We start from the raw sequence: 72,089 nt of genomic DNA, 5'->3' as shown, positions 1-72,089 counted from the left end.
CCACAAGGGACTGTGTATCATAAGGAAGCACCCAACCTGGGACTTTAGAGGCAGAAATTTGTTGGCATAAGGTAGATAACTTAAGAAAACAGTTTTTAAAAAAAAAATAAATATACATTTTATTGATACATGTATACAAATATGTTAAAAAAGAGACAAAGATGCAAAAACATCAAAAAACATACAATATGCAATATATGTGAATACATAAAATTATGAACCAAATCCTAGAGTTGTGGGGTCACAGTCCCTTGTGGGGCTCATTTAGGGTCTGATGTATTTGGACACCATCACCATTTTTCTTTTTTCAGGAAATATACCCCATGTTGCATTCGGTGGGCATAGTGCCCGCTAAGCACGATCCATTCAAATAAATTAGGCCGCTCTGCAAGTGCCTAACAAACATGTGATACAACGCCTCCTCACTGGATCATTATCAGAGACCAAAGCAAGTGTGAACGAGCCCTAAATGTTCTCCTATTACAATTTGTTAAAGGATTTCTCTCTTGGATACATTATGCAACCACTGGAACTTTCAAGTCACGTCTATTCTCTGCCTCCTATCCCTCTGTGCGGCCACATAGCCGAAAGCTTTGGCTTTAGATGTCAACTTGAACCAACTTTATCAGCATTTATCAACTACGAATGCGGGCTAATGTTTGATAGCCAGCTCTGTAAGGTCAGAATTCTCTTCGGAACGTTGAGACCGAGTCATTGCAGCGAGGCCGGCTGGACTCCAGGACAGACGCAGCTTAGCCAGTCCCCGCTGCGAGCTATTTGATAGCATTGAGCTATTTTCCTTCTGATTATCTGGCAGGAAATGGAAAATATCTTATTCCTTTTAGCGGTATAAACTGCTCCTGCCCACAGCTCTGCCCGGGAGGAGAGAGGAGGGGAGAGCGAGAGAGGAGACTGTGATAAAAAGCCAATCTTTTGCCACAAAGAAAAAGATTTTATCTGCGCCGAGCAGACCCAGTTCTTGCTGTGTTACCTTCCCTGCAGGGTGAAATCCCCGAATGGAGGCAGAGAGTGGAATGCTAGGCTTTTATCCCTGTCTTTTTTTTAACCAAAGCGGCAGAGAAAAGAGGAAAAAAAAAATAGACAGAAAATAGGAAGAAAAAAAAAGCTGCTTGAGGAGGGACGCCGGTGGGAGAAGGCCGAAGGGAAGCCCCAGAATTGTGCTATTCAAGGCTGACTTTTGAAATGCATACAGAATAAACAGATTATAATTGCTAAGGACCTAATTTATTCCGGAGCCAATAGAGGAGCCCAGCTGCTGGGCACAAACGATCACAGCACCGGTCTGGACACTTCTGAGTCTTTTATATATTGTATATATAATGCATTAGAATTCAAAAGCACAGGAGGCTCTATTGTCAGAGGCGGCCAGGTTGCTAACCCTGTGGTCTGCAAGCTAATCCCCTCCCGAGCAACTCAAGCCAAAGTGATGTGTCCACTAATATTATAATCAGGGTTTAAAGTGTTACTAAACCCAGGAGCCTGCATTCACTATATCTGGTCTCCCCAGGAGCCTGCATTCACTATATCTGGTCTCCCCAGGAGCCTGCAGTCACTATATCTGGTCTCCCCAGGAGCCTGCAGTCACTATATCTGGTCTCCCCAGGAGCCTGCAGTCACTATATCTGGTCTCCCCAGAAGCCTGCAGTCACTATATCTGGTCTCCCCAGGAGCCTGCATTCACTATATCTGGTCTCCCCGGGAGCTTGCATTCACTATATCTGGTCTCCCCAGGAGCTTGCATTCACTATATCTGGTCTCCCCAGGAGCCTGCATTCACTATATCTGGTCTCCCCAGGAGCCTGCAGTCACTACATCTGGTCTCCCCAGGAGCCTGCATTCACTATATCTGGTCTCCCCAGGAGCCTGCAGTCACTACATCTGGTCTCCCCAGTAGCCTGCATTTACTATATCTGGTCTCCCCAGGAGCCTGCATTTACTACATATGGTCTCCCCAGGAGCCTGCATTCACTATATCTGGTCTCCCCAGGAGCCTGCATTCACTATATCTGGTCTCCCCCCGGGAGCCTGCATTCACTATATCTGGTCTCCCCGGGAGCCTGCATTCACTATATCTGGTCTCCCCAGGAGCCTGCAGTCACTATATCTGGCCTCCCCAGGAGCCTGCAGTCACTATATCTGGTCTCCCCAGGAGCCTGCAGTCACCATATCTGGTCTCCCCAGGAGCCTGCAGTCACTATATCTGGTCTCCCCAGGAGCCTACAGTCACTATATCTGGTCTCCCCAGGAGCCTGCAGTCACTATATCTGGCCTCCCCAGGAGCCTACAGTCACTATATCTGGTCTCCCCAGGAGCCTGCATCCACTATATCTGGTCTCCCCAGGAGCCTGCATTCACTATATCTGGTCTCCACAGGAGCCTGCATTCATTATATCTGGTCTCCCCAGGAGCCTGCATTCACTATATCTGGTCTACCCAGGAGCCTGCATTCACTATATCTGGTCTCCCCCAGGAGCCTGCAGTCACTATATCTGGTCTCCCCAGGAGCCTGCAGTCACTATATCTGGTCTCCCCAGGAGCCTGCAGTCACTATAACTGGTCTCCCCAGGATCCTGCAGTCACTATATCTGGTCTCCCCAGGATCCTGCAGTCACTATATCTGGTCTCCCCAGGAGTCTGCAGTCACTATATCTGCTCTCCCCAGGAGCCTGCAGTCACTATATCTGCTCTCCCCAGGAGCCTGCAGTCAATATATATGCTCTCCCACAGTACACAGAACATGGAAATGTAATTATTTTAGTTAATATAAACTGCTAAATACCTTTTCTCATCAGCATTCAGCAGTATATAGCAGTTCTGTGACTTCTATCACCAGAACTGTTGTTAAAAATCATGGGGCCCCATACAGACTACCTGGCAGGGCCCCCGCCTTCGAATATATCAAGAAAATATTTTCACAAAAAATGCACAAAAATGATTATTAGCTGACACAAATGTAGCACCCTCCTAGATAGGTGCTAGGTAAAGCATTTGTTTGCTCCATCTGCTTATCAGATGAGCCTGATCTATTAGTTATGCCTGTCACATGTGTCCAGGGTGTGAGTCACTTGGTCTGAGGGAGTTTCCCCACTGTATCCAATAGGGGAGCCTGTTGGACAGTGGAGGAAACCTAGCCAGTGACACACCGGGTTTTGTGGCAGTCCCAGTGGGAGGGCACCACTGCAGTGCATCCTGGGATTGACCATAAAAACTGAGGACACATGTGACAGGCATCTTTGGCGGGAAGCAGAGTCCCAGCAGGAGGGTGACAGCTGTCTCTGCTACTGTATGCTGAGGAAAGTGGTGACAGGCAGTCGGCCTGGTGAGCCAGGTGTGAAGCTGAGCCTTGAAGGTCCTGGAGAAGCTGATGGTGGAGCTGCAGGCAGAGCTACCTGGGAAAAGCAGTGTCCGTGAGTACCAGGGGGCTTGCAAAGGGGTCTGCCCAGGAAGGGGGACCACTCCAGTGAGGTCAGTGGACGGAAGGTCAGCTCACACAGACAGAGAGTAAAGGGGGTGGCAAATAGAACCCTGAAGAGTAATCTACTAAGTAGTTTGCCTGTTAAATACTTCACTTCATTAGCAAGGTGAAGCAGCGGCCTTGCCGCATTCAACATAGCTAGAAGTCCTCAAGTTTGTGCATAGTTGACCAAGTTGGAGTATCCCACTCATCCTTTCTCCTTTCACATTATAAACTAAAAACAACAAAAACCAGATCCCCTGGATTGTTTACTTACTGAGCCAAGAATCTGAAGTCTTAAGAATTCACAAGTTGTTGCTATGGGTAACCCAGGGGAATCCGTTTTCAGCAGCTCCCAAGGGAGTAGTGCTACACTAACATAACAGTGAACCTGTGTGAATTAGTCATTTTTTAATTGTTTTTTTTAACATTTAAAATATATATATATAATTTATTTTAAAAATGTTAAAAATCTTTACAATAATTTTATAACTTTTTTAAATTAATTTATTACAATGATTATTTTTTTTTCTTTTACAATTAATTTTTTTGTTTATAGGACAGGGAAGCCTGCAGCGCTACAGGGGGAGGGGGCATGGTGAAAGGGGGCACATGGGGAGAGGGGGGATAAGAAGCAGGCAGAACATGGAAGGAGATCGGTGTTGGAGAAGCAATTACAGGAATGATGCCCCCCTGTGTCTGTGTCTCTCCCTGCAGTAGCTGAAAGCTGGCAGGAGGGGGAGAAACTGGCTTTGTGCTGCTGTAGAGAGCTGCACAGGGCTTCCTTCTGTAATTGCCCCTCTGCCCGACTGCAGCGATTCCCCGTGCTGTTGGGGCCCCCTTGTGTGCCCGGGCCCCCTGCAGGAGGACTGGTGGTTACCCCCCCCCCCCCCCCCCCCATCAGTGGCCCTGTCTATCAGTGTCTGGTTAAAGCTTGTAGCTTTCATTCTCCCCTGATTGTTCTATAAGGATGCAGGACCCCTGACCCTCTGTCTGGACAGTGCTGATTGGCCCTGTGCTGCTCACATGCACCGTCCCATAAAAACCTCTCTAGCAATACACACCAAACTGAGCATGTGCAGAGTGCCTCCTAGGGCTCTGTCTATCAGCAAATGGATTGGGGTCTATGGAAGAAGGGGAGAATCAGAGAAGACAGGATCAAACAGACTCTTTACACAATGCAGAGGATTAACCCCTTAGGTTCCACAGTGAGTATAACAAGCATGCTTTACTGCATATACTGATTTTACTGTTGTGGGTTTAGTAAAATTTTAAAGAGATCCTGTGACTAAGCTAAAAAATTGAAGTTAAAAGCAAGGGAAAAAAAGTTTTAATATGCCTACTTGCATCTCTTCCTTTCCTTAAACAATTTTTTAATTACTTGCAAAGTGCCTGTGAACTTTTTAAGGATTTTGACTACACCAGGAAGAGTCCATGTTCTAGCCCAGCCCCCTCCCCCTTTGCACATCAAAGCTTTTTGCTCTTCTGGTAATGTCTAATTGCCTTCTGTGCTGGCCCAGCTCTTCCCACAGTCCTCATATTTTATCATTTTTGACCAATGGGGATGTTGGCGCTCTGATTATGTGTATTTTGCCCCATCCGTTAAAACCCTTGAATTCGGTAGGGTCACTGTTACCTGTAGAAAAGCTGCTACTGGAAGATTAGAGAGAAGTTTGTCCTCTTATGGTTGCTAATGATCATTTTGGAGTATCTTGTGACCCTAAACCCCTCTCCTGTTAAAATTCTTCAGCAATAAATACCACAAATACATCACCTAGACCAGGGATCCTCAAACTATGGCTCTCCAGCTGTTGCAGAACTACACATCCCATGAGGCATTGTAAAACTCTGACATTCACAGACATGACTAGGCATGATGGAAATTGTAGTTCCTGAACAACTGGAGGGCCATAGTTTGAAGACGCCTGACCTAGACTGAGCCTGAATTGTCGGTGTGCGTGGGACTGAGCTTGTGTGACTGGCAGCCTCTGTACTCCATTGGGAGACTTGGGTATATTCTCAGCGCTCCCTCTGGGGGTAAGCGCTACACCATTAATTCCACTAATCACGTCTTCCATCTGTTTCCACTAGCTGAGATGATAAAGGTATGAAAAGGTTCTTCCTAGGCTGTCAAAAAACAATTTCTCACAAAAAGCTTCAAACTTTATCCAGTGTAATATCATCTCATTTTCTACATAACCTAGTTGTAAACCACCATGCCTGACCTTCTCTCAGCAGGCTGCCCGGAAATGAAAGAATGCGTAGCTGGAGCAATCTAAGACAGAAGAGAAAAACAGACAAAATTTGCTATATGGCCACTCTTGTATTTATTAAAACTGGTATATAAATCAGGAATTTATATATACACAACCCAAAACCCACATATCTAGCCTCCGAACAACCAGAGACAAAGGGGTTGATTTACTGAAGGCAAAGAGACTGTGCACTTTGCAAAGTACAGTTGCACTCTGGAAGTGCAGTTGCTCCAGAGCTTAGTAAATTAGCAGAAGTTCTGCTCACTTCCATCATCCAATCATGTGCAAGCAAAAATGCTGTTTTTTTTTTTTTTAATTTTCCTTGCATGTGATTGGGTACTCTCTCCAAGTTGCTCCTGCCAACAAAGCGGACCCAGAACCAGAACCCAACACTTTTGTTCAGGGCCAGTGACTGATAACACACCCCGAGGGTCCTCGATACCTTGGACTCACTGGAAGTGGGTTTAATGACTGTGGACCTGAGAAAGAGCCAAAGCTGGGGTCAGCGCAAAAAATAGGGTGAATGTTTTTTTTTCTTATTTTTATTGCAAGGCAATTTTTAAAATAAAATTTTTATAAATTAGAGTTGAGTTTTAAGTAATTACCAATTTTGTAGTGTACTTTTTTGAGCTATTCTACATATCTGTAAATGTCTGCTTTTTGATGAACGTATGGCCTGGAACGTAACAAGGGGGAGTTTTTTCTCAAAAGAATATTGGCCCTCAAAAATATCTCTCTTTCTAATCTCATAAAGTCAAAGAGGTATGATTCCGGATTTTCTGAGAATGTGTGCTATTCAAAGTAAAGGGCTGCAAAAGGAATCCAACTCACCTTTATGACTCCCTGAATCAGGGCTAGAAGGACAAGCGGGTAGAGAGGACCTCCAATAAGCGAGCTGAAGATTAGGCATTTTTCAAAAAGCTTTCAAACCTACCTCGGAATGCTCATGCTGACTGCTACACTGTGTGTGTGGTTTTCGAAAGCTACAGTCTAACAACCTCAATAAATAATTTTTATGTTGTCCAATAAAAGACATCATAACCTTCAAAGAATCCAGTTTTATCCGGTGGTAATCCCGATACTAGGCCTTTTTGCCTGACACATAACACTAACTTCTCCACGTCTATCGCAAAGCAGACAGGGTAAACAGGGTGAATTTTTCAGGCCATATACCCATATTTTTAACCAATTGGGTACCAGCCTGAAATAACCTTTCATTACCAGGCCATTTTTCGGTTTTCAGTGCTGTGATAGTTTGACATTTAATCAATTAGCCAAATACATTTTTTACCATTTTTTTAAATTATTTCAGACAGATCGTGTTTTGTTTTGGTGGCATTTAATAACTATAGTTTTTTTTTTCTCTTTTTTTGTTATATAAAAGAAAAAATGCAAAAGAAAAGCTGTTTCCCTTACTTTCTGTTATCCGTTATAAGATATAATAAACAAATATTTCAAGGCAATCCAAAAGCCCTCAAAATAATCCCTTTTTTGGAATATGGACACCCCAAAGTAATTAACATTTATGGCACAATTTTTGGAACTGAAGAAACATGCTGGCATTTTGGTGCGGGTTAAAACATGGAGCTTGGTAATGGTAAACTTCACATATTAGTGTACTGGTCAGGTCATTCATTGAGATACTGTTACTTTGTCAATTTAGGGCAAAGTGACATTATCACTAGGAATGGGGTGTGGGATTGTTGCTACCATGGGTTCATATGAAATCCCTGGGATTCTTTTGTCCGGCATTGTAAAGGTCAGGAGGTCAAGCATGGAGGTCAGTAGCTTTAGCAGTAGAGCGGCACCCACCAACCAACTGTATAAGTGAACAAACAGGTCACCCCCCTGGCAGATGACACAGGCTCACCCGAGGTAAGGGATAAGTACTAACCGGTGTACACCAGAGCTCCTGATTGTGGAGATGGGTTTTGGTAAGCAAGCCGGGGTCCAGATATAGCAGGTAGGGACCAAGCAGAAGCATAGTCAGTACACATGCCAAAGGTTGGGAACAAGTGGTTGCAGGTTGGGATCAAGCAGAAGCATAACTGAGGAACAAGCCAAAGGTCGGAAACAAGTGGTAGCAAAGATATGGACAGCAGCAGAAGTGACAAGAGCAAGATATTAGTTGGAGAGAACCCATTAATCTGGCAAACAGGAAGTACACAAGGATTAAATCAGGAAGTTCATGGGAGGAGCAAAGAGTTCAAGGTTCACAAGAAGCAAGACATAAGGCAAGGCTGTCTAGGCAATCAGGCAACGAGCTGTCCAGCATCTCCGGTGGCTCAGCGTCAGCGAGAAGAGTTACTGCCAGACACCGCCAAGGTCCTGGGTTCAGGTCCAGGCCCTGATTGGCATTTTTGCAAGTTCACCGACAGAAATAAGGTATACCTATAATTCAGTGCATAGCCTTTGTCCTGGTCAGCTGAGTCACAAGAGCAAATTTAATTCTGCGCAATGAGAAATGCTATGGTTTTTTTTTTGCCACTTCGTTCATGTTTCCCATGATAGTGCTGAGTTTCCCCAGCCTTTTGTTTGGTAATAATTTACTTATTAGTCCTACAGATTGCCAGAATTGAACAATAAGGCTTGCCCTTCATATACTCCAATGAGGCTCACCATAAAGTTCAAGAATTTTGAGCAGGACCCACAAAACTAATTGCAAATCAGTCCCATTTCCTCATCCCTAATTGTCACATAAGTGCTGCCATCAGTGGGCCTTGCCATCCTAAGTCACTGTCTATGTGGCCTCTATGGATATCTTGCAATGCTTCCTCCTACATATCACAATGTAAATGGCATTGCTTGCCATTCCCACAGTTGTGGTTTAGACAAGCTAGAGTGTGTTATTGCAGTCACCCTTATGCTTTATATGGTTTTTACAGTATATATAGACCTATAGACCTTCAAATATTTACATATTCTTAACAAGCATTAAAGCAGCTTTTCACAATAAGCTCATGCTGACATCTGTAGCTGAAGAAACGGCAAAGTAATGCATCCTCAAAGTTTGCAAGAGATGCAGTAAAGTTGACTGAGGTCTCAGCACTCTGCTCTTTCCCTGCTTTCTGTGCATCTGATTTGCATTTAGATAGTAGATTGCGTAAATGCAAATCAGCAATGGTATTGCATTGCCGGCAATTTAAATATAATTTTTTTTATATGTCAGTTTTGCTGCAGCAGGTTCTATACAACGTACAGATGCGCCATTTTACAGGCAGACTAAGGGAATCCCCCGGGCACTATATTTAAAGGAATTTTTTTCATTTTTATTGTTTCTCTTTAAGCATCATTACAATCACTGCTCCTGTAAAAACAATTAAAAAAAAAAATGTGTGCATTGATACATGTCCCCTAGAGCAGTGCCCAGGCCCCTATACCCTTTTTATGGCCAATAACTTGTATATAAGCCTTCAGGTTTGGGTCTCATAGACTTTAATCGAGTTTTCAGTTCCAGTCCGTATGTTTTACATGTTTGGGACTTCTGGTACAAACCAAACAAGGGGGGGGGGGGGTTCGGCCCATCACTACACAGCAATGTAGAACCCCGTGAAAGCAAACTAATACTCATGTTCTTCATCAGTCACCATCAGTTGCCTTCTTCTACTTTAACCACTTTCATTCACTTTTCCAGTTCTCCGATAGTGCCTTGAAGAAAACATCTTGCTATGGGACACGTGTACACTCTACCACCCCAAACTCCCAAAAATCTCCAAGCCCAGGCACATGGAGGAAGGTGTGCCTATCTTTGTGCATGTGCAGACTTCAAAAGGGGCAGGCAGGGTCACTGTGGTACGATCAAACACCTGATGCACTGTTTCTGGTTTACAGTGCCTTGCATCAAAATATTAGCACTTTGGCACCTCATGGTTGCTGCTAAATGTGATGGATAATCCAACAGTGAGGCACTTGAGGGGTAAAGTGCCAAATTACCTGTTAAAGTTGCTATTTTCATTTTAGAACCCAAGGTTTTAGAGCTCCCAGGTTGCGCTTTACTGAAGATGTCTCTTTCAAATTGTTGCTGCTTCTACAGGGGCACTATTAATGCATTGATTGAGATTCCCATGCATTTTATTTAACTCTGAGCAGCTCAACTGTACTCAAACCAGAAAGTGCAGCCATCCAAGTAGAGGTAGATAAAGGCAGAATGGAGGACAGGTAGATGCACAGCTTTGACCTGTTGTGCTATCCCCCTAATTTACTACAGGAGCATGAAGGTTGGAGCTGGGCCCTCTGGGCACCTGTCAGGGATCCACTGCTATACACAGGCGCACTGGTGCCACAAACCGGCGAACGCCTATACGCATGCGTGTACGAAGAGGCGCCTTGAATAGCTAGAGGCTACCTTAGTATAGCTAGAGGCTACCTCAATATGGTTCCAGGCTACCTCTGTATAGCTAGAGGCTACCTCAGTGTGGTTCGAGGCTACCTCAGTATAGCTCGAGGCTACCAAATTGGCCTATTTAAACACAGCTGTCACTACAGGAAGTTGCTGTGTTATCTTCAGCTTTTCCTTGTGATCCTGTGTACCTGTTGTTCCTGATTATTTGACCCGGCTTCCTCTTGACCTTGCTACTTGCTGCCCGCCCTGACCTTTGGCTTGTCTGACTACTCTCTTGGTTAACCCTTGTCTGCTTCTCTGCTTCTGGACCAGAACCTGCGCTCTGCCTGGCTGGGGGATCCTGGGGACTGCGACCTGGTGCTAGCTTGTAGCGTAGTCCATCCCCACCATTAGGGGCCCTGGTGAAAACCAGCTAACACTTAGACTCCGCACCTCAGGTGAACCTGTGTCCTTATCAGAGTACTTTCCTTGGTGTCCATCCGGCATCCAGCTCTGCTACCACGGCCTTCTCATCAGGTGAGAGTTCTCTCTATTAGTCAGGCTCCACCTGCCATCCTGACAGCACCAATGGGGTCCTAGGCTCCTGTCTAAGTTGATGACACAACAAGAAAAAAGAGGGTGCACCAGCCTTATGCACTATTTATTAACACAACCTAGACATACTGTATATACTGAAAGAAGACAAAGACTTAAGAAACATGGAATAAAACTCTGGCCCCGTAGTAGAACCTCTAGATTAGGACTTAGACATCCATGGAGGATCTTGAATGATGCCCTACAAAGGATGTGGGAGCTTATGCGTTTCAAGGTCTATATCCTATTCCTCAGAGTTCAACCTACTCAGGTTATCTTGTAAATGATCTTGCTCTGCCATTAAAGAAGCTGCCAAAGTGCCAACCAAGTCCTGACTTTATTGGAGCTACAAGTTCCAACCAGACTGAGACAGATCCCTTTGTACCGAGCACCAGGCCCTGTGTGCACACAAAGCTTTTGAAAACAAACGCATAATAACACACACACCAGTAGATATGTAAAAGCCGCTAGATACAAAAACTTACTGGAACAGATTGTAGGAGCTGTAAATTATTAAAACCTAGATCCATCACATTAAGAGGAGCGATGCCGGGAGATGAGCGGTAAGTGCCGGGGGGAGTGGGATTGAAGCATTAAATAACCTGTCTTTGTCTTCCTTCCTAACAAAAGGTGCCCTTGTTCCTCTTAATTTTCCTTGATTTTCAGCAGAGAGGAGAGACACCAGCTTTTCTGAAGTTTAAAATCTGAATTGCAAAAGAAGCGATCTTGTGGCAGACTCTGCAACAGACAGAACAATAGTCAGGGATCCAGCTTTTTTTTTTTATAAAAAGAAGCACAATTTCTTAAAAGCTTTATTACACTAATAGCTGTTACATGTAATTGTCTCAACGTCGATTCTAATAAAGGGAAACTGAACCGTGAGCGAGCTATAAAGAAAAAAAATGTCATTCTGTTTATCTCTCCTATTCTTCTCAGACTCACAAGAGCGCAGAGGAAACAAGTGGAGGGATTCAAGCTGTCTGATTAGAGGGCCGGGGGGGGGGGGGGGGGCAGGAAAGAAAAATGGAGGGGGATGTTTCACAAAACCAGAAACCAGTATGTATCATTATGGGTCTCTATCCAGAAAATTCTCTATATTTGAAAGAAAAGTAGTAAAGTACCCGCTTTCACCAAGAAGGACAGTTACCCAACCTATCTGCACCTGCTTGCTCGGACACCCATATTACCTATGGCAGCCGGCAAGTGCATGTGGTAAATGTGTGCCGAAGGGAAAAAGTCAATACAGGCATCTTCCAAAGTATCTATAAGGGGTTGTTTACATAGCGGCATGTTTATACCACCCCCCCCCCCCAAACCGATCCCCCCTAAGTTGCAAAGGCAGTGGTCGGGGGTTTACATGTAGGTGCCGAAATGTTATTTGCATTTCATACCCAAGGGTTGATAATAGGTGATTTAGGGAATAATTGTGCTGTGGTGTAACTTCCCCCTGCATTGTTCACTTTCTGTTTGGAGGTTATATATGCAGGAGGAGGTGGGAAGTTGGTAGTGGGACCATACATGTAAGATGTGCTCATGATACCAAATTTGGGCTATCCTGGTTCCTGAACTGGGACCCAGGTATGGGACAATGGATTGAAACTGTTTAATCCAATCTTTGGAAGGAGGCCTAACTAAGGGTATGAAACCCCACAGCACAGTCCAAACACCCCAATTAACAAAAAAGAAACGGAAGCAAAACGTTGAATCTGTAAGGACAACTAAATTCTTCAGTAAAAGAAGTTACTGCTTAAGAGGATCTGGTCTGATTTACTTGTGAAGAGAATGTGCTTCTACAGTGAATGGGAACAGGGAACAGAGTGAAAAACCTTCATGCCAACCTTCGGAGTAGTGAAAAGTGAAAATAAAGAGGAGGAGCACCCAGCTTGGGAGAGGAGATGGTGGTGGACAGGAGAACGGGGTTCTGTAGGAGGGGTGGACTGGTGGCTGTATGGTTTGCCCTTCTGAGCAGTGCGTCCTTATAATAGGACCCACTGCGGAACAGAACCCTTCAAGGGGCCAGGACAACGGTGCACGAGGCTTCACAACGTGTAAAGCAGTTAACCTCCTTGCCTTTGGGCTGAAGAGAAAAAAGCGTATCATGTTACTTGTGTAAGTAACTGGTGGAGACAATCTGTGCTCAATGTGGTATCTCTCAAAATGTCTCTGTAGTCAGTGCCAGGACAGGTGCCACTGGCAAGTGAAAAGACATTATCCTTCCAATGTGGGGCCCACTGAAGTTTTTTGGCTTCTGGCCATGAGGGGCACTAATTTACACATGAAAGCAATACCACCATGCTAACACTTGGAGAAATTAATTATATAAATTCGAAGCATACAGTTCTCACATGTTTTCATGTCGTGGCTTCACGGTCCTTATCCATAAGGTACTGGCACATTCCTTTGGTTGCAAACAGATAGCAACTAGAAGTCCAATCAGGGATGACTTTATGTTTATTGAGAAAATACAAAAAGTGTCCTCAATGGTGCCACCTTCTGTGTTCACTAAGCAGCAATGAAGCTGTTCAGCTTGGGACTACTACAGTGATTTCCAGCTTCCAAGGGGATCTTCCAGGTATGGCACATACATTCTTCCATTGGTCAAAGCTGGACTTTCTAACGCAACCCCCCAAAAGAGCCGCTATAAAGAAGAACAGAGTTTTTCCCAACAGTTGCCCCAGCAGCCAGCCACATAGTCACAGTCACTCTCCAGCTCAATAAACAGTCCAGGGGTTTTCTTTTTTTGTGTTTTTACTTTTAATTAACTTGTATAGGGTTAGGGAATTTAATGTAATTCCCCAAAACCATGTACAAGTTGGAGGACACTTACCTTCTATAAATAGATTTATGAGCCTGGCAAACTTGAGAATAGTAATCTTCCTCTGGTGGACAAGTCCAAGCAAAGTTCTTTCACTGAGAATTAAATTGACCAAGCTCTTTAGGACTCTTTAGGGCAGGGATCTTCAAACTATGGCCCTCCAGTTGTTCAGAAACTACAATTCCCATCATGCCTTGTCATGTCTGTGAATGTCAGAGTTTAACAATGCCTCATAGGATGTGTAGTTCCGCAATAGCTGGAGGGCCGTAGTTTGAGTAACCCTGCTTTAGGGCATTGGACACTATGTGGTTGATTTACTAAAGGCAAAATTACTGTGCACTTTGCAGGGGCGTAACTACAGGGGTTGCAGGGGTTGCAATTGCAACCGGGCCCCATGCTCCAAGGGGCCTGTGCAGCTCCCCTGTACACCTGGATAGGAGGGGCAGTGGGTGCAGCATATAGAGAAATCACTGTCGTCCTTTTTCCTCATGTAGCTGCAGTTCACTTGTTTCCTGCTGTCTCTGGGCCCCTGTGTGCTCCCATACCCCCCCCCCCCACAGTGCTGAAGGACTGAGTATTGTTTGCAAAGTGAAGCTTTATCTCATTTACTAAGCTCTGGAGCAACTGCCCTTGCAGAGTGCAATTGCACTTTGCAAAGTGCACAGTCTATTGGCCTTTAGTAAATCAACCCCTATGTCCCCTTTAGAGCTGACTCTACCACATGAGGGATGGCCTTAGCCCAAAGTCTCTAGGATCTCTCTCTCTCTAGTTTATACTCACAAATGTCCTTGGAAAATTGGTTGCCTCCTTTCAATATCCTCGCAACACTTTCTGCCTATGATTCCAGACTAGATCTTCAGACGACAGTCCTTCAGTCAGTTTTCTGCAGCTTCCAGCAACACAGGCCTTTAGGTAGCCCACCTAAGGCATTGGCACCCTGCAAGCACTCAGCAGGATGGCCTAAGGGGGCAAGCAGCCCCTTTTAGGCTGTGAACTCCTAAGGAAAAACACCTAGCTGTTTTGTGTCTCAGAGTATTTATATACACTCCCAGTCACCATCTGGGCACCTGCCCCCAGGGATTGACAAGGGCTGTATGAATTTTCAGCTGCTAATAAGGCTATTGATACCCACTATTTTCCAGACTTTTTGGACCAGCCGGGGGGGAGGAGTCAATCCTGCAGCCACTGAAACATAGAACAGAACGGAACAATCAACACAGCCACACTGATTACAGTGAGCCAAAACTAAATTTGCCTAACAACGCCTAGCCCTAGAAGCTCCACTGGATACAGTGACCCAAATCAAATATGTTTAGTCCTAACACATTTTCCCCTAATCCTAGCACCTACCTAGGAGGGTGCTACATTTGTAAAAAAAAAAAAATGCCATACCTAAAATTCAGCTTTAAAGGGTAACTCCACTTTTATGGGGAAAAAAAAATCAGCAAATAAAGAAAAACAATATAGCGTAAACAATTGCAACACAATTCATATTGTAATTGAATGTTATTAACCACTTCTGGACCGGAAGGTTTTACCCCCTTAATGACCAGGCCATTTTTTTGCGATTCGGGACTGCGTTATTTTAACGGACAATTGCACGGTCGTGTGATGCTGTACCCAAATAAAATTGAAGTCCTTTTTTTTCCCACAAATAGAACTTTCTTTTGGTGGTATTTGGTCACCTGTGCAATTTTATTTTTTGTGTTATAAACAAAAAAAGAGCGACAATTCTAAAAAAAAAAAAAAACAATATATTTTCACTTTCTGCTATATAACATTCCCAATAAAAAAGAAAAAGTAAAAATCTATTTTTTTTCATCAGTTTAGGCCAATTTGTATTCTGCTACATATTTTTGATAAAAAAATAAATAAAAAAATCCCAATAAGCGTATTTTGATTGGTTTGGCCAAAAGTTATCACGTCTACAAACTACGGGAAAGATTTATGTCATTTTTATTTACTTTTTTTTTTTACAAGTAATGGCAGGGATTAGCAATTTTTAGCAGGATTGCGACATTGTGGCGGACAGATCGGACCTCTAACTGACATTTTTGGCACTTTTGGGGGGACCAGTGACATTACTACAGTAATCAGTGCTAAAAAATATGCACTGTTACTGTAACAATGACACTGGCAAGGAAGGGGTTAACTCCGGGGTGTTAAACGGGTTAAGTGTATGCCTAGGGGGTGTTTTCTAACTGTGAGAGGGATGGGCTTATGGAATCAACACAGAGACCTGTGATGCTAAATAGGAGGAACACAGGCACTCTGTGCCCATTACTGAGAGAACAACGGTCTGTTGTTTTTACAACAGAAGACCGCTGTTCTCTCTCCAAGGGGGGTGATAGCGGGTTCCCGGGGGCAATCGCTACCGCCGGCCCCATGATTCAGCTTCCCCGTTGGCTAATGCAATATGGCAACCTGGAGGTGTTCTGTACACAGAATGTACACTGACCACACCCCAGTAACATCATTTCCTGCTTGTGTGATTGGCTCATCAATTTTCCCAGAAGTCTGCACTAAGATACAAGTCAGATTTTAGGCATCCCCTGCAACAAAAAATTCATTTCTGGGGAGATACTACCAATAGGAACACGTCTAAAGAGATGCAGGCCCAGCAAATTTCCTCATTAGTTCTCTGCAGGTGCACAGCTTATTGATAATTATGAAACCACTCCCATTAGACCCACTTTCCCACATGAGCACAGAGAAACACACAGGGATTTCTTCAGAATAACAAAAGGTAGGAACTTGCAACAAAGTTTGTTTAAATTCTTACAATGTACACAGATCACCCAGAGGGGAATGTTTTTTTCTCAACAAAAGTGGAGTTACGCTTTCAGTAAAATAATTATGTGCAGCAACTATGGCAAACAAAAAGCCTATTATCTTTTCCCTATGTGACTAATGGGACATCTATATGGCTGTCATTGGTCATCGCGCTTTGAACACAGTCATTGCCCTATCCAAAGCCTGATTAAATAAGGCCGAACATTCAGAATCTGCTTTTACAACATGCATGTTACCGCGCCTAATCCCGTAAGTTGTAAGGGAATTCACTAGATGTAATTTATTGACACTTTGTTCTACTAATAAAATCACAAATGGGCCCCCGTTGTGCTGTTAAAACATGTTCGATTGATACTGTGTACTTGTTGTAATGTGCCGACTCTCCCAAGGTCAGTTACAGAACACATCGGCCTTGTACCTCAATGTCAAATTCAGACGCCAGATAGCAAATTGTGAAGAACAGGATCTTTACAAAGACAACAACAATCACAAATATTATATCCAATTATTCAACCCCCAGAGGATGTATCTGTAATGTTGCATGATGTTTCACAACCACACTTATATTTTTAGTATTTATATGCTCTAAATGAAAACAAAAAGGTTGGATACCAGTGGCGGCTGGTGCTCCAAATTTTTTTTGGGGGGGGGGGCGCAAACAGAAAAAATGAGTGACCAGCTTGCCCCCTTCAATGCAGAGTGACCACAGCATGCCCCCCATCAATGCAGAGTGCCACAGTGTGCCCCCCATCAATGCAGAGTGACCACAGCGTGCCCCCCATCAATGCAGAGTGCCACAGCGTGCCCCCCATCAATTCCGAGTGCCACAGCGTGCCCCCCATCAATGCAGAGTGCCACAGCGTGCCCCCCATCAATGCAGAGTGCCACAGCGTGCCCCCAATCAATGCAGAGTGCCACAGCGTGCCCCCAATCAATGCAGAGTGCCACAGTGTGCCCCCCATCAATGCAGAGTGCCACAGCGTGCCCCCAATCAATGCAGAGTGCCACAGCGTGCCCCCCATCAATGCAGAGTGCCACAGCGTGCCCCCAATCAATGCAGAGTGCCACAGCATGCCCCCAATCAATGCAGAGTGCCACAGCGTGCCCCCAATAAATGCAGAGTGCCACTGAGTGCCCCCCATCAATGCAGAGTGCCACAGCAGGAGGATTTGTGTGACAATAGCGAATATTCATTCGCTATTGTCACACAATGGGTGGGCCCGGGGCGCACTGCTCTGCCCTTTACTGAAGCCTATTAGAGCCTCTGGCTCTAATCTGGCACCCTCCGCGTGCACTAATACGTAGGCGCATATGTGTGCAGCAGCGCGCCACATCCATGTTCACTGACGCCAAGTTGCTTAATTAAAGGAGATCCTAGTGTGTGGGATATACGCTGGATGTTCTTCAGCTTACCGTGACCCGTTTTGCTGTGTTCCTGCTTTTGCTGACGGATCTTCCATTGCTGACCCAGCTCGTTCCTGACCTTGCTCTGTGGATTCTGGATACTGACCTTAGCTTGCCTCTGACTATTCTCTACCTGCTTTCCTGGTACTGACCTCAGCTTGTTCCTGGAACTTACTCTGCCTGCTTCCCTGGTACTGACCTCAGCTTGCTCCTTGACCTTGCTGTCCCTGCTTCTTTGGTACTGACCTCAGCTTGCTCTTGGATCTTGCTCTGCCTGCTTCCCTGGTATAGGCCTCAGCCAGCTTCTGGACCTTGCCCTACCTGCTTCATTGGAACTGACCTCAGCCTGCTACATGACCTTGCTCTGGCTGCTTCCCTGGTACCAGTGGCGGTTCTACATTAAATTGCTCCCCGGGCAAGACTCCCTCCCGACGCCCCCCCCCCCCAAAAAAAAAAAAAAAACAACATGACAACATAACAATAAATGCAGAGTGCCACAGCATTGTTGCCCCCAATAAAAGCAGACCACAGCAATGCCCCCAATAAAAGCAGAGTGCCACAGCAATGCCCCCAATAAATGCAGAGTGCCACAGCAATGCCCCCAATAAATGCAGTGTGCCACAGCATTGTTGCCCCCAATAAATGCAGAGTGCCACAGCAATGCCCCCAATAAAAGCAGAGTGCCACAGCAATGCCCCCAATAAATGCAGAGTGCCACAGCGATGCCCCCAATAAAAGCACCAATAAAAGCAGAGTGCCACAGCAATGCCCCCAATAAATCCAGAGTGCCACAGCATTGCCCCCAATAAATGCAGAGTGCCACAGCATTGTTGCCCCCAATAAATGCAGAGTGCCACAGCAATGCCCCCAATAAATGCAGAGTGCCACAGCAATGCCCCCAATAAATGCAGAGTGCCACAGAATTGCCCCCAATAAATGCAGAGTGCCACAGCATTGCCCCCAATAAATGCAGAGTGCCACAGCAATGCCCCCAATAAATGCAGAGTGCCACAGCATTGTTGCCCCCAATAAATGCAGAGTGCCACAGCATTGTTGCCCCCAATAAATGCATTGCCCCTTTTCAATGCAGAGCGCCACAGCACTGCCCCCTTTAATGCAGAGCGCCACAGCAATGCCCCCTTTAATGCAGAGCGCCACAGCAATGCCCCCTTTTCAACGCAGAGTGCCACAGCACTGCCCCCTTTAATGCAGAGCGCCACCGCAATGCCCCTTTAATGCAGAGTGCCACAGCAATGCCCCCTTTCAATGCAGAGTGCCACAGCAATGCCCCTTTAATGCAGAGCGCCACAGCAATGCCCCCTTTCAATGCAGAGTGCCACAGAAATGCCCCCTTTAATGCAGAGTGCCACAGCAATGCCCCCTTTAATGCAGAGCGCCACAGCAATGCCCCTTTAATGCAGAGCGCCACAGCAATGCCCCCTTTCAATGTAGAGATGCCACAGCAATGCCCCCTTTAATGCAGAGCGCCACAGCAATGCCCCTTTAATGCAGAACGCCACAGCAATGCCCCCTTTCAATGCAGAGCACCACAGCAATGCCCCCTTTAATGCAGAGCGCCACAGCAATGCCCCCTTTCAATGCAGAGCGCCACAGCATTGCCCCCTTTAATGCAGAGCGCCACGGCAATGCCCCCTTTAATGCAGAGCGCCACAGCATTGCTCCCTTTCAATGTAGAGATGCCACAGCATTGCCCCCTTTAATGCAGAGCGCCACAGCATTGCCCCCTTTCAATGTGGAGATGCCACAGCATTGCCCCCTTTCAATGTGGAGATGCCATGCCAGAGTGCCAATTTTCAATGCAGAGCGCCAGCGTCCGTGCACAGCACTTACCTCCCTTCTCTTCACGTCTCTTCAGTCCTCCCGCGGCGCCTCCTCCTCGGCCAATGGCGTGGGGTTTGCCTTTCGGCCAATCAGGAAGCGGGAGGTTCAGGAGGAGGAATGGAATGAAAATTCGCTATTGTCACACAATGGGCGGGCTCGGGGGGGAGAAATGCTCTGCTCCTCGGCTCGGCTCGGAGTCGGCTGCGGCGGTTTTAGGCATGGGCGAACGGGGCTCGGGCGGTCCGGTACCATTTGATCCACGGACCGGTACCGGTCCGCGGCCCGGGCATGCCGCCCCCCACGTGTTATGAAAAAATGCCGCCCCGGGTGGCTGCCCCGTTCGCCCGTGCCTAAAACCGCCACTGCCTGGTACTGACCTTAGCTTGCTTCTGGACCTTGCTCTGCCTGCTTCCCTGACACTGACCTCGGCCCGCTACTGGGCCTTGCTCTGCCTTCTTCTCTGGTACTGATCTCAGCCTGCTACTGACCTTGCTGCCTCACCGTGTATGACTCTGGCTTCCCTTGACTACTTCTCGGTCTGTGGCAATCACCTGCTACCAAGTTACCAGCACCCATGCTTCCTTGAGCCTTGTACCTCTGTCACCACATTCAGGAGTGCTGAGACCAGAGCCTCTGGGAAAGCCCCCTGATCAACGCAGCCTCCAAACAAGACACATGACACCAAGGTGGTTCCTGGGCTTGCCCATTAATCAGGGACTGCAGTAAATAGGTGAAATAGCTAGATACATAGGAGATTGAGGAATATTATTTTTCTGATCCCCTGTGTGACTAATGAACCTGGAAGCAATGTTGATTTCGCTTGCAATCTCAGAGCTGTCATTTTTTGGCTACCGTAGCCAAGGATGCAGTTATTCAAGCACTATCTGTGCTTGATTAGCTTCATTTGAAGGCAAGGGAAATATTGAGGGACTAATAGACTCCTGTTGTCTATAAAAAAAAGTAACTGCCTCCTGCCCAGTGCTTTCACATAGGGGGCTTCTTAGCCCCCTGGTGATATCAATAAAATAAATAAATGGTAAAAAAAAAATGCTAAAAAAAATGCTAAAAGAAAAATGTAAATGCTTCTCCCCCAACTCACCTGTACATGGACGCAAATGCAAACATGCACGTATGTCCTGCACACTTATGTTAACAGTAATTGCACCACACATGTGAGATATCACCTCAACGAGTGAGAGCAATAACTCTAGAGCCATGTCATGGTAACTTTACATTAATAAACCTTTAAAGGCTTTTAAAGCATCACCTTTGAAAATGTTTAGGCACTGTTGTATTTCATCAAAAAATGGGCATTATTTTTCTGTGCATTAAAATTTATTTTAGTCTTTTTGTGCTGAAAATATATGTTTGATAAACTGCACAAATATTGTGTAACTTTAAAAACTACAATAGCCCCATTTTATTCTCCAGGATCTCTTTCTTTCAAAAAAGAGAACCCCCAAAATATATTATTTAAGTAAGCAATATTTTAAATAGAAAATAATGCTTATTTTTACTATGTGTGTGTGAAAAATTCAAAATTTGTGTTATACAGCAAATGGCTAATAAAGATTCCAAAAGTTTTATATTATACCTCTAACCAGAATTATAACTCTATTCAGGTTCTGTCCAAAAGATGTTTATTTGTAGAGGATTCTGTTCCAGATCCTTGTATATTGTCAGTACGTAAAAAGATTACTATACCCTTATATCACAGTAATGGTTGTTTTTTTAAGGGTAATAAGCAAGCGACTAGAATATTGGAATAGGGGCTGAGCACTGCGCTGGTGGGACATGTACCATAGCAAACATTAATAAATAAATACATTTATTTTACATTGAGCAGCAATGCAACATTGTGGGGTTCCCTCTGAGAATGCAGAACCTTATCTTCGATGTACATCACAAGACTTTTCTTTTTTTCAATTACAAAACCAAAAGATGTGGTGTAATTTTATTTGGTGAATATTATTCATCCACATGGGGGGGTACTTTATCATCCTATAAGGGGGGGGGCAGTATTCTTATAAACTCCCATGACCACTGAGCCAGGGTTGTGGAGAACAGGCCTTTGCCATCATCAAGATGAGGTTTGCAAGAGATATCCCCCTGGTAAGGTTCCCCTGCATGTTGGGGGCATGTGGCCTGGTGTGGTTCGGGTAGGAAGAAAGGGGTGGGGTGCATGCTCACACCCCCCCCCCCTTTCCTGCCCTGGCCCACACCATTTTATTTATTTATTTTGTTTGAGGTTCCCCTGGAAAATTTATATCAGACCCTTATCCTTGATGAAGGTCTGATATTGAGGTCCCGAACAAGAGCACACACAAAAAAAAAAAATAATAATAAATAAATAAATATATAAAATTGTGTGGGGCCCCTCCAATTTTCATGCATGCAGCTTGGCAGGTCAGGAAAGGGAGGATGGGAGGACGAACGAACCATACCAGGCCATCTTATCTTATCGCTGTTTTATTACTAGGGAGATTCACTCTCTCTGCTTGTAACTTTACCATTATCATCAAGAGTGAAAGTGAAGGAAAATCCCAAATTTCAGGTTGTCACTAAAACAGAAATAAATGGAAAATCTTAGTTCTGAGGACAACCAGGGAGTTTCACCCTGTCTATTTGTCCTGTTTACCATTATCATTGAAAGTAAAAGTAAAAGAAAAATCACACATTTTGGTTGTCCCCAAAAAAGTAAAAGGGGGAAAATCTTCCAATGGGGACACTCTGTTGCCCCATGGCATACCCTTAACCACTTTACCACTGAGTACCGTAGTACTACTGCGGCAAAGTGGCTCGTTATCGTCTGACGACGTAGTACTACGTCGTCAGACAATCCCCTTTCTCGGCGGCGCGCGCGCGCCGCCGGAGGCTCGCTCCCGCTGTATTCAGTCACAGCGGGAGTCAGGCCAGGGGAGGAGCAGCGGCGATCGCCTCTGCTCTTCCCCGATCGTCGGGGATCTAGTGTGGAGATCCGCCTGCTTGTGTAAACACAAGCGGGCGGATCTCCCAAGTGGCAGGCAGGGTCAGATTGCAGGGTTCAGCATAGCTGAACTCTGGATCTGTCCCTGTGTCACACAGTCACCTCCCCCCCCCCCACACGTCAGTAAGCACCAGGCATACATTAACCCCTCCCTCTCCAATAAAATTAACCCCTTCCCTGCCAGTGTCATTTATCGCAGATCGCCGCCATTACGTGTTAAAAAAAAAAAAATGACAGAAATCTTTCCCTTTGTTAGTAAACGCAATAACTTTTGCGCAAACCAATCAAAATACGCTTATTGTGAATTTTTTTACCAAACATAGGTAGCAGAAAACAAATTGGCCAAAAATTTAAAAAAATTTTGATTTTTACATTTTTTGGGGGGGAATTTCATTTAAAAAAATGTGAAAAATATTGTTGTTTTTTCAAAATTTACGCTCTTTTTTTGTTTATAGCGCAAAAAGTAAAAATCGCACAGGTGATCAAATACCACCAAAAGAAAGCTCTGTTTGTGGGAAAAAAAGGACGTAAATTTCGTTTGGGTATGGCGTCGCACGACCACGCAATTGTCAGTTAAAGTCGCACAGCGCCGAATCGCAAAAAGTGGCCCAGACGTAAGACCGCAAAATCCTCTAGTGGTAAAGTGGTTAATTTGCAGTAATATCCTCTCACTTCCTGTTGTGGCTTTTGGACAGGAAAGGAATAGAAATCTCCCCAATAGGATGCAGATAGCAAAAAAAAAGGAAAAAAAAGATTTAGTTTGATCAAATATACCTTCACATTAATTAAAGGAGGTGGGATTTTATTATTTTATTTTTTAATTCAGCTTTAGGGTCCATGCACACTAGGCAGCAGAAAAAAATGTCTGTCAGAAAAAGCAGCATAAAAACACTCCTATGGAGCATATTGTATACATTTTTAGGCGCATTGGTGTTTATAAGCATTTTTCCCCATATGACTAGAAAAAAATTTAAACTTAAAAAACTCTTGTAGGAAAAGAAATAGCCGCACATCCAGGGATTCCAATAGGTTTCAAATACCTTTATTTCCAAAAAGTTGCAAGTGATGACACCAAAGACACCAGCATTAAGTCTCGTAGACGCGTTTCACACATACATGTTGTGCTTAATGCGCTTAAACACCGCGTTTAGGCATGTCAAGTGGAATTGTTTATGCCTAGTGTGCATGACTCCTTAATGCATGGTGGTATAATCAGGATTTTTGAAAATATTATTTTTCTTTGTTCCACTAATTAGAGCACACAAGTACTTTTTCCAGTATATTGTTTTAACAAACATACATACCTGGCTTTATTGCACTGCATCCAACACATCCAGCCCTAAAAAAAAAAAAAAAAAAAAAAAAAAATAATAATAATAAAAAGATAATAAAAAAAATTGCAAACCTTATGGAATAAAAAAATAAATAAAATTGCAGCTTGTTGCATTTTATTTACATATTTATATTTTTTCCTTTTTCCAGTAATATATATATATTTATTTTTTCCAGTAATTTGTTTTAACAAACATACGTACTTGGCTATACTGTACTGTATCCAACACATCCAACCCTAAAAAATAAATAAATAAATTAAAAAAATGAAATTGCAGCTTGTTACATTTTATTTATTTATATTGTCTTCCCTTTATTTGATTTTCCACATACAAAATTAGCAAAATTTCACATATCAAACATTCATATACAAAAAAAGCCCAATATTCCCTCTTCTTCCCTCCTCTCTTCCCTCCCCATACCTCTTCTATCTCACCTCTTCTCCCTTCCCCTTGAGTCTCCATTTACCCCATAATTCTGTATATTTCCTAATTTTCTTGAATTCTACCCATCTTTCCTAAATGATGGAAACTATGTCCATCTGGTCTTCTCTACTACTACTCAAATATTCCATTTTATATATACAATATATTAAATTATTTTAAACCATTGCTGCATCATGGGACTTTCAGGGTACAGCCATTTTTTTGGCATTCAACCCTATAGGCTAACATTCAATTGTTTCTACAGGCTGAAAGAAAAAATGCCAAAACCCTGTGTAAGCGGCATTTTTTATGCCCAGTGTGCATGACACCTTAATGCATGGTAGTATAATCAGGCTTTATGAAAATATTATTTTTATTTTTTCCACCAATCAGAGCACATGAGTACTTTTTCCAGTAAATTGTTTCAACTAACATACATACCTGGCTATACTGCACTGCATCCAACACATCCAAGTCTAAAATAAATAAATAAAAATTAAAGCTTGCTACATCATAAACACACTAGAAAATCCGCAAAGCATTTAATTCCAAGAAGAAAAAATAATTGGAACAGGTTTTTAAACATCGCCTACAGTCTTATAGATATGAAGAAAACTGCAATAGCAGCGGGGACAGAGTTGGAGGATCGCAAGGAAAATGCTAATAGTGAAAATCTTCTTTTTTTTTTTTTATTTCACATTAGGCACCGCCGTTTGCGCCTTTTAATAGTAAATAATCTGCCAAAATCATCTGTCTAGCGGAAAAGGGGGGGTAGGGGAATTTATCATGCAAAGCGCAGGGCAAGCGAGGGACAACGCATCAAAATGGAAATGAGGAGCAGGTAATATTTCCTAATGCAGAGCAGGTCGGTGACATATGAGCCGGGGGATTCCAGATGACAGAGCTGTTTGCAAAGCAAAATCGTTCGGCATGGAAGGGATAAGGCGCGTTGCGAATGAGCCAGGAAGAGTTTTTAGCTAGAAAAAAAAAAGGGGGGGTGACGGGGGGAGGTGGGTGGAGCAGGGAAGGTTGGAATTTTAGATGAGAGCGAGAGATGAGCTTGAATTCCTTCTCTGTCTTCTAAAATATGGAATAATAAGTAGAAGGAAGGAAGCTTTGACCTTGGAAAGGCGCAGCATTCACCTACGGGATGGGCCGCCGTGGCAGAGAGTGACCATGAAGCCATATTGCCATGTTTATTAAAGATGAACTCGAAAACAATCAGTTAAATACTGCTAAAATATATAAATGGGAGATATTTTACCTGGAATTGTATTTTGATCCATCCTCTGTGACAGTAAGGCTTTTTTCCCATGTTCCCCTATTTCTTTTACCATCCCAATGGAGATTTTACATTTGTAAACCCTTTCATATACCCAGTGAAGTGACTGGCCCCAGGTGATACACAAATCCTCCTACACAAGTTATACCTGTTTATCTGCCGCCTTCTCTACGTTTGTTCAAAATCCAGAATGAATAAAGTTTGTCTGAGCCTTCAGAAAATAGGGGTGGAGAGCTGAAGTTACACACTGCAGAGCTCAGTGAGGAGAGCTCTGAGAGCTGATTGGAGGGAAGGGACACCCCCCTTTACACAGCACACAGGAACAGAGCTGAGGATGTCAATCACAGGCTGTGTGCTGGAGATCCCTCCTTTATCACCTTTTTTCTGTTGGTGTCAGGAAAACTTGTCACAAGTGATCCATGCAGATAGCAGAGGAAGGAAGCAGCAGACAAAAATGATACTCAGTGCTCTTAATTGAGACAAGTAAACACTATAGAGGGATATGCTTTGTTCATATTTCATGTCTGAGGTTTATAAACACTTTTAATACGAACAAGAGTTTGGCATGCAGTCTCATTTACTTCAATTTGCATTATTGGTGTAGAACTGTCCCCACAGGGACTGCTGAGTATTGTCTTGATGGGCTCCCCTGGTTACCAGCACTCAATTACCTTTGGAATAAGTCACTGGATCCCTCCTTGCTCCTGATGGCTCATCACACGAATGAACAGTCTAGGGGTGTTGTTTTTTTTTTGTTGTTTATTGGGAAAGGAGAAGGGAATACTGGGATACTCCAACTGAACTATTCACATTGGTTGAGGACTTCTATCTTCAGAACTTTGCTTGAGAATTAGGAACAGCCAGGCTGTTAATCCACACTGCCACGAGTGTAGATGGGGTTAAGTCTCTTGCTCTCTTTGCTTTGCTCCCTGACAAGATGACTTGATGGACGATAACTTATCTTCAGAACACTCTCACTAGCCTCCACTTCCCATTGACAACAGTCCATTGACTATCTTAGTAGCAGGGGTGGCCCCCCTCAGGTCAGGCCCCCTGACACAAGTTTCTGTACTCACTGTACTGCAGAGACAGATCCTTCACTGTCTCCCCTCTCAGTCAGCTCCTCTTGACCTCTGGGTTCAGTTCCTCACTGCTACTCTTCAGGCCCTCAGGACGACTCCCCTGAGGCCGCATGGAAGCAGCCGTCCCCCTCCCTATCCAGTCGAAAGACCTTGAGCACGTGCTCCTGGCTTTTATACAGTATGCCAACATGCACCGAGGCGACATTCCCTCTGGCAATCATCAGGCCTGTATCAAAAGCCCATGCACCCATTGATCAGGTTTCCTCCCTGTAACGGATCAACAAGGCACTGGATTGAGGCTCTAGTCTCTTCGGGGGTGTGGGTTTGAATCCCACCGCTGCCACCAATGTAAACTGATCAACCAGCACCCCAACCGGTTACCTCTGTTGACGGATGCTCCTAGTGCTTCCCGAGGGCTCTAAGCACTCCACCAGACACCATAACCGCCTCAGACCCCACGAACCACCGCAGCTTGGTTGGGGTCTTGCCGTCTCCTACCCACCCTGGACCTATGACAAGGCTCCAGGTTCCCGTGGGTGAATCTCTCTTTCCCCAGAGAGTGCAGCAGGAACAGGAACAAGCTCTTACACAAGCCCTTACAAGAGCTTAGTGATTATCAAAGGGAGTATGAAGGACACAGCAATCCCTTGTAGCATATTCCCCGAATGAGAGACAGGACTCTAGTTTGAGGGTGAAGTATAACTCAAAACTTTAATGGTACAGCCGCTCTTTTATACAGTTTTCCCCTACAAGGTTACCGCCCAGGTGGACCTTGTTGGGGACAGGACATGACATTCACAATCCAATAGAAACAGGGTTTTACACTCAGTCATTCCCATACAGTGTACACAATCCCTCCCCTCTGGCTGATTGCAGTATCATATGCAGATGAAAGTGTATACAGGAACACAATTAACATAAACAAATTATCTAGCCATCTGGACAGAACAATGTGAGGTCATTAACATTTAACAATGGGACAGACACAATCCACATGCCATTTCATTGCACAAACAATAGAGAAATCTGCCAATGACAGTCTGTGTGTCTCTCTCACAGACAAGCACACAGAATACAGATTATCTAGGAGGCAGACTTCATGGTCTATAACAGTCTAAGTCTCCCAGTGTAAAGTGGGAATAAATCTTCATATTTCTATATGAAGACATTGTTGACAAATATTACTGTCCCATCTGAAGTAATTCAAACCATTAACCACTTAAGCCCCGGAAGATTTTACCCCCTTCCTGACCAGGGGGTATTTTGCGATTCGGCACTGCGTGACTTTAACGGACAATTGCGCGGTCGTGCGACGCTGTACCTAAACGAATTTGACGTCCTTTTTTTCCCACAAACAGAGCTTTCTTTTGGTGGTATTTGATCACCTGTGCGATTTTTTGATCACGCGCTATAAACAAAAAAAGAGCGTCAATTTTGCAAAAATAACAATATTTTTCACATTTTTTTATATGAAATTCCCCCAAAAAAACAAGTAAAAATCAAAATTTTTTAAAATTTTCGGCCAATTTGTTTTATGCTACCTATGTTTGGTAAAAAAAAATCGCAAAAAGCGTATTTTGATTGGTTTGCGCAAAAGTTATCGCGTTTACTAACAAAGGGAAAGATTTTTGTCATTTTTGTTGTTTTTTTTTTAACGCGTAATGGCGGCGATCTGCGATTTTTTTTGCGGTACTGCAACATTGGGGCGGACAGATCGGACCCTTGACTGACATTTGTGACACTTTTGGGGTTACCAGTGACATTTCTACAGTAATCAGTGCTATACATATGCACTGTTACTGTAAAAATACACTGGTTGTGAAGGGGTTAACTTTATTTGGAAGGGAGGGGCTGTGTGTATCCCTAGGGGCGTGCTTTCTACTGTGATTGGCTGTGGCTTGAGCTGTAAGGACACTGATCAACGGATCTACATACTAGATCCGTTTTATCAGTGTCTTTACAGCGAGGAGAATGACAGGCAGCTTGTTTACACAAGCTGCCTGACATTCTCCCTCTCCCCCGCCGATCGCCGAGTGACCGGCGGACATCGGGTCCGCTGGTCACACGCGCGGGGGGGTCCGTGACCACGCAGGAGCGGGAGCGCGCCTCCGGGGGCGCGTGCTCGCTCCCTAGACCCTCACAAGCTAGTGACGTAGCCCTACGTCACTTTGCCTGTGAGGGGCTGACTGCCGACGTAGATCGGCGTTAGGCAGTCGGCAAGTGGTTAAGTATCTGTTTTTTCACTTCCAGTGACGGTGAATACCGTCACACTCCCACTGTCCAACATTCCTCCCTATTGGACCAGCGTGAAACACACTCTAGACTGAATAAATTGCATCCTGAGCACAATGAGCAGACCTAACTTACAGATCCTGCTCTCTGGTAGGCAGAGAGAAATATAGATTTACCTGCAGCCCCTCTGGTAAGCAGACAGAGCACAAACTATACTTCCTCACTAGCACCTACCTAGGAGGGTGCTACATTGGCAAGTAGCATGCCTGTAAACTGCCACATGATGAGTTTAAATTGCATCACTGCAAAGAAAATAATTGCAGCCGTGGCAATGTGAACAGACACCATGTCTGCTAGTAGGTAGGTGGTCTGTGGGAGGGTAAAAGCATGATTCAACCAACTATTTTTACTGTCTTGCTGCCTGGGTAAATGAGGCCAGACTTAGCATTAAAATATGTTATAATAAGTAGAAGGAAGGAAGCGCTGACCCTAGAAAGTTTCCAGCATTCACCCATGGGATGGATCTCCATGGCAGAGTGATCATGGAACTATATTATAATAAACTCTAAAGAGGCTTCAAAGAAGGAAAGAATAAGAACCTCTAATCATCTTAAAAATCTTGGAACAACCTATTGAACCATTCATTAGACTACTTCATCCGATTTAGAAGCTCACTAATGTGTTTTACTTACTCAGGTGCTTTCTCAGAGGCCCTATGAGTAACCAGCTGATTGAGTGAAACGCGTTGGTGCTTTATACATCAGATGAAGCATTCTGCTGGATGAGTCAGTAAACTGTTTCACAGCTTTTAATATGGTGAGTGATTCTTTTTCCTTCCTTTTTTGGAGCCCCTGTAAAGGCTATGTTAGTGGCCGACAACTAAAGGAACCCAGCTCCTGTTGGTGGCCTGGGGTCTCTGTGCCTACAGCAGGACATTTGCTTTTTGTCTACGTATTTTATTAACTGCTTCCTGACTCCCCGCCACCGATTTACTGTGGCAGTGTGGCCCTCCTGCTCGAAATTACGTAGACCTACGTAGATCGCGTGCCTGCAGCTAGGGGGCGAGCGCGCACCGGCGCTGTGCTCCTGCCTCCACTCGGCAGTGGGGACTCTGATGCCTGGGCCAGACGGCTCCGATTGGCACCTGACACCCGTGATCGTTCCCCGCTGAGAGACAACGGTCAGCTGTTGTAAACACAGCTGACCGCTCTTCTCCCTGGAATGATCACAGAGCCCTTGTGATCCTTCTAAGTAGGATCACATGTCTCTATGATCATTTCACAAGCCATGCCCCACCACAGTTAGAATCACTCCCCTAGGCTCAAATTTAACCCCTTGATCACCCACAGTGTTAACCCCTTCCCTGCCAGTGTCATTATTACAGTAACAGTGCATATTTTTAGCACTGATTACTGTAGTAATGTTCTGGTCCCCCCAAAAGTGTCAAAAATGCCAGTTAGGGGTCCGATCTGTCCGTCGCAATGTCGCAGTCCCGCTAAAAATCCCAGATCGCCGCAATTAGGGTTGATTTCTTTTCCTTTTTTGGGGGGGGGGGGTTTGAGCTGGGAGGACTTGGGGGATGGGGGGGACAATGATCTGTTCCAAGAGGCCGGGGGGTGGTATTGTAATGGGAGGAGGGGGAATTTATGTTTAGGGGTTAAGCATGCAGGTTGGTGCTCAGGGATTTTTTGGGGGGGGGGGGGATTTTTGTGGACAATGACTGGGAGATTTTTTTTTTTTTAAAGCCTGTGGTATGTGAACACACTCGGACTATGAGTTTTCCTGACACCAGGAGAAAAATGGTGACCCGCAGGGCCGGAATAAGGGGTGGGCAGGAGGGGAAGCTGCCCTGGGAACTGTGATATCATGTGAGGTAGGGGGGCACCACAAGGGAATTGGGGGAGGGGATTTGTGTTGGAAGGGGCAATTTGGGGAGGTGGCAGGGGGTAAGTATTTTTCTAGGAGAGGACATTTGTGTGTGTGTGTTGGGGGGGGGGGGGGTTGCCAAGAGTGGGGATTTGGGAAGCATTTGTGCTGAGAGGGGGGTTTGAAGTGGGGGGTGGGGGATGTGTACTAGGAGGGGGAATATTTTAGGGGTAGAGGATTTGTGCTAGGAGGGGTGTTTTTTTCCTTTTTTTTTGGGGGGGGGGTGGTTTGAGCTGGGGGGACTTGGGGGATGGGGGCACAATGATCTGTTCCAAGAGGCTGGGGGGGTGGTATTGTAACGGGAGGAGGGGGAATTTATGTTTAGGGGTTAAGCATGCAGGTTGGTGCTCAGGGTTTTTGTGGGGGGGGGGGGGATTTTTGTGGACACATAATGCATATACATTTAGGGGGAGGGGTGCAGTTTGCCATGTTTGCTCTTGACTCTAGATGAGCTTTTCCTGGCACTGGTGACAGGGGAGGGACCTCCAGCAGATGGACAGCCTCAGCTTTGTTCCTATGCACTGTGTGATGGAGGGTGTGTCAATTCCTTCCAATCAGCTGCCCTCACTCAGCTCTGCAGAGTGTAATTTCAGCTCTTCAACCCCTTTTTTTCTAAATTCTCAGACAAGCTTTATAGATTTCGCTCTTTAACCCCTTGCCGACCAGCCGCCGTAGATGTACAGCAGCAGGTCGGCTCTCCCAGACAAAACCCCGTACATGTACGGTGCTCGCCTGGGAGGCCCTAGGGGGCGGCGCGCTCCCGCCCCCGCTCATCAGCAGGGAATCCAGTGCGGGTGTTAGGCGGCTCCAATGGCCGCCTGACACCGGGGATCTCCCGCTGCTGACAGAGAAGGACGGACAGCTGATGTAAACACAGCCATCCGTACTTCTCCCTGAAGTGATCACAAATGTCATGTGATCCTGCTATATAGGATCACAGGTCTCTGTGATGAGTTCACAAGCCACGCCCCCACAGTTGAAATCACGCCCCTAGGGTCACATTTAACCCCTTGATCACCCATAGTATTAACCCCTTCCCTGCCAATGGCATTATTACAGTAACAGTGCATATTTTTAGCACTGATTACTGTAGTAATGTCCCTGGTACCCCCAAAAGTGTCAAAAATGTCAGTTAGGGGTCCGATCTGTCCGCCGCAATGTCGCAGTCCCGCATAAAATTGCAGATCGCCGCCATTTACTTAGTTAGTAAACGCAATAACTTTTGCGCAAACCGATCAGGATACGCTTATTGCTAATTTTTTTTACCAAACATATGTAGCAGAATACAAATTGGCCTAAAATGTTAAAAAATTTTGATTTTTAATTTTTTTTTTTGAGAATTTCATATAAAAGAATGTGAAAAATATAGTTTTTTTTTTTCAAAATTATAATTATAGTGCAAAAAATAAAAATCGCACAGGTGATCAAATACCACCAAAAGAAAGCTATATTTGTGGGAAAAAAAGGACGTCAATTTCGTTTGGGTACAGCGTCGCACGACAGCGCAATTGTCAGTTAAAGTAACGCAGTGCAGAATCGCAAAATAGGGCCTGGTCATTAAGCAGCAAAATATTCCGGTCTTAAAGTGGTTAAATGGGTTTAGAGAAGAAAAGACTGCAGATAGACAGGTACAACTTATGTAGGAGGATTCCCTGGGTATATGTAAGGGTTTACAACCATTCTAATGTAGGGAATGCTCTAAGGTAAAAGTGTATTTATAGATCCCTGTCTTGCCGTGGCGGAGGGGCTTGCATATTTCAGTGAAGATACGAGCTATGCCGTGTAGGCTCAGCTAAGACAGATAGGTCAAAGCAGAGAATTCTGACAAAACGTGATCCACTGGAGAAGGAAATGGCAACTTACTCCAGTATCCTTGCAAAGAAAACCTCATGAACAGAAACAAAAGTCTAACAGATATGAGACCGGAAGATGAGTCCCCCAGGCCGGAAGGTGTCCAATGTGCTACTGGGGAAGAGCAGAGGGCAATTTCAAGTAGCTCCAGAACTAATGAAATAGCTGGGCCAAAGCCGCAAGGACTCTCAGCTGGGGATAGTAGAAGTAAAAGGAAAGTCCGATGCTGTAAAGAAGAATACAATGGAAAATACATGGGTCATGGGACTTTAGATGACGCAACACACAAAATAAGCATATTAATACTTTTATTACATGGTAGAAAAATGTGATTTAATGGTACAATCCAATCACAGACATCAAATTATTATATATAATGAGCTAATCCACAATCAATAAATAGTTATAAAAATATAATTACATAATAAGCGCAGTATATGCATAAATATTATTGCATAATAAAATAATCGCTCGTCATCCTAACACTCAAAATTGTTATATATAATGAGCTAATCCACAACCAATAAATAGGTATAAAAATATTTTAAAAAATAAATAAATAAAAATATAATTTCATATTCGTCACAGCATAGGCATAAATATTGTCGCATAATAAAATAATCGCTTGTCATCCTAACACTCTATGCGTTTCGTGAAGCTGGTCCACTCATTAGGAGAAGATGCAAGAAATATATAGATCAGCTCAAAAAGGAGAAAAAAAAAAAAAACTGAATTAAAAAATAAAAATAATAAAATCAGCAGCCATGGAGCAGGGGATAAAGGGGAAACGCCTATCCCAGGGACTGTGGCAGTGTAACCCAACTGGACTGCTGGGCAAACAGAGGGTGGACCAGGTAACAAGGGTCCAAAGTATGCGAATGTTTAACCGCTTCCGGACCGCCCACCGCAGATTTACTGCAGCAGGCTGGCCCTCCTGCGCGAAACGATGTAGGTCTACGTCGGTTGCACACCTGCAGCTAGAGGGCGAGCGCGCGCCGGCGCGCTCCCGCCCCCACTCAGCAGCGGGGACTCCGATGCATGGGGCAGGCAGCTCCAATTGTCGCCGGCCACCCGCGATCGCTCTCTGCTGAGAGAGAAGGACGGTCAGCTGTTGTAAACCAATCGGAGGTACCGGGGTGATGTCTCTAGCTGCAGGCATCACTCCGGTATAAGCACTTTCCCAAAATATCGGCAATATCGGTCACCTTGGTGGCCAATTCTGATATATAGGGAAAGTGCATATCGGCCCTCGATATATCGGCTGTTGCCGATAATCGATCGATCGATCGATCCCTAATTGTCACCCTACTTATTTAACCTATATGCAGGGTACATCATGGGAAATGCCAGGATCAACACACAGGATCGACACACAGGAGTCAGCTGTGGCTTCCTGAGGAATCACAGCCAGGGCATTGGTAAGCTTGCATAGTGCTTTTTTAATGGTCCTGCAGCCTCCTGGTACATGTGACGTGTCCCAGGAGGCTGTGGGAGGGAAAAGGGTGGGGCAAGGGACACCATCTTTGCCTAGGCAGTGGAAGTGGGAGCAGGCATTGATAACAATTGGTGATCGCTTCCCTGTAACTCAGGTAAAGCCTGGGGGAGGAAGGGAGTGAACCAGCGCTTTTTGGTGAAGTTCCCCCAGCAGTCAGTGCCGCCGCTGCCTTTAACTGCTGTCATGGATGGATGGATATGAAGTCACTCTGGACCTTCTACTGGTGAGCAGTGAGCAAGCAGAGAGGGGAGCAGTAGGTTGACTGTGTGACCATGTGACAGTCAGACAGTCCCCTGGCTCCTGTGTTGGATCAATGGCAACTGGAGGGAAAAGGCACATTGAATGAGCGAGTTTGGGGGTCGAAGAACTTGACTGGCCTGCAGAGACCTGACCTTAACTCGAAATAGAGCGGAGACTGGGAGTCTTGTCCACATCAGTGCCTGTCCTCACAAATGTGCTTCTGGAAGAATGGTCAAACATTCCCATAGACGCACTCCTAAACCTTGTGGACAGCCTTCCCAGAAGAGATGAAGCTGTTATAGCTGCAAAGGGTGGGCCAACTCAATATTGAACCCTACGGACTAAGACTGGGATGCCATTAAAGTTCATGTGCATGTAAAGGCGTCCCAATACTTTTGACATTATAGTGTAAATTTTGAATACATAGAAAAGAAAACAAACGAGAATCACTGGTCCTAAACAACCGATCACAAAAAACGGTATCATAAAACAATAGCTCAAGCGGGCGCAAAGCAATATACAGAGTTAAGGGACTTTCCGCTCATTAGCGAGCCATATAATCATTTCTTGTCTGCGAAGCTGTCATCGGCGGAGTAAAATTGATGCAACCAGCATGATGAATTCACACTGAAAGAGAAATTAAAAATCACTCTTTAGCCATCATTTTTGTGCCAGCAGACCCAGTCGGCTCCCCTGATATACAGCACCCTGGGTGACAGTAAAAAGGACGTCGAGCATATGTTTATGCAAGGGGAACGCGGTTTGGTGTGTACGTTTTTTTGGAAAGGAGACAGGGTAGAAAGTTCCGCAATGGATTTTTCTACGACTAGCGGAGTATAAATTACTGGCGCGGTGAAGTCTATTTGAAGAAGAAGACAAATGTTCCGGCAGGGGGGTAATGCCTTGAAGCCGCTGAATGGTTTCCTCTAGGGAACATTGAGAAAGGCCAATGGATTCCAGCAATAACATCTTGACAGGGGTCGTAGACTTGCTCAGATAAATACAGAGGAGAAAAATTAGTGTATACAACAAGAAGAGAAATTCACCGGACTGATGGAGGGCACGGGGGGAGGATGCTGGGTGTACAATCAGGCTCGCCGAACATTCAAATAGGCAACATTAATAATCCTATTAGCACTTTATTGTTCCTAGTAATTAAATGCAGCTCAATAACGCAGCTCTGCAAAATAGAATACAATAAATCCATTGATACATAGAGAAGGCTTATTACTTTTACAGTGTCTACTTCTTGAAGGACAGGGAAAGATTGCAGCCATCAGGATTCTGCCTTGGACTAAAGTAGCGTAAAGGAATGGACTGGTGGCATTGATAATAAGTCTCATACACTATATTACCAAAAGTATTGGGACGCCTGCCTTTACACGCACATGATCTTTAATGGCATCCCAGTCTTAGTCCGTAGGGTTCAATATTGAGTTGGCCCACCCTTTGCAGCTATAACAGCTTCAACTCTTCTGGGAAGGCTGTCCAAAAGGTTTAGGAGTGTGTCAATGGGAATGTTTGACAAATTTTCCTCAAGCACATAGGTGAGGTCAGGCACTGATGTGGACAAGAAAGTCTCCGCTCAAATTCATCCCAAAGGTGTTCTATCGGGTTGAGGTGCAGGCCAGTCAAGTTCCTCCACTCCAAACGCTCAACGCTCATCCATGTCTTTTCGGACTTTGCTTTGTGCACTGGTTCAAATCACTGGTAGAGGGGGGAATATGGTGTGGGGCTGTTTTTCAGGGGTTGGGCTTGGCCCCTTAGTTCCAGTGAAGTGAACTCTTAAAGCAGAGTTCCAGCCACGAAAAATTTTTTTCAATAAAAATACCCCCGGGACAGACAGGGCTAGTACATTCCACAATGGATAGCCTCTGAACTGTCCCGGGTCACACAAGAAGAAATACTTACCTTTAAAATTTCTTCTCTAGCGCTGCCATCTCGGATGTGGGCAGCTGAAGCCAGCGCGTCCTCTTCTGCGTCCTCTTCCGTCTCCTCTTCTCCCAGAATGCGCCTGGACCGGCCCCGCTCGTCACTTCCGATACGGCGCCACATTCCTCTTCAGCTTCTGGGCATGCCCAGAAGCTGTTTAGCAGGGAATGCGGCGACGCACCGGAAGTGACAAGCGGGGCCGGTGCTGGCGAATTGATTCCTGGGAGCGATGACGGTCAGCAATGCAATGCAAAGAGGAAGTGACAGCGGGGGCCGCGGCCACCGAGGGAGGAAGTGGAAGAAAGGTGAGTATATTTTTCTTCAATAACAAGGTAAGTTAACAAAAAAAAAAAAAAATCGTAACTATCCATTTATTTTTCAGGTGACCAAAAGCAAGCGGATGGCCCAAAATGTCGATATTGTGGCCAGAACTCCGCTTTAAGGCGTCAGCATACCAAGACATTTTGGACAATTTCATGCTCCCAACTTTGTGGGAAGAGTTTGGGGATGGCCCCTTCCTGTTCCAACATGACTGCGCACCAGTGCACAAAGCAAGGTCTATAAAGACATGGATGAGCGAGTTTGGGGTGAAGGAACTTGACTGGCCTGCACACTGGCCTGACCTCAACCCGATAGAACACCTTTGGGATGAAATAGTGAGGAGACTTCTCTCCAACATCAGTGCCTGACCTCACAAATGCGCTTGTGGAAGAATGGTCAAACATTCCCATAGACACACTCCTAAACCTTGTGGACAGCCTTCCCAGAAGAGTTGAAGCTGTTATAACTGCAGAAGGTGGGCCAACTCAATATTGAATCCTACAGACTAAGACTGGGATGCCATTAAATTGCATTCACATGTAAAGGCAGGCGTCCCAATACTTTTGGTAATATAGTGTAACAAGGTTTCCAGCCCTATGGCCTGATGTAGGTCTGCCATCAGTACTGGTAATCTCTCCAGCCCAGGTGAGCTGTGACCCTGGGTGTGACAACTGAAGCAGCGACAACTCCTGCATGTTTGTTTTGGTTTTTATTGGAATAAAGGGGATGGGAGAAGGGAATGAGTGGGATACTCCTTGAGGCTTAAACTAGTTACAATTGGGACTTTACTTCTGAAATGCCGTTGGCGCTTCCTTGACCTCACCCGGCGCCAGTCACTGCTCACTGACACTGAGAGCAATGTAGAACAGAAGAAGTGCTGAATCCTCGACTTATAGTCCAGAAGATCCAGGACTGAGAACTGTAGAACTCCTGACACTGTTGTACTGTGAAAGTCACTGAATACTTTCCCCCGCCTGGCACAGCTTGAGGTAGTATAATGCAGAACTCTGTATAACTGTCACTGTCACTGGCATGCTCTGTACAATTCAGGGCCCAAACTGCATGTGCCCCCTTTAACCTTGAACTCTTCAGGATGCACTGACTATGTACCCCCTCTGTAGCTTCAGGGTCCTCAACCTAGGTACCCCCTTTACAGCTAGCTGACACTGGATCCCAGAACCTCTTCCGGAGTGGTCTCCTCTAACTTCAGGCAGACCCCCAGGGGCAATCCGCAGTACTCATGACTAGTGATGTCACGAACATAAAATTTAATGTTCGCGAACCGGCGAACATTGCGAACCGCTATAGACTTCAATAGGCAATTTTAAAACCCACAGGGACTCTTTCTGGCCACAAGAGTGATGGAAAAGTTGTTTCAAGGGGACTAACACCTGGACTGTGGCATGCCGGAGGGGGATCCATGGCAAAACTCCCATGGAAAATTACGTAGTTGACGCAGAGTCGGGTTTTAATCCATAAAGGGCATAAATCACCTAACATTCCTAAATTGTTTGGAATAACATGCTTTAAAACATCCAGTGTGTGTATACGATCAGGTATGATGTTGTATCGATCAGGTAGTGTAAGGGTTACACCCGCTTCACAGTGACAGACCAAACTCCCCGTTTAACGCACCGCAAACAACCGCAAACAGACCACAACCAACCAAAATGGGACAGGAACTGGGCTTTAAGGGTTAGGGTTAGGTTTAGTGTTAGGGGATAGGGTTAGGGTTATGGTGAGATACTTAGGGTTAGAGTTAGTAACCCTACCCCTCTAACTCTAACCGTCTAACCCTAAGCACTAAAAATAACCCTAACCCTAATTCTAATTTTTTTTCTGGTTCTGGACATGCTACAGAGCTGAAACTTCACAGGTACACTTTTTAGACCCCCACAGACACCAAATCACACAAAAAAAAGTTCTTAAAAATTGTCATTTTTGATAGAGAGCCAATTATTGAAAAAATTAAAAAAAATAAATAATTCTTTGGATTTAGTGTCTGGGGGGTCTAAAAAGTGTACCTGTGAAGTTTCGGCTCTGTAGCATGTCCGGAACCAGAAAAAAATTACAAATTAGGGTTAGGGCTAGGGTTAGGGCTAGGGTTAGGGCTAGGGTTAGGGCTAGGGTTAGGGCTAGGGTTAGGGGGTTAAGTTTAAGGTTAGAGGGTTAGGGTTAGGATTAGGGTTAGGTTTAGGGTTAGGGTTATTTTTATGGCTAGGCTTAGAGGGTTAGGGTTAAGGTTAGAGGGTTAGGGTTATGGTTAGAGGGTTAGGGTTAAGTTTAGTGTTAGGGGATAGGGTTAGGGTTACAGTGAGATACTTAGGGTTAGAGTTAGTAACCCTACCCCTACCCCTCTAACCCTAACCCTCTAACCCTAAGCACTAAAAATAACCCTAACCTTAGCCCTGACCCTAACCCTAGCCCTAACCCTAACCCTAACCCTAGCCCTAACCCTAATTCTATTTTTTTTTCTGGTTTTGGACATGCTACAGAGCTGAAACTTCACAGGTACACCTTTTAGACGCCCCAGACAATAAATCCAAAGAAATTTTTTTTTTATTTTTTATTTTTCCAATAATTGTCTCTCTATCAAAAATGACAATTTTTAAGAACTTTTTTGTGTGATTTAGTGTCTGGGGGGTCTAAAAATTGTACCTGTGAAGTTTCAGCTCTGTAGCATGTCCAGAACCAGAAAAAAAGATAATTTTTCAGTAGAGCAGGGATGAAGGGAATCCTCCTTTTACACCTATATGATCTTTTTTTTTCAGGTTCTGGGCATGCTACAGAGCTGAAACTTCACAGGTACGCTTTTTAGACCCCCGTCCCCGACACTAATCCCAAAAAAAGTCATGCCTGCCTCCAAAAATGCCTCATAAATATATAGAAAAAAAATACTCAAATACCAGCCCTAAGAAGGGCTTTTTGGGGTGCTGTCCTTACAGCAGGAGTGTACCAAGAACACTGACTAACAAGACCGGGAACACTGACTAACAACTGTCCCTAGCTATTAACAGCAGCAGCAGCAGCAGCACTTCCCCTGCTCTCACCAACACACTGCTTCAGAATGATCTAAGATGGATGCTGCCCTTGCTTATTTATAGGAGGTAGGAGGGTGTGGGAGGGAGGTATGCTGATTGGCCTGGAATGTGTCTGCTGACTGTGAGGTTCAGGGTCAAAGTTTGCCTCAATGATGATGTATAGGAGGCGGACCGAACATCGCATATGTTCGCCCACCAAGGCAGGGCCGGACTGGGGATAAAAACCAGCCCTGGAAATAATTTCATACCAGCCCCATAACATTATTATACCAGCCCAACAGCTTAACGTCACCTCACCCTGTTTTCAGGTGATCATAGATTGTATTACATCCCCATCTATAAAAGAGATATGGAGCACATACCGCTCGTCACTAAGATTCCCAATATACCCTCTGTATCCCCTTCCAGTAAACGTTCATACTAGTGATCGACCGATATAGGTTTTTCGTTGCCAATACCGATCTTTTAGCCAATGCATATCGGTATCGGATGATATTTTTGTACATTTAAAATGTTTTATTTTTTTTTTTTTTTAAAAGTACTTTTGTGGAGGGATCTGGGAGAGGAGGAACCCCTCCTCTGCACTTAAATGCATTCAAAACGCCAAGTTTGGCTGTTTTGAATGCCGTCATTTTTTTTAATCTGGCGCCAGACAGTACCCGGAAGTGATATTACTCATGACATCACTTCCGGGGTTTTGCGTGGAGACCCAATCAGAGCCGAATGTGGCTTTGATCGGGTATTCGACAGCCGTGCAGGCTGGTTGCCCAGGTCTCCCAGTGGGACAGGAGACCTGGACGAGCCGTGGAAGGCTCCCCTCCCGCTCCTTGTAACGACAGCCGAGTGGCTTCTCAGCATCGGTTGTCATTATAAACAGCTGACCGTCGGCTATGGATGCCGGTACCGGGGTGACGCCTCAAGCTGCAGGCATCACTCCGGTAAACGCACTTTCCCGAAATATCGGCAATATTGGCCACCTCCGATATATCGGGGAAAGTGCATATCTTTGCTGATAATCGTGTCTAACATAGCACTGAGTCTCTAAAGCAGGGGTAGGCAACCTATAAAAGATGGAGATCTACCTGAACAACATTGAAGAGATCAAAGATCACCGGGGTGCAGAGCTACCTTTTTTAGAATCCCCTTTTTATCATTTATTTTTTTTCAAATTAACTAGCAAATCCATAATAAAAATTAAAGGTGGCATAAAGAAAACCCTGAAAAAACTACTAAAACTAATGTCACTGTAAAAATATAAACTTAGCCTACCTTAAAAGTTAGCTTCAGTGAGAATCTCGTCATTCACTTTCATTCACATTTTTTTTGTCTAGTCTGGGGGGGTAATTAGTTGCCCCCACAAGTCAGATGCCGGAGTCCATCATGAAGGCAGAACATCTGGTACTGCAAGCGGATTTTCTTGATTAGTTTCAAGCCTGGCTATGTGCTCTGATTTCTGGCCAGTGTCAGTAGTATGTAGGGCAGTGTGCAGAGGTCAGTAGTATGTAGGGCCGTGTACAGAGGTCAGTAGTATGTAGGGCAGTGTACAGAGGTCAGTAGTATGTAGGGCAGTGTACAGAGGTCAGTAGGATGTAGGGCAGTGTGCAGAGGTCAGTAGGATGTAGGGCAGTGTACAGAGGTCAGTAGGATGTAGGGCAGTGTACAGAGGTCAGTAGTATGTAGGGCAGAGTACAGAGGTCAGTAGGATGTAGGGCAGTGTACAGAGGTCAGTAGGATGTAGGGCAGTGTACAGAGGTCAGTAGGATGTAGGGCAGTGTACAGAGGTCAGTAGTATGTAGGGCAGAGTACAGAGGTCAGTAGGATGTAGGGCAGTGTACAGAGGTCAGTAGGATGTAGGACAGTGTATAGAGGTCAGTAGTATGTAGGGCAGAGTACAGAGGTCAGTAGTATGTAGGGCAGGGCACAGAGGTCAGTAGTATGTAGGGCAGTGTACAGAGGTCAGTAGGATGTAGAGCAGTGTACAGGGGTCAGTAGGATGTAGGGCAGTGTGCAGAGGTCAGTAGTATGTAGGACAGTGTACAGAGGTCAGTAGTATGTAGGGCAGAGTACAGAGGTCAGTAGTATGTAGGGCAGTGTACAGGGGTCAGTAGTATGTAGGGCAGTGTACATAGGTCAGTAGTATGTAGGGCAGTGCACAGAGGTCAGTAGTATGTAGGGCAGTGTACAGAGGTCAGTAGTATGTAGGGCAGAGTACAGAGGTCAGTAGTATGTAGGGCAGGGCACAGAGGTCAGTAGTATGTAGGGCAGTGTACAGGGGTCAGTAGTATGTAGGGGAGTGTACAGAGGTAGCATATAGGGCAGTGTACAGAGGTCATCAGTATGTAGGGCTGGGGTAAGGGGGCACAGTACTACGGGATCAGAAGGGCACCGTGCAGGGGGGGGGGGGGGTCAGGAGGGCAGGGTATTGGGGGGTCAGGATGGCTGGAGTGTCAAGAGGGCATGGCACCGGGGGGACAGGAGGATATGGTATTGGGGGGATCAGGAGGGCTGGGGTGTCAAAAGGGCATGGTGCTATGGTGTCAGAAGGCCATGGGGCTGGGGGTCAGGAGAGCATGGCACTGGGGTTCAGGAGGGCATGGTGCTGGGTGTTCAGGAGGGCATGGCTTTGGGGGGGGTCAGGAGGGCATGGCACTGAGAGTTCAGGAGGGCATGGCGCTGGGAGTTCAGGAGGGCATGGCGCTGGGAGTTCAGGAGGGCATGGCGCTGGGAGTTCAGGAGGGCATGGCACTGGGGTTCAGGAGGGCATGGCACTGGGGTTCAGGAGGGCATGAGGCTGGGGGTCAGGAAGGTATGGCGCTGGGGGTCAGGAGGGCATGGCAGGGGGAGCTCAGGAGAGCATGGCCCTGGGGTTAAGGAGAGCAAGGCGCTGGGGGTCAGGAGGGCATGGCGCTGGGGGTCAGGAGGGCATGGCGCTGGGGGTCAGGAGGGCATGGCGCTGGGGGTTAGGAGGGCATGGCGCTGGGGGTTCAGGAGGGCATGGCGCTGGGTGTTCAGGAGAACATGGCGCTGGGGGTAGGGAGGGCATGGTGCTGGGGGTCAGTAGCATGGCACTGGGGGTTCAGGTGGGGCATGGTGCCGGGGTTCTGGAGGGGATGGCACTGGGGTTCAGGAGGGCATGGCACTGGGTGTTCAGGTGGGGCATGGCGCCGGGGGTCTGGAGGGGATGGCACTGGGGTTCAGGAGGGCATGGCACTGGGGGTTCAGGTGGGGCATGGCGCCGGGGGTCTGGAGGGGATGGCACTGGGGTTCAGGAGGGCATGGGTATGGCACTGGGGGTTTAGGTGGGGCATGGCGCCGGGGGTCTGGAGGTGATGGCACTGGGGTTCAGGAGGGCATGGGTATGGCACTGGGGGTTTAGGTGGGGCATGGCGCCGGGGGTCTGGAGGTGATGGCACTGGGGTTCAGGAGGGCTGGGGTGTTAGCAGGGCACAGATGTCTTTTACTGCAGAGTGGGGTTGGGGTAAAGAAGGTGCAGTGGCAAACCCACATGACATATCTTGGCTCTGAGTCCTGTGTTGCCTTCCCACCTGGCATCACCCAAAAACCCTTAGGATCGGGGAGGAGGGACTGTGGGGATGAGTACAGAGGGAGGGATCATAATCGGCGTGCCCGCGACAGTTACCAGTCGGGTCGCACTCGCAGCCTCGCCCGCACGCTCAGCCAGCCTCCCTCCCTCCACTGACTCAGCTAGTCAATTTTCCTGCCGCTGAGCCGCCCCGCCCCCGTGACCGTCCCGCCCCTGTGACCATCGGCGTCCTGACGGCTCACAGCGGCTGACGTCACACGAGTGGACCCCAGTGATTAAAGCGGCGCTGCGGCTGCCCTTAAAGCGGCGATGCGGCTGCGCCGGCCTTAAAGCGGCGATGCGGCTGCGGCGGCCCTTAAAGCGGCGATGCGGCTGCGGCGGCCCTTAAAGCGGCCCCAGGGCCAGCGGCCCACCGGGAAACCTCCCGGTATCCCGCTAGGCCAGTCCGGCCCTGCACCAAGGCGAACGCGAACATGCAAAGTTCGCCGGGAACCGTTTGGGACATCTCTACTCATGACCTGTGTAGGCTTTCCTGGGACTGGACCCCTCTCTCTATCTCCGCAGGTTCTCGGCTCACCGGATTCCCTCATCTCAGCTCAGCAAGCTCTGGACTCTCGGGCGACACCCCGAGACATCCACCTTCCTCAGACAAGAGGAGAGACAGCTGCACTCTCCTTCCTGGGACTCTGCTCGCGCCAAAGACACCGTGCCACGCACTTCCCCCCAAACTTCTACCTACTCCCAGAATCCTTTGCAGCTCTGCCTTCTGGGGTAGTTACAAGCTGGGATGTCTCCCCTCATTGGGCTTCCCACACTGCCCTATGAGAAGCCTCTCACAGGAGCCAGTGGGAATACTTCTCCCCTCAGCAGGCACATTTGGAAGCCCTGACACCCTACCTAACAAATCACAGCCCTTCTGTTAGGCAGACAAGGCCCACTATACATTTACCTAGCACCTACCTGTAGGGTGCTACAATAGTGTATGGTATTGATCCAGCCGGTATAAAGTCAATAGTTGGAGACCCAATTAGCGGTTAAAAGTTGATGCCTGGGTCAACTTTTAGCAAGTTTTCAGCAGTTTCCTTAAAGCGGTTGTGAAGTCCGCTTTGTGATTTTTACCTACAGGTAATTCTATAATAAGGCTTACCTGGAGGTAAAATGAATATCTCCAAAACCTGCACTGTTTAGGAGATATTCACCCTGGATGCAGCCGGTGACGTCACTGGCGCATGTGCACTGAAAGTCCGGCATACCATGTCAGACCTTCAGAGCTTCGTGCCAGAGCCGAGGGCTCCCACAAGCATGCACGGGAGTGAAATCATCACAGCTCCAGGCACTCATACAGCCGGAGCCCGCAAACCCATAAGAAAGGCCAGGAGAAGATGGAAGTCCTTTCAGCGGTGACAGCGTGCCACTGGAGGGCTTTGCTCTAAGGTAAGTATTTCATAATGTGCTAGTATGCAATGCATGCTAGCACATTATGCGATTGCCTTAAAGGTGTTTTTTGTTTTTTAAACTGCCGCGGTTTACTACCGCTTTAACCAATGACCTCCAGAAAATGTTACCCTCTTTATGACCAGACCATCCTTTGCTATTCAGCACTGCGCTAATTTAACTGACAATTGCGCAGTCATGTAAGGCTGTAACCAAAATCAATTTATATATTTTTTTCCACACAAACAGAGTTTTCCTTTAGTGGTATTTGATCACTTGATCATTTGACTGACACTGACATCACCAGTGACACTAATACAGAAATCAGTGCTAATAATATACACTAATATTGTACTAATGACTCTGGCAGGGAAGGGGCTAACATCTAGGGCAGGAATCTCCAAACTGTTTAAACAAAGGGCCAGTTTCCTGTCTCTCAGAATGTAGGGATGTTGGTGTCAGTGGGATGAATAGTACCCCATCATTGGTGTAAGTGGGAGGAATAGTGCCCCATCATTGGTGTCAGTGGGAGGAATAGTGCCCCATCATTGGTGTCAGTGGGAGGAATAGTGCCCCATCATTGGTGTCAGTGGGAGGAATAGTGCCCCATCATTGGTATCGGTGGGAGGAATAGTGCCCCATCATTGGTGTCAGTGGGAGGAATAGTGCCCCATCATTGGTGTCAGTGGGAGGAATAGTGCCCTATCATTGGTATCGGTGGGAGGAATAGTGCCCTATCATTGGTGTCAGTGGGAGGAATAGTGCCCCATCATTGGTGTCAGTGGGAGGAACAGTGCCCCATCATTGGTGTCAGTGGGGGGAATAGTGTCCCATCATTGGTGTCAGTGGGGGGAATAGTGCCCCATCATTGGTGTCAGTGGGAGGAATAGTGCCCCATCATTGGTGTCAGTGGGGGGGGGGGGATAGTGCCCCATCATTGGTGTCAGGGGGGGGGAAAAGTGCCCCATCATTGGTGTCAGTGGGGGGAATAATGCCACACCATTGGTGTCAGTCAGAGGAATAGTGCCTAATCATTGGTAGTGAAAGGATTAGTACCCCATCATTGGTGTCAGTAGGAAGAATGATGCCCCAAAGTTGGTGTCAGTGGAAGGAATAGTGTCTTGTATTAGTGAGAGAAACAGTGCCCCAAGGGCTGAAAAAAGGCTAACAAAGAGCCGCATCTGGCCTTTGGGCCGCAGTTTGAAGACCACTGATTTTGGGGCAATGAAAGGGTTATCATATAATTCTAAGGGTAGTGGTGCGCTTCAGGGATAGGCTCTAATGAATTTCTATTTGGGTTGATGGCAGTGTACAATTCTTACTATCAAAGTGCTCTGCGTAATAAATATAAAATATATATTTTTAAATAATTAGGTGATAAAAGTGCAAATGTATTAAATCAATCAATGTCGAAAATATCTTAAAATAAATAATTATGAGTACGGTGTGTATCAATACATAAATAAATAAATAACAATCGGAGTGTTACTTCTTTACCAGTGATATCAATAGAAAAATAAATTCAGTGTTGGTCTTATATCTGATTCATAAATAAAAACACATATATTGTGCTCAAAATAAAGTGCTCCATGCAATTTTCTCTTAAAATGGTGCTAGAAACAATATCTGTGAATACTTCAATTGCGATCCTTCAAATATAAATATTAAAATAAAATAGTCCAAACAAAATATATAAAGTAATACAAAAGTGGCTTGTGTGAATACGTTCCTCTATTATATCCGTGCTTAGCTCATGCGATTTAGTGACTGTGATCTCCTTCACCTTGTGTATCACCTCTGAGTGCTCTAGCCTCTCACCTTATAGGCAAGATAAATTTGCCTTTTGGTATCTATCCAGGCTCAACGAAAGACGAAAGACTCACTTTCTCTCAATCCCGGTCCTTTCTTGCTCAATGGAGCTGCTTTCTTGTTTCGATCGTTTTTTATATACTATCCTCTATGTCCGGTCTTTGGTGTGCCTCAGAGACAAAGACTATTCATGGTGCAGTATATCCAACTCATTTATTAAAATATAAGAATTTACACTTACAATTTATGCATGTTGCTTCAGCATGTAAACAAAAAACCAGCCGCCGCTGTGGAGATCGGGCTCCGTTGTAACGTCACTTCCGGCTCCTCCTACGCGTTACGTCACGAGGTCACGTGACTTCATCAGGGAGTGCTTAACAATGCTTGGTGTGTTTACTTTGTGCCGACTTTACAGGAGTTTATTCTCTGCTTTGCAGGGAAACGAAAAGCAGCACATCTCTGCTGTCAGGACAGAACTCTGTGTTGTTTACAATCACAGAGCTCTGTCCTGTCATCTGCTACACCGATCGGTGAGATCGAGCCATCAATCATTGACTGGGACCCGCTGATTGGCCATGTGCTGTAACTAATCACAGCACAGGCAGGACGGCGTGCACGCACACGTGCCCCCTTCCGGGAGAGTTGGATCACGTATCAGATAGTGGTGGGGCTGAGGATTCCCCACTGACACCAGTCAGGAGTGGAGGAGGAGAGGCTGAGAGGAGGAGAAGGGGGGTGGGTCACGTGAGCGGCAATCTGAAAACTGGTAAAGAATGGCTTATTTTTAAAAACACAGACACAGGGGCACACAGGATTATTAAACAGACTGTAGACAGGATATGAAACTTTCAATGAAACTACAGCAGGGAGGGGGGGGGGCACTGACAGAGGAGAAGACAGGCAAGGAGGGAGGGGGGGGGGAGAGAGAACAGAGAAGGACAGGAGGGCTTTGGATGATGGAGGCACATAGACTGACCACAGTGTCAGGGCTCAGCAGCCATGGTATACGGTGGTCAGTTTACAGAGGGGAGGACATAGCCAGGCAGGATCAGCCAGGTATTTTAGGTGATAGAAGGGGACAAATTGCACAGCACAAGCACTGTGCTGTATAACATGGTTTAAGGCAACAGGATCAATATTTTTTCTTTTTCCAGGTTAACAATTGCTTTGAAATAAATTACGTCGCCTTCATGACATTGTCGAAAAGGGACGGAGCATTGGAGACCTTAAAATGATGCCCCCCACCTGAAAAAAGTTCTGCGGATGCCCATGGCTCTCACCTTAAATTTATGACCCACATATAAAATGTAAGGTCATAAATGGCTTATGTCCCTTTAATTGGGATCCTTTATAATCTAGCTCCTTTTTCCTTTTCACACTGTAAAGGATGTCCTTGGTCCCTTCAAATGTGATTCTCCGTTCCTCGGCAAGCATCCTCACTTTGTTGCTCCGGGAAATTAAAGAACTTGCTACAAAAGAGAGAACTACATAGTGCTTTTATCTTCCAAAAAACAATGTATTAATGTCTAATTCACATACAATACACTCACTTTTAAAGAGGAAGTAAAGCCTCCTCTGACACTTGTACCTATGGGTAAGCCTATGATAAGGGTTACCTATAGGTACTGTAAATATCTCTTAAATTTGCACCGTTTAGGAGATATTTACTTTGCATGCAGCCAGTGACATCACTGGCGCATGCGCTCTGAAGGAAAAGCCGTCTGTGCCGCTCCTTCAGAGCCCTGTGCCGTGAACATCGGCTCCAGCGCACATGCCACAATCAGATGGCCAGAGGACGCGAACCCGGAAGGAAGACGGGTGAACATGTCGGCCGTGTCACCAGTGAGCGGGTGGCACTGCAGGGGGCTTCATTCTAAGGTATTTCATATTGAGCTAGTATGCAATGCATACTAGCTCATTATGCCTTTGTCTTTCGGGTTTTTATTTTTTAAATTATTTTTTTGGAGATTTACAACCTCTTTAAATGTGCATAAGTGCACTTATTATTTCTAACCCCACACTACAATTGCCAGTATTCAGCCAATAATAAGTACGGCCTTTCGGGTTCCATCCAACATGCTCATGTCATTCAAATGCTCCATCTCAACACGTTTCGTTGATCCCTGAGAAAGTCATGTGGGTTTGTGACGAAACATGTCGGGATGGAGCTTTTGTATTGTATTGCATATGGACCCTTTTATGTAAAAAAAAATAATTATTAATTGATTATTAAAATAAAAGATATTGCGGTAAAGGAACAATAGCGCTACATTTTTTTTTTTTAAGTTCTATACACATGTAAGATGTGGTTTGGGTGTTGGCAGCTGTAATGGAATCAACTTTTTGAATTTTGATCTACACAGAATTTAGAAATAGCAGCACAAAGGGGTGTTTGCCGTGATCCAAAGCACCTAGTGTGATTTTTGTCTCCATTCTCATTCCTCTGCTGTCTACGTGACTCCTTTCTGACAGTCTATGCTGACTCCAAGCAAACCCAAGAGACGGCCATCCTTCAGCACACAGCAGGTGATTGACATCCTCAGCTGCACATGTTTCTCTATAAGACTGTGTAGGGGAGGGTGTGTCTATTCCCTCCACTCAGGTTTCAGAGTACTCTGAGTCCTCTGCTCTATGCTGTGCAGTGTGTGACATCAGATCCCTGCCCCCTGCCTTCTGGAGCTGAGAAATTCTGTGTAAACTGTGTGCTTTTGGAGGTTGTAGAACAGTAGTTATGAACCCGCAAGGTATAGGGGGCCTGAAATGTGGCCCTTGACTACCTTTTCCTTCTTGTTTTAAGCTGACAACACTGAACCACTGCCTTGCAAATGGCAGCAGTGTTGTCATCATGCAATGTGCGCTCCTTCAGATGACCACTGGGCTACCTACCAAATCTATCAGATACGCTGTTTGTAGGCAGGTGCACTTAGCTAGTCTGCCATTAGGGGGCTCTGTGCCAGAATATTGTCTGGTTACAGCAGACAGTGTTATCAGCTGCTAGGCCTTTTTTAGGTAGAACTGTCAGAGATTCACTGCCATGCGCAGGTGCACTGGCGCCACACACACCTATGCGCATGCGTGTACGAAGAAGCGCCTTGAATAGCTATAGGCTATCTTACAATAGTTCGAGGCTACCTTACAAAAGTCAGAGGCTACCTTGGAAAAGTTCGAGGCTACCTTGGAATAGTTTGAGGCTACCTTGGAATAGTTTGGAGCCAAAACGGCCTTTTTAAACACAACAGTCACTGCAGGTAATTGCTGTGTTATCTTCAGCTCTTCCTTGTGATCCTGTGTTTCTGTGTACCTGTTGTTCCTGATTATTTGACCCAGCTTCCTCTTGACCTTGCTATTTGCTGCCCGCCCTGACCTTTGGCTCGTCTGACTACTCTTTTGGTTATCCCTTGTCTGCTTCTCTGCTTCTGGACCGGAACCTGCACTCTGCCTGGCTGGGTGATCCTGGGGACCGCGACCTGGTACTAGCTTGCAGCGTAGTCCATCCCCACCATTAGGGGCTCTGGTGAAAACCAGCTAACACTTAGACTCCGCACCTCAGGTGAACCTGTGTCCTTATCAGAGCCTTAGTGTCCATCCGGCACCCAGCTCTTCTACCGTGGCCTTTCATCAGGTGAGAGTTCTCTCTATTAGTCAGGCTCCACCTGCCATCCTGACAAGAACCCTCCTGCAGTGATGTCATGGGTGAGTCAGTGCCCAGTTATAAGCCAGATTCTCAGGGGCCCTAGTACACTTGAGGCATGGGAGCCAAACAGCCCACACCAGTACAGATGTAACCAGCATGTGGAGGCCCTTTACAGGCAGGGAGCTGGGAAAAAGTAGACTTGCACCCTACAAGAGACAGTTGTAGACCTTCTGAGCCTTATGGAGTTGGGGGCTGGAGCAGATTACAAAATTCCTTTTAGGCCAGGCCAAGAGTTCCTTGAGGGAGGCTATTCTCCTGGAAGACCCCAGAAGAGGTGTACCTAAGAAGAAAGTAACTGCAGAGGCAGAGATCTCATTGTAGTGAGTACTAATGACCCTGGATAGACTGTTAGAGGGCTGCTTAACCACTTTACCACAGGAGGATTTTGCTGTCTTCCGTCCAGGCCATTTTTTGCGATTCGGCGCTGTGCGACTTCAACTGACAATTGCGCGGTCGTGCGACGCCGTACCCAAACGAAATTTACGTCCTTTTTTTCCTACAAACAGAGCTTATAAGCGTATTTTGATTGGTTTGCGCAAAAGTTATTGCGTTTACTAACAAAGGGAAAGATTTCTGTCATTTTTGGTGGTTTTTTTTTAACGCGTAATGGCGGCGATCTGCGATTTTTTTGTGGGACTGCGACATTGCGGCGGACAGATCGGACCCTTGACTGACATTTTTGACACTTTTGGGGGTACCAGTGACATTACTGCAGTAATCAGTGCTATATATATGCACTGTTACTGTAAAAATGACACTGGCAGGGAAGGGGTTCATTTTATTGGAGAGGGAGGGGTTAATGTATGCCTGGTTCTTACTGACGTGTAGGGGGGGAGGTGACTGAGTGAGTCATGGACAGATCGGATGTCCAGCTATGCTGAACAGTCCGATCTGTCACTCCCTGTCACTATGGAGATCCGTCCGCTTGTGTTTACACAGGAGGGCGGATCTCCACACTAGATCCCCGGCGATCGGGGCAGAGCAGCGGCGATCGCCGCTGCTCCTCCCCTGGCCCGACTCCCGCTGTGAATGAAAACAGCGGGAGCGAGCCTCCGGCGGCGCGCAAGCGCCGCCCAGAAGGGGGAGTGTCTGACGACGTTAATACTACGTCGTCAGACGATAACGAACCACTCTGCCGCAGTAGTATTACTGTGAGCAGACGTAAAGTGGTTAAAGTGCTGCATATGCTTTCACATGTGACTACTGTGGACCGTCCCCTAAATGTGTTCGACTATGTAATGTCAAGGGGCGCAGGAATGTATGCCGATGTGATGTGATTGTTATGCCATTCCCTGATTGGGGCAGGGACAATGTGCTCTTGGCACCAGTTCTAGCCAATTGCAAAGCCCCTCTTACATGCCTGACAGTCAACTAAAGCACCCTGCAGACTGACAACGCTCTTACCAGTTGCAAGACAGCAACTCAATATTATCAGCCTGCCTTTAGTTGGCCATTGGACTGCCCATAAGGTCTACCAGTTTGCCCACCAAATAGTCATAGGACAAAGCTTGCACAGCAGGCTAACAATACTGCTACTAATTGTGGGACAGCGTCTTAGTGTTGTCAGCATGCAACAGGAAGTGCTGTTACTGGCAGGATCACCACATAAGAAACTTTGTAACAGATTCCCAGAAAAATGATATGCTTAAGAAAACTGTATACAGGGAGGGATGATGCCAAACCTCCCAAATAACAGATTTAGGGTGTGCAGAATTTTACATGTCAGAATATAAATCCCCAATAGCCAAGAATTCTGAATAAATAATCACAAAATATACTGACAAGATACCAACAGACTCTTTATGTAAAAAAAACTCTACAGAAAAATAATACAAGGTGTAAACAGCGAGCGATCCCAGGATATATGGAACGCTCAATGCTAGGTCTATACCAGGCCTTCTTGTCCCAGCCGCTCAGTATACCTTAACTAAATGTATCTGTATAATATAAACTACAGGTCACTTTATCAGTGGGCTCTTGGCTGATTTCCCCAGTGTGTGCCTTTAAATAATGTCAGCGGTAAAATGTGCTCTGAGCGCACTGGCTGCCGTGGCAGATTTATTCCAGCACCCCTCCACCACCCCTTCTCACAGGCAGAGAGGAAGGATGGGAGAAAAAAGCCCAAAAAGAGATAGAAGGAGGAGAGGCAGGAAGAAGAGAGAGAGAGAGAGAGAGAGAGAGAAAAAAGAGGAGTGGGGAGGAAGAGAAAAAAAGGATGAGAGGAAGATCGACAAAAGATAAAAGGACGAGTGGTAGATAAAGAAAGGATGAGAGGTAGATAGAGGGAAGATAAAAGGATGAGAGGTAGATAAAGGAAGGCTACAGGGATGAGATGTAGATAGAGGGAAGAGATGAGAGGTAGAGAGAGGGAAGACTAAAGAATCAGAGGTAGACAGAGGGAATAAAAGAGGATAAAAGGATGAGAGGTAGATGAAGGGAACATAAAAGGATGAGAGGTAGATAAATGGATGAGAGGTATATAGAGGAAAGATAAAAGGATGAAAGGTAGATAGAGGGAAGATAAAAGGATGAGAGGTAGAGAAAGGAAAGAAAAAAGGATGAAAGGTAGATAGAGGAAGGATAAAAGGAGAGGTATAAAAAGGAAGGATAAAAGGGATGAGAGGTAGATAAAGGAACGATAAAGGGATGAGAAGTAGAGAGAGGAAAGTCAAAAGGATGAGAGGTAGATAGAGGGAAGATAAAAGGATGAAAGGCAGGTAGAGGGAATTTAAAAGGATTAGAGGTAGATAGAGGGAAGATAACATGATGAGAGGTAGATAAAGAAAGGTTACAGGGATGATATGTATGTAGATAGATGGAATATATGAGAGGTAGAGAGAGGAAAGAGAGAGGTAGAAAGAGGGAAGATAAAAGAATCAGAGGTAGATGGAGGAAGGATAAAAAGATGAGAGGTAGATAAAGGGAAGATAAAAGGATGGGAGGTAGAGAGAAGAAAAGATAAAATTATGAGAGGTAGATAGAGGAAGGATAAAAGGATGATAGGTAGATAAAGGGAAGATAAAAGGATAAGAGGTAGATTGAGTGTAGATTGAGGAAGGATAACAAGATGAGAGGTACTGGTAGATAAAGGAAGGTGTGACAATGTTCACCGTCACTGGAGGTGAGGGGCAGATAATTAATGGTTTGAATTACTTCAGATCGGACAGTAATATTTGTCAGCAATATCTTCATATAGAAATATGAAGATTTATTCCCACTTTACACTGGGAGACTTAGACTGTTATAGACCATTGCCATGAAGTCTGACTTCTAGATAATGTGTATTCCGTGTGGTTGTCTGTGAGAGAAACACACAGACTGTCATTGGCAGACTTCCCTATTGTTTGCGTATTGGGAGGGAATGTGGATTGTGTCTGTCCCATTGTTAAATGTTAATGACCTCACATTGTTCTGTCCAGATGGCTAGATAATTAGTTCCTGTATACACTTCCATCTGCATATGATACTGCAATCAGCCAGAGGGGAGGGATTGTGTACACTGTATGGGAATGACTGAGAGTAAAACCCTGTTTCTATTGGATTGTGAATGTCATGTCCTGTCCCCAACAAGGTCCACCTGGGCAGTAACCTTGTAGGGGAAAACTGTATAAAAGAGCAGCTGTACTATTAAAGTTTGAGTTCTACTTCACCCTCAATATAGAGTCCTGTCTCTCATTGGGGGAACCTGCTACAAGGTAATGATATGCTCTTCATACTCCCTTGGATAATCACTATGCTCTTGTAAGAGCTTGTTCCTGCTGCACTCTCTGGGGAAAGAGAGGTTCACCCACTGGAACCTGGAGCCTTGTCGTAGGTCCAGGGTGGGTAGGGGACGGGGAGACCCCAACCAAGATGCGGCGGTTCGTGGGGTCTGAGGTGGTTAGGGTGTCTGGTGGAGTGCTTGGAGCCCTCGGGAAGGACTAGGAGCATTAGTCAACTGAGGTACCCAGTCGGGGTGCCGGTTGATCCGTTACAGAAGGATAAAGAGATGAGAGGTAGATAAAGGAAGGCTAAAGAGATGAGAGGTAGATAAAGGAAAGGTAATAGGGTAAGAGGTACATATAAAAAGGATAAAGGGAGGAGAGCTAGATATAAGAAGAATAAAAGGAAGAGAGGTAGATGAAGAGAAATAGAGAAGAGACTGATAATGCAGAGGCAGGGGCAGACTGAAAGAATATAGAATGGGAAAAAACAAATGGAGAAGAGAAAAGAAGGGCAGAAACAAAAAGATTAGAGATAGAGGGGCAGAGTAAGTTGGAGGAAAGATCGAGTGTGAGAGAGACAGATAATGGAGATTAAGGTAAAAAGAGAGGAAGAGGCAAACAGAGGAGAGATGGAGGAGAGGTGGATAGAGGATCAAGGACAAGGAGGAGAAGTAGGTATGCATAGAGGGTCAGATAGGGAGAGATAAAGGAAGGAGATTCAAAAAAAGGGGGGGGGGGTTAGATAGAAGTAAGGCAGGTAGAGAGATAGAGGGAGTATAAACAGGCAGGGGGAGACAGAGAAAAAATAGGCAGGTAGGGGCAAGATAGAGGGAGGAGAGGCAAGTAGGGGGTAAATAGTGGTAGAGTCAGATAGGGGGATTTGAAGAAAGGAGAGTTGGGGGTGTAGATAAAAGAGGAGGGGTAAGTAGGAGAAGAACATGGAAGAGTCAGATGAGGTAGTTAAACAAAGGATGAGTTGGGGGGGGGGGGGTGGATTCATGAAAGAGAGAAAGTTAGGGGTAAGGTAGAGGGAGAAGTGGCAAATAGGAGGAGAAAGAGGAAGGAGAGGCCACTAGAGGGAGATACAGGATGGAGAGGCAGGTAGGGTGTAGAGAGAAGGTGGAAAGGCAGATAGAAGAGAAATTATGGGGGAGTCAGATAGGGGGAGTTACAATGCTCCATTGTGCACATTGTTACTGTACATCTATGGTGGTCCTGCCCAAAGATTTTAACTTTGTAGTCAACTATGTTTAATATATATGACCACATATATGGGTCACAAATAGCCAGAGAGCACCAAATAGCATTATTGTCTATCATCCCTTGTTCTATGAGGATGTAATGAAGTCGTATGCAATGTTTACAGAGATTGGAAGAGTTATCTGCCATCCTATACAATAATTGTGCCAAATTCTTGAAAGTGTGGTCTCCCTGGAGATCCTTCTGTTCCTCCACTAAATCTAGAGAGTTGTGTTAAATATGGGATTGGATATTGGACTGAAGAATTTCACAAGATGTTGTGATGAGATGGGGGGTGGCTTCTTTATGTGCGGAGGAACCATGGAAGGAAGGGGCAGTGCCATCTTAAGAGCATTAAAGGTCCCCAGGCAATGCCGTGCACTGGGGCCCCACCTACACAATTGCCCACGAGTATAAAAATGCAAATTATCAATAAGGCGATATTTATTGGTACAGCAGTGCCAGGCTAATGACAGCTTCCAAGTTGGGTGGCTGGGTCCAGTGAATACACACACGGACGGGAGTCAGACCCGACTGTCCTGTGTGTGCCTGTTCCCGTGGAGGCGGACAGGCATTCCTGCAGCTGTGGGCTCCCTCTCCACGGCCCAAGTGGCCTGACAGCAGCGCAGGGCCGACAGACGCTTGCCACCTGCTAAGTTTGGCAGCGGGATGCACACTGAAATCGAGACTAATGCTTGGCTGGGGCTGGGTCGCTGGGCAGGTGGGGCCCATTCGGTAAGATGGCCCTGGGAAGGGGATCATTTTAGGTTAATAGCAGCGTTTACTGGTAGTGAAATAACATTTTGTAAAGGATGTAAATTGTAATTTTGTGAAGCACAATGGCGAGAGATTGTATAAAATGTCTGTGTTTTCATATTATTTTAAAAATGTAATAAAAAAACTAGAAATCCTAAAAATACATTTTAAAAAATTAAAAAGAAAAAAGTAAAATAACATAGGGAGAGTTAAAGAAAGGAGAGTCCAATAGACTACGACGATGGATGAAAGAGAGATAGTTAGGGGTAAAACTGAAGGAGGAGAGGCAGGTGGGGGAGGAGGGTGGACAGTAGGAAAAAATAAAGGTAGAGAGAAGGAGGAGAGGCAGGCGGGGGAGGAGGGTGGACAGTAGGAAAAAATAAAGGTAGAGAGAAGGAGGAGAGGCAGGTAGGGGGAGATAGAAAGAACAGGGGCAGGTAGGTGTGAGAGGCCAGAAAGCCAGGTATAGGGAAGATAGAGGGAGAGAAAGATTGAAGGAGATAATAAAAAAAGATTTGTGGGGGGGGGGGGGGTAGGTAGAAAGGTAGAAGGAAGGCAAAGTGACAATAGCACAACCAGCCAAGATAAGAGGATAGTTATTAATGAGTCATACACAAACAATAACCCCAAGGAAATTACACTGTATTGATTTTTGTGTGATTTCTATAATGACAATAAACACCACTGCCATTAATAGAATGTTTTCACTACCTAGTTATATTCTGAAGCAGATGTTGACTCTCAAGTGGCAAAAAAACAAGATGATTTGCTTTCAAGATAACATTTAGGAGACAAAGTTTAAAAAATAGAAACCTTGCAAACATGTATGATATTTGAAGACCTATATCTGAGTGTTGCAAAAATATTTACAACCCCCCCCCCCCCCCCCACCACCACCTTCTTCCCTAATTAAATCTATTCTTCTATTGCTTTTTTTTTGTCTAAGGGACTGGGTATCACACAGTACTTATCTTAATCCATGGTTATGTGATCATCCTCCTTGCCGGGTCCAGTTGTGACCAGTTTGCTGAAACAGCTCTTCATGCTGATCTCCTGCTGGTCTTGTTGCCACCCCTCTTACTGATGTCAGCCAATGTAAGGGGCATTCTTCCCACTGAGCGCAACTGTAAGGGACATTATTCCTATTGACCACCAATGTAAGGAGCATTCTTCTCAATGTCTGCTGAAGTAAGGAGCATTCTTCCCACTGACCACCAATGTAAGGAGTATTCTTCTCAATGTCCGCTGAAGTAGGAAGCATTCTTCCCACTGACCATCAATGTAAGGAACATTCTGGGGGGTCAGCCTGTCAGTGCTCGGACCATACGCTGCACACTGCATCAAATTGGTCTGCATGGCTGTCGTCCCAGAAGGAAGCCTCTTCTAAAGATGATGCACAAGAAAGCCCGCAAACAGTTTGCTGAAGACAAGCAGACTAAAGACATGGATTACTGGAACCATGTCCTCTGGTCTGATGAGACAAAGATAAACTTTTTTGGTTCAGATGGTGTCAAGCGTGTGTGGCGGCAACCAGGTGAGGAGTACAAAGACAAGTGTATTTTGCCTACAGTAAAGCATGGTGGTGGGAGTGTCATGGTCTGGGGCTGCATGAGTGCTGCTGACACTGGGGAGCTACAGTTCATTGAGGGAACCATGAATGCCAACATGTACTGTGACATACTGAAGCAGAGCATAAGCCCCTCCCTTCGGAGACTGGGCTGCAGGGCAGTATTCCAACATGATAAAGACCCCAAACACACCTCCAAGGTGACCACTGCCTTGCTAAAGAAGCTGAGGGGTAAAGGTGATGGACTGGCCTGGCATGTCTAGAGACCTAAACCCTATTGAGCATCTGTGGGGCATCCTCAGACGGAAGGTGGAGGAGCGCAAGGTCTCTAACATCCACCAGCTCTGTGGTGTCGTCATGGAGGAGTGGAAGAGGACTCCAGTGGCAACCTGTGAAGCTCTGGTGAACTCCATGCCCAAGAGGGTTAAGGCAGTGCTGGAAAATAATGGTGGCCACACTAACTATTGACACTTTGGGCCCAATTTGGACATTTTAACTTAGGGGTGTACTCACTTTTGTTGCCAGCGGTTTAGACATTAATGGCTGTGTGTTGAGTTATTTTGAGGGAACAGCAAATTTACACTGTTATACAAGCTGTACACTCACTACTTTACATTGTAGAAAAGTGTCATTTCTTCAGTGTTGTCACATGAAAAGATAGAATGAAATATTTACAAAAATGTGAGGGGTGTACTCACTTTTGTGAGATACTGTAGATATATATATATATATATATATATATATATATATATATATATATATATATATATAATTTTTTGGGGTTCTAAGTAATTTTCTAGCAAAAAGAAAAGAATATTTTTACATGTAGGAGAGAAGTGTTAGAATTGGCCAGTGGTTAATGATGTATACATGATTACAGAGCTGCATTACTTTGTGTCTTTTATTTCTACCTGGAATTCAGATTTTTCCCCTCAATAAATGTCTATTGTTTGGTGTAATACTTATACGTCTATTTTTAAATGCCGTTAAGCAGGTAAGGGTTTTGCTTTGGATCTGTGATGTACATGTATCCAGGATGCAGAATTCAGGAAGCTAAATATTGATTGGTTGAGCTTACAGGATATTTGCCGTGTGTGTCAGTTCCATTTTAAGCATCTCTCCTGTTCAGTATCGCTGAAACAGTAATTATTTTTTTTTTCCTCCGGTCCCTTGGTGTTAAACGGCTGCAGGAGAAAAAAAGCACACTGTGAAAATTAGGAGATGAGAGGTAGCCTCCTAAAATATTTATTTAACAGCAATTTCATTCTGCAGTATATAGGCAGAATAATTACCATGTCACTTTTACTTATCCCATCTGTGTGACATTATTGACAATTTGTTCATCTCAGTGGCTTCTCCTTTATTTTAATAGTGATTGTAATAGGTTGAGAAGCTGCGTCGGTGCAGAGCCGGGAGTTGGAGAAAGCGGCTGAGGAGTCACATCGCATCTCTACTTTGTCACACCAATAACTGGGAAGTTTTTTTTGTTATTGGCGCACATTATTATTGTAAATCTGGCCGCCTATAAAAATTCTATATATTGCATTCATGTGTATGGAGAACGGGCTAAGCTGGTAGTGGCAGCCAGGGCTTTTTTTTCTCAAAGAATGGGTGCAGGTTCTCCCCTCTTTCTAATCACCCATAGGGGTTGATAGATTGTGCACTTGCACTCTGCAAGAGCAGTTGCTCCAGAGCTTAGTAAATGAGCATAAGCTCTGCTGACTTCCATCATCCAATCGTGTGCAAGCAAAAATGCTGTTTTTTTATTTTCCTTGCATGTGATTGGGTATTCTAATCTGTGCAAAGTGAAGATTTACCTCCTTTACCCTTTTTACTTTAGTGTGATGCCTCCCTTTGTGTGGCTGGATCTGTGTGCCTTCCACCCTTAGTGGAACCCCCTCTCTGGCTTAAGTCTGCAACTCTATGCATAAATCATGAATAGGATTCCCTGAGGAAGCTGTCTGGCGAAACGCGTAGAGATCCACATTTGTGGCGACACTTTTGTTTTTTTTTTATTTGCTTTCCACGTGATTGGGTACTCTTTGAAAAGTGAAGCTTTAGGAGGCAAAATTATAGACTGATCATTTGTCAGTGGGCAAACGTACAAAATCAGCAGGGGATCAAATACTTGTTTCCCATATTGTATATGGTTGTCAGACTCAGAAGCAACAACAGCACATTTAAGCATGTTCTCCAAGTGTGAGCACTGAGACAATGACCAGTCCAGTATCTTTGGGTTTTTATATTTATTGAGAACTTGGATAGGAGAAGGGATGAGTGGGATACTTCTTTGGCTAAACTATGCACAATTTGCTGGGGACAACTGAAAAATGCTTGTTGGCGCTGACTTGATGCTCGCTTGATGCTGGTCAATGCCGGTTAACTCTGGTTAACGCTGGCCTGCTGCCTGTTAACACTGAACTGACTTCTGATCACCTCCTCGTGACTCAAAGTCCTTTTGAAGCTCCCTTTGGCACTCCTTGCTGAGGTAGCTACTTTATCACTGCTGCACTGCTGAACACTTGTATGCTTGTACCCTCTCTCACACACTTATCTTCAGGGCTTAGACACTGGCACCCACTTTTCTAAGCCTTCTCTACTGGTTACCTGGCTCCTGGATCCCTCTGACTTTGTGGAGTGGTCCCCTATCCTAGGCAGACCCCTGGGCAGTTTACAGTACTCACCACACTGCTTTCCTGGAAACCTCTGCCCAGCAGCTCCACTCGGTCCACAGCACACCGGATCCCTCTCTGCAGCTCAGCTCAACCTTCCGTCCTCCAGGCCGACTGCCCAGGACACCTTCCCTTACACTGACAGAAGGAGAGACAGCCGTCACCCTCCTCCTGGAACTCTGCTTCCTGCCAAAGACGCTCTGTCATATTACCCCCTCAGACTTATACCCCACCCCAGCATGCACTGCGGCAGATTCTGCCCTCTGGGATAGATACAAGCCCTGGTGTGCTATTGGCCAGGTTTCCTCCACTGTCCAATAAGAGCCCTCATTGGACATAGTGGGGAGACTCCCCAAGCTCAACAGGCACACCTAGAAACACATGACAGCCTAGCTGAACAATCAGGCCCCCCTGATAAGCAGACAGGGCCTCCCTTATGGTTTTCCTAGCATGTACCTAAGAGGGTGCTACACAATGCTTATCATTATAGAGTGCGAAATCCAAATCCTCTTCTATGAGGATTGAGCACTTTTTGTCAGCCTGGAAATTATATGTAATTTTTAGAATTTTTTGTCATAATAAAATAAAAAATAAAAGAAATCTAATGGGAGCGGTCAATGTAACAAACTATGTAGCAGATTCCTGCCTTTCTCTGCTCTGAAGAATAGGCTGTTTGTCTCATCATATCCTTTGGAGCTTGATTGAATGGGAGAGACTGATTCATTATAATCACCTAGTGTACATCCTGTGTTCTGGTGAGAAAAGCTACAGTTAGTGCACACCTTAAGAAGTATTTAAAGCAAAACTAAAAGGTAAAACTTTTTTTTTTTATTTCGTTTTGGATATATATATATTTTTTGTGGCATTGGGGGATTTTCCTTAATTTTCTGTCCAATAGCCAAAACAGAAAGTGAGAGGAAATCCTTTCATCAGTGGTTGTCGCTAGAACTAGTTTTCCCCTTGGAAGATTTCCACTCTGCTCCTGTTCTTAGGATAATCCAAATTGTGGGTTTTTCTACCGCTTTCACTTTCGGTGATAACAGTCACCAGGACAAATAGAAGGGTATATCTCTCTAATAGAGATACAGACAGCAATAAAAACCCGGCAAGGGTTTTAATCCTTTTCTACTCTAACCAAAACTAAAATAAAAGTTTTGCCTTTTTTTAAACTTTAACCACTTCTGGACTGGAAAGTTTCCCCCCTTAATGACCAGGGCACTTTTTGAGATCTGGTTACTTTAACTGACAATTGGGCGATCGTGCGACGCTGTACCCAAATAAAATTGATGTACTTTTTTTTCCCCATAAATAGAGCTTTATTTTGGTTGTATTTGATCACCTCTGCGATTTTTATTTTTTGCGCTATCAAGAAGAAAATTGTGAAAAAAAAATAAAAATTACTTTCTGCTATATAACATTCCCAAAAAAAAAAAAAAAAAAAATATATATATATATATATATATATATATATATATATATATATATATATATATATTTAAAAATCACATTTTTCCATTGTTTTAGGCCAATTTGTATTCTGCTACATATTTTTGGTAAAAAAAAAATCCCAATAAGTGTTAATTGATTGGTTTGCGCAAAAGTTGTTGCGTCTACAAAGGGAAAGATTTATGTAATTTTTATTTTTTTACTAGTAATGACTGCGATCAGCGATTTTTAGCGGGACTGCGACATTGCGGCGGACAAATCGGACACTTAACTGACACTTTTGGGGGAGACCAGTGACATTACTACAGTAATCAGTGCTAAAAGTATGCACTGTTACTGCACTAATGACACTGGCAAGGAAGGGGTTAACACCAGGGGCGATGAAAGGGGGAAATGTGTCCCTATGGGGTGTTTTCTAACTGTGTGGGATGGGCTTGCTGCGTGAACACTGGGACCTGTATTCCTAAATAAGAGGAACACAAGATCCCTGTGTTTATTACTGACAGAACAGCGGTCTGCCGTGTTTACAATGGCAGACTGCCATTCTGTCTCCACGTGGAGAGATCCTGGGTGCCCGGCGGCCGGACCCGCTGATTTGCTCCCCCTGTGGTGAATGGGCGCAGGCACGCCCCCACTAGCTGTCCCGCGAAGCGACGTACAGTTACATAATTTCGCAGGACAGAGCCGACCTGCCGCAGTATATGTACTGCTGGTGGTCAGCAAGTGGTTAAAGTAGAACTATAGGCATATGTGGAGATTTTCCTTCACTTCCTGTCCCATAGCCAAGCAGGAAGTGAGAAGAAATCCCTGCAAATTAAGGGAATTCCTTGCTCACCAGAACTAGTGTCCCCATTGGAACATTTCTCTTCTATTACTTTTCTGGGGACAGCCCAAAATGTGGGATTTTCTTTTATGTAAATTAGGAAGAAAACAATTATTAAAAAAAAATAATAATAATTCCAGTAGCGCAGGGATGGTGGTATCCTCTTATTACCACTAACCCGTATGAAGGAGTGATAATATATAGCATATGGCTCCCCCATACACAATACAAATAAAATAAATCACGAATAAAATAGATATATATCTCAAATATATATACAGAACCATATAAAGTCCATGTAATTAATAAACTCTAAAAAAGTCCATGAGTGAGAATCACAGGAAGATAAAATGATGTAAGACAAGGTACTGGGTCACCACTTTTCCACCACCACCGTGTTCGGGGGAAGATTGAAGTGCGCACTCACCAACAGTAGATGCTAACTACTCTCGTGGTTAAGCAAGCAAGCAAAGACCATAACACATCCAAATGAAATTATCCTGGACAGCCTTTATGTAGATGTAAGCAGAGCCGCAGCACTCCAAATCATGTGGAAAAAGAGCAAACTCCACTAGTGCAATAACGTTTTTTAACTTTTAATCTCATCCACCATAAATTATTACACTCACGTTTAATAAATGTTAAAATCGCATTTACAAACTCAAGAGGAGATAGTCACCATTCTGAATCCCATCCAGGCTCCAAACCGTGGAGTTAAGACCTTCCGGGTAAAGCCACGCTCCTCGTGTAGTGATAGTTGACGCCGTCAGGTCACGCCCCGACGCGTTTCGTCACTTCTGACTTCGTCACCGGGGGCCTTTTCTTTTACTTTCACTTTCAACGATAATAGTAAACAGGACAAATAGAGAGGGTAAGAAAAAGCTAGAAAAAAATGCTGGATGAAAAATGCTGATAATAGAATTTTTGTGCCAGCTTCTAGTAGCATTTTAGTAGATTTTAGAAGCATTTAGAAGCTTTTAGGAGCATTAGAAATTTATTAGCATTTTTGCAGTACATGAAGAAAAAAAAAAAGCTCAAAAAAAGCTTTTAGTAGTATTTTAGTATCATTTGCAAGCAGTTAGGAGCATTTAGGAGCATTTCGTTTTTTTTCTGCTGGAGAAACGCTACAAGAAACTCTACAAAAACTATTTTTTTCTGCTCCTAGAAGCTTAAGCTCAAAAGTTATATGGATCACTTATGAAATTATGAAATGAATTATGAAATGAAAAATATCACTTCATTCATGTTTTTTTTTTTTTTTTTTTAGCGCTAGTCTTTGCAATAAGATTGGATGCGTCATTTCATTTTTTTTGTTTTGTTATTTCAAGTAGCGCAATACTGTCATTTTTATTAGTGTATACAATTGCTACACAAGCCCATTGAAATTTATTGTTATCAAAATGACCTTTCCTAGTAAAATAAAAATATTTAAAAAAAAAATGTAAATCTTTATATTAAAATAATAATTAAAATAACATAAAATTATTTATAAAACATTTAAAAATCAGCAGCCGCTGTAATTTTCTGAACAACTCAATGCAATATAGCAACCTGGAGGCACTCTGTATACAGATGGTGTACAGACTATTACCAGGGCTTCTTTTCTCAGAGAATGGGTGCAGGAACTCCTCCCTTCTGAGTCACCCCTTGACTCCACCCCCTACCCACCTCCAAGCACAATTTATTGGGTCCACCCCCTACCAACCTCCGAGCACAATTTCTTGGGTCCACCCCCTACCAACCTCCGAGCACAATTTCTTGGGTCCACCCCCTACCCACCTCCGAGCACAATTTCTTGGGTCCACCCCCTACCCACCTCCGAGCACAATTTCTTGGGTCCACCCCCTACCCACCTCTGAGCACAATTTCTTGGGTCCACCCCCTACCCACCCCCGAGCACAATTTCTTGGGTCCACCCCTACCCACCTCCGAGCACAATTTCATGGGTCCACCCCCTACCCACCCCTAAGCACAATTTCTTGGGTCCACCCCCTACCCACCTCCGAGCACAATTTCTTGGGTCCACCCCCTACCCACCTCCGAGCACAATTTCTTGGGTCCACCCCCTACCCACCTCTGAGCACAATTTCTTGGGTCCACCCCATACCCACCTCCGAGCACAATTTCTTGTGTCCACCCCCTACCAACCTCCGAGCACAATTTCTTGGGTGCACCCCCTACCCACCTCCAAGCACAAGTTCTTGGGTCCACCCCCTACCCACCTCCGAGCACAATTTCTTGGGTCCACCCCCTACCCACCTCCAAGCACAATTTCTTGGGTCCACCCCCTACCCACCTCCGAGAACAATTTCTTGGGTCCACCCCCTACCCACCTCCGAGCACAATTTCATGGGTCCACCCCCTACCCACCTCCGAGCACAATTTCATGGGTCCACCCCCTACCCACCTCCGAGCACAATTTCTTGGGTCAACCCCCTACCCACCCCCGAGCACAATTTCTTGGGTCCACCCCCTACCCACCCCAGAGCACAATTTCTTGGGTCCACCCCCTACCCACCTCCGAGCACAATTTCTTGGGTCCACCACTTACCCACCTCCCAGTACCACCACTTTTTAGAGGATACAGAAGCAAGTATCATTTTGTGTTGCTAAGTATTTTGTAAGGTAGTGGGAAGCAGAGGGCCTGATTCTCTTTTTACTTTTTTTTTTATTTTTAAACGAAAGTGGAGTTACCCTCTAAATAAACCTTTTATATTGTTCTCAAAAGTGCGATGTGGAGGGAGTGAACCTTATCTGAAAAAAAAAAAAAAAAAAACAGTAGAGATTTAGGAAGTCTGGCCGTCTAAAGTGATTCATAGGATTACACATTCGGTCTGATTGTTTCTTTACTTCCAGACAAACATGTTTGATGCGTTTCCTTCACGATGTGACAGGGAATGAGTCAGACCGCTGTCCATAGTGCTGAACGCATCCATCCTGCCAGACACAACCTGAGCGCCCAGCCAGCAAGCTGACTCTAATCGGAGGAGAATGCACACACTCAGACACAACATAGACTCATCAACGCCGGACGCTTCCACGTCGCTGTCACCGGCCATTATCTGTAAAATGTAAACTGGATTGCTTCATTAATAACCGGACAGATTTGTTCTCTAGCTCACCTGTCACACTAGAAACAAACTTAAAGGGGAATGGTCTTTAAAGTGTAACTAAACTCTCTCAATCAACGTGAACTGTGTTTAATCCTCATGCAGCTAGCATTAGTAAATAGATAGGGAGGTATATTATATTTAATTGTTTTAAACTTTTTTGTTTTTGTTTTTTTACATTTCTTCGGTTACTTTCTGGTTTGTGGCCTAGGGAAATGATGTCATACATTCCAGGAGTCTTCAGGAGGGGAGGAGGGGCTTTCTTAGCTAAGCACACCCTCCTGCCTGAATGCCTGAGATAAGTGCAGATGGATTCCAGGAAGTAAATGCCAAATGAATTATCTGCCCTTACTCAAGATGGCTGCAGCTTAAAATGCCAGGGCAGTGTTTTTTAAAAATATTTATCAATAAAATAAAAGCATGGATTGATGGGGAAGTTTTTTTAAAAAATGGAGACTACGTTCTGAGAAGTTGATCCATCACAAATGGAGACTAAGTTCTGAGAAGTTTCTTCATCACAAATGGAGACTAAGCTCTGAGAAGTTGCTCCATCACAAATGGAGACTAAGCTCTAAGAAGTTGCTCCATCACAAATGGAGACTAAGCTCTAAGAAGTTGCTCCATCACTAATGGAGACTAAGCTCTGAGAAGTTGCTCCATCACAAATGGAGACTAAGCCCTAAGAAGTTGCTCCATCACAAATGGAGACTAAGCTCTGAGAAGTTGCTCCATCACAAATGGAGACTAAGTTCTGAGAAGTTGCTTCATTAGAAATGGAGACTAAGTTCTGAGAAGTTGCTTCATCACAAATGGAGACTAAGTTCTGAGAGGTTGCTTCATTAGAAATGAAGACTAAGTTCTGAGAAGTTTCTTCATCACAAATGGAGACTAAGCTCTGAGAAGTTGCTTCATCACAAATGGAGACTAAGCTCTAAGAAGTTGCTCCATCACAAATGGAGACTAAGCTCTGAGAAGTTTCTTCATCACAAATGGAGACTAAGCTCTGAGAAGTTGCTCCATCACAAATGGAGACTAAGCTCTGAGAAGTTTCTTCATCACAAATGGAGACTAAGCTCTGAGAAGTTGCTCCATCACAAATGGAGACTAAGTTCTGAGAAGTTGCTTCATCACAAATGGAGACTAAGCTCTAAGAAGTTGCTCCATCACAAATGGAGACTAAGCTCTGAGAAGTTTCTTCATCACAAATGGAGACTAAGTTCTGAGAAGTTTCTTCATCACAAATGGAGACTAAGCTCTGAGAAGTTGCTCCATCACAAATGGAGACTAAGCTCTGAGAAGTTGCTTCATTAGAAATGGAGACTAAGCTCTGAGAAGTTTCTTCATCACAAATGGAGACTAAGTTCTGAGAAGTTTCTTCATCACAAATGGAGACTAAGCTCTGAGAAGTTGCTCCATCACAAATGGAGACTAAGTTCTGAGAAGTTGCTTCATTAGAAATGGAGACTAAGTTCTGAGAAGTTGCTTCATTAGAAATGGAGACTAAGTTCTGAGAAGTTGCTTCATCACAAATGGAGACCAGGTTCTGAGAAGTTGCTTCATCACAGCTACCAGTCAGATTCAGCCCTGCCATGAAAGTTCGACACTGATTGTTGATACAGCGAGCATTGGGAGAGGAAGGCCTAGAGCTAGGAGAAACGAATGAAGTGTAGGTACTGTATGGAATGACAGGGAGGAAGGGGAACCAGACAGCATAGAGCTAACGTACAAAAGAGAGAGGTGGGAATATAGTATTGAGAAGGAGGAGAAAACCCAAACCTCATCAACTGACAATGCAGCTCAGACCTACTATTGCATGCTGATATGGATCGCTGGGCATGGCTGGAAGTCTCAAACTCCCCCCTCTCTCATATTCAAATTAGGGATGGAGGTGCTCGGTTTCATATCAAGCGCCTCATTTAAAGTCCCAACAACCCCCTTATGTCTTCATTTGCTACGCAATTTAGAGATGGAGACATGTGACCATGACCAATTTTTATTATTTTTTATTATTTTTTTTTTACCCTAGGTGATTATATTATATTATATTATATCATATCATATCATATCATATCAAATCATATCATATCATATCATATCATATCATATCATATCATATCATATCATATCATATCATATCATATTATATTATATCATATCATATCATATCATATCATATCATATCATATCATATCATATTATATTATATTATATTATATTATATTATATTATATTATATTATATTATATACAAATAGTCCCACCCTTGGAGGGTTTTTCCTTTTGGTCTATGATCGGGATGATGGCATTCTTGGGGTTCCTCACCACCTCCTCTTCTTTAACTTTAAAACTATGGTATGGTTCTTCGACTTTTAGACCTAAACGTTGCATCCTTATTTCCAAAACAGCTAGCGAAAAGGACGATTTGTTGCTATGGAGCAGAAGGACATTTCACCCCTAGCCATCATTATACATGGAGTCAGGTCCTTATATGATTGCCTTGTCATGTGACACCCTTTTAGCATTCGTGATTGTAATAAATGGCAGTTTACATATAATTATAACTAAACTGTAAAAGAAAAAAAAAAAACGAACTGCACAAACATATTTTATAGAGACGGAAAGCTTTTCATGTCTATAAAGTGTTATGTAGCTTGAAAAGGAAGTCAATTAGTGTCACTGATTAAAACACCTAAATATGACTTTCATGTGGAATCTAAAGTCTAGATGGAGACATTCCTCAGTCTAAGTGAGGCATCTGTACATGGAAACCACGAGCATCGCCAAAGAAGATTAGAGGATTAAAACATCAGTGATTTCCATGTCTACAAAGCTAAATATATTTACAGTTGCATAGGGAGCCTTGTTCATCAAAATGTCTGCAACAAAAACTCTCTATATTGCCCCACGGCAACTGTCAGATATAAAACATTCATTCTATAACTGTCATTTTTCAGTGGAGTCTGCTCTTGGGCAACACAAATTTTTATTTTCCAACACTTTGATGAATGAGGTTCAGGATCATCTATCTGCCCGTTTTCCTATTTTTAGTGACCGCCTAAAGTGGGTATTTGCACCCCAAACCCTCTTCAGCTGCTGAGAAACTACAAGTCCTAGTGTTATATGGGAGACAAATTGCAAACTAATAGATGGCCCCTTTCACACTTGTGCAACCTGGAAGGCGCGCAATTTGTCACGTTTTGTTTTACCGAACATATGTAGCAGAATACAAATTGGCCTAAAATGATGAAAAAATGTGATTTTAATTTTTTTTTTTTGAGAATGTTATATAGCAGAATGTGAAAAATATTGGGATTTTTTTTTTGTTTTCAAAATTGTCGTTCTTTTTTTATTTAGCCATTTTTCCAGCGTATGTTTTTTATTGACACGTGCTTTCACCTTTTTTTTTCCACTCTTATCACCATTTCTTTTAAATGAGATTTGCTCTTCATCTTTTTTTTGGAGCTTTTTCTTTGGAACTGCGGGACATACCCTTAAGTTATTACCATCACTACCTTAGTCATCATTTACCTTTCACTTTTATGTATACAGTAAACCCCCCTCCATTGCGGGGGTTACGTTCCAGACCCAGCCGCGAAAAGTGAAATTCCGCGAAATAGAAAAACCCTATTAAAATGCATTGTAGGCATGATTTTTTTACTGTCACTGTACGTGTAAAAGCATTTTAAGGTCTTTAAACACACTTTTAAAACAATAGAAACTCATTTAAACACATAAAAGATACTTAGAGACAGAGCAAGAGCTATGGAAAACACAAAAATCTTTCATTTTTAATGATTTATATAGTAAAATAACATTACAAAAAAAAACGCGAATTACCGGGACCGCAAAAACTGAACCGCGATGTAGCGGGGGATTACTGTATTACATATATATTATTTTTTTTTAGATCAATACGGCTGGATGTGCCCACATATTTTTTCATTCCATGGATCACACTCTAAACTTGGCCTGCACTTCGGATGTCCCCTTGACCCGGATGGGTTCTCCTGCCACAGCCCCGGAGGAAACGTTTGTCTGCCACCCCTTCACCCCTCTTTTTTAGATGCTGGTCTCACTTGTTGAGCTGACTTGTGAGTAATCATGTGTTTTGTTTTGTAAATAATTTCAAAGACTTTCCATGAAGCAGATGCGAGGAAGTACCCAACTCCAATGGTGGAAGACGCCAATCCACCCTATGCTGAGTAGGCCATTGGAACTGCGAAGTGGGGAGTCAGAGAAACACAAGAAAGGGGGGCTATGCGGGAGTTTGATGGTGTTTTACACAGATTATAAAAACAAGGCAATAAAAATAAAAAGTTATTTTATTACATCAAAAAAATGACATTTAAAAGTGTTTGATGTAATAAAATAACTTTTTATTTTTATTGCCTTGTTCTTATAATCTGTGTAAAACACCATCAAACTCCCGCATAGCCCCCCTTTCTTGTGTTTCTCTGACTCCCCACGTCGCGGTTGCAATGGCCTACTCAGCATAGGGTGGATTGACGTCTTCCACCATTGGAGTTGGGTACTTCCTCGCATCTGCTTCATGGAAAGTCTTTAAAGTTATTTACATGTTCAATTGGGATGAAGGTGTCTTTTCATATATGGATATATATGGCCATCTAGCAGCTTTTTTCTATGTGTTTTGTTTTGTTTTTGGAACTATTCATTATTATTAATATTTTTTATACATGTTTCATATTTACTTATATTCATAGACATCTTCTTGCATCAATATATAATGAAAGATACAGCGCTACTAATACTAAACTAATACATTTTGTGCAAATATGCAAATAAGGTGCATGCAGAATATAAGCAAAAATAAAGTGCAACCAATGTATAAAGTGCTAATAATTGATATATACCCTTCTATACTACATAATTAAATATAAGTAAATCTCATACAGTGCATTAGCAACAAACACCAGTAAAGTGCAATAAGTGCTGAATAAGTGCAGTCAGTTGTGCATTAGATACATATCACTGAGTAATAGAACAATGAAAAAAATGTCCATATAAGCAATCAAGAGTTCATAATAACTACTTCACATCCAAGTGGTGCAAAAATATATAATGATAAGGTGCTCAGGTGTTCATGATCCCTCCACCACGCAAAGGTGGCCTCTCACCTCAAGGTTAGACCTGTGTTTCACCACAAGGTTACAAGCCCTGTTCCCCTACTGAAGAATTCGATAGTGTGATACGAGTGACGTAACGCGTATAGGGGGTGGAGACTTCCGGGAAGATGAAAATCGGCGGCCAGCTCGAGTGACTTTGCTTAACAGTGATGACACGTTTGTAAGCCCACACAGCTGATGTACCTATGCCGTGAGTTTGATATTATTGTTTTACCCCATGAATAAAACTTTTTAGCAGAGAGCACTAGATCTTCCCTTTCTTTTTTTCAAGCTTATATGGATATGATGATGATAGCCTTACCTTAAAGGAGACCTAACTGGCAGTTACATGATCTGAAAGAACAGCTCTGGAAATTGTGGAGTGGCCCCTATTTATATCCCCTCAGGGGAATAGCGCATGTGAGCTATTGGTGAAACACAGGTCTAACCTTGAGGTGAGAGGCCACCTTTGCATGGTGGAGCACCTTATTAACCGCTTGCCGACCGCCGCAAGTAGATTTACTGCGGCAGTCACCCCCGGCCAGGCAGAGTGACGTTAATTAACGTCACTAGCCTGGGAGGGTCTGGGGAGCGAGCGCGCGCCCGCGGAGGCGCGCTCCCGCTCCCGCGCGGTCACGGACCCCCCCGCGCGTGTGACCAGTGGACCCGATGTCCGCCGGTCACTCGGCGATCGTCGGGGGAGAGGGAGAATGTCAGGCAGCTTGTGTAAACAAGCCACCTGTCATTCTCCTCGCTGTAAAGACACTGATCACACGGATCTACTATGTAGATCCCTTGATCAGTGTCCTTACAGCTCAAGCCACAGCCAATCACAGTAGAAAGCAGGCCCCTAGGGACACACACAGCCCCTCCCTCCCAAATAAAGTTAACCCCTTCACTACCAGTGTATTTTTACAGTAACAGTGCATATGTATAGCACTGATTACTGTAGAAATGTCACTGGTACCCCCAAAAGTGTCAAAAATGTCAGTCAAGGGTCCGATCTGTCTGCCACAATGTCGCAGTACCGCAAAAAAAATCGCAGATCGCCGCCATTACGCGTTAAAAAAAAAACAACAAAAATGACAAAAATCTTTCCCTTTGTTAGTAAACGCGATAACTTTTGCGCAAACCAATCAAAATACGCTTATTGCGATTTTTTTTACCAAACATAGGTAGCAGAAAACAAATTGGCCAAAAATTTTTTAAAAAATTGGTTTTTACATCTTTTTTGGGGGGGAATTTCATATAAAAAAATGTTAAAAATATTGTTATTTTTTCAAAAATAAATGCTCTTTTTTTGTTTATAGTGCAAAAAGTAAAAATCGCACAGGTGATCAAATACCACCAAAAGAAAGCTCTGTTTGTGGGAAAAAAAGGACGTAAATTTCGTTTGGGTACGGCGTCGCACGACCGCGCAATTGTCAGTTAAAGTCGCACAGCGCCGAATCGCAAAAAGTGGCCTGGACGGAAGACAGCAAAATCCTCCGGTGGTAAAGTGGTTAAATAGGCCAGAAAGAGGTTG

Source organism: Pelophylax lessonae (assembly GCF_965119305.1).
Source record: "Pelophylax lessonae genome assembly, chromosome: 6".
In the NCBI taxonomy this organism is placed as follows: domain Eukaryota; kingdom Metazoa; phylum Chordata; class Amphibia; order Anura; family Ranidae; genus Pelophylax; species Pelophylax lessonae.
Note: the sequence above shows the minus strand (reverse complement) of the source record.